This window comes from Cannabis sativa, chromosome 3 (genome assembly GCF_029168945.1).
Source record: "Cannabis sativa cultivar Pink pepper isolate KNU-18-1 chromosome 3, ASM2916894v1, whole genome shotgun sequence".
NCBI classification, from domain to species: domain Eukaryota; kingdom Viridiplantae; phylum Streptophyta; class Magnoliopsida; order Rosales; family Cannabaceae; genus Cannabis; species Cannabis sativa.
In genome coordinates this window covers 64,806,893-64,878,981 of record NC_083603.1, presented here as the reverse complement: position 1 = coordinate 64,878,981, position 72,089 = coordinate 64,806,893, and the positions used below count along the sequence as shown (strand labels likewise).

The 72,089-nt window shown below is 33.2% G+C and overlaps 1 protein-coding gene and 3 non-coding genes across 4 annotated transcripts; all 4 read left to right on the top strand.

The window, feature by feature from the left end:
- The first annotated feature begins 12,750 nt into the window (after positions 1-12,750).
- Positions 12,751-12,857, top strand: LOC133036362 (small nucleolar RNA R71). Its single transcript, XR_009687019.1, has one exon. It is a non-coding gene; the product is annotated as a small nucleolar RNA R71 (small nucleolar RNA).
- Positions 12,858-21,860: 9,003 nt separating this feature from the next.
- LOC133036361 (small nucleolar RNA R71) lies at positions 21,861-21,967 on the top strand. Its single transcript, XR_009687018.1, has one exon. It is a non-coding gene; the product is annotated as a small nucleolar RNA R71 (small nucleolar RNA).
- Positions 21,968-26,792: 4,825 nt separating this feature from the next.
- LOC115709845 (flavonoid 3'-monooxygenase-like) lies at positions 26,793-58,035 on the top strand. The gene is made up of 3 exons (XM_030638083.2): positions 26,793-27,438; positions 55,731-56,183; positions 57,147-58,035. Exons 1-3 carry the CDS (start codon positions 26,989-26,991, stop codon positions 57,795-57,797), a joined length of 1,554 nt encoding a protein of 517 aa, XP_030493943.2. The 5' UTR covers positions 26,793-26,988; the 3' UTR covers positions 57,798-58,035.
- An 8,048-nt stretch (positions 58,036-66,083) lies between these two features.
- On the top strand, positions 66,084-66,190 carry LOC133036418 (small nucleolar RNA R71). Its single transcript, XR_009687075.1, has one exon. It is a non-coding gene; the product is annotated as a small nucleolar RNA R71 (small nucleolar RNA).
- Positions 66,191-72,089: the final 5,899 nt, after the last annotated feature.

Below are 72,089 nucleotides of genomic sequence, written 5' to 3'. Positions count from 1 at the left end.
AACCACTTACACAAAAATAAGAGAACACTGCAGTCTTTTAAATAAGTGAACTCCATAATTTTTTCAAGCGTGCCGTAAAAAATTTGTCCATCTTCACCGGGGACCATAACACCGCTATTTTGTGTTTTGCGGTTATCATCCCTTTCCTTGACCAAAAATTTAATACCGTTCACTATGCACCCTGGATAAAAATAAATTGTTGCATTCGCTGGGTTAGCGATAGCATACAACTCATCTGACACTGCACCCTGGTTGCTCAACCATAGTTCCTTAATCTACATATCAGGAAAAATATTAAATTAAGAAAAGTTGAACAGTTATTGAGAACAAGATTAAGAGTATTGAGAGGCAACAAGGCTTACTCGAGTTTTGAACCATTCAGGGAACTCAGTCTCTTGCACTTTTTCAATATTGCCTACACCCCTTGCTTGAAGCAACTCCTTGTGCTCACTATATAATATAATGCACTTAGTAAGTTAAGAATTTTTTAGATGAAGTCGACTATTGTGTGTTTGTGTTTATGGAATTTATACTTACTTGATGTACGGCTCAACCTCTGTGCAATTGTTCAAAATGTACCACTCCGCCTTACGCTTGCTTTGCATGGGTAAGGTGTCGACTGTCCTCATACCGAGGGGTCGGCCAACATGCTTGAATACAGAAAATTATCGAGTTGGCATGTTTTGGACAATGTCATTGTTCCGGTCAGGACGGTTGAATCGAGTTTCCACTTCTCGAAAGTACATTGAGCAAAAGGTTAATGCCTCATTAACCACAAAAGATTCAGCAATAGAGCCTTCCGGATGGGCACGATTCTTGACATATTGCTTGTACACAGACATTGACCGCTCAATGGGATACATCCACCTGTACTGCACTGGTCCACCTAGTATAGCTTCTTTAGGGAGATGCATAACTACGTGAACCATTATGTCGAAGAAAGCCGGTGGAAAAATTGTTTCTAACTTGCACAAAATAGTTAGAATATTTGTTTGCATTTTTTCTAAATTCGAAACATTAAGTGTTCTTGAGCATAATTGTTTGAAATACACACACAGCTCAATGATTGTGTCCCATATTTATTTTTTCAAGAACTTACGGATACCTACCGGTAGTAAACGTTGTAACAACACATGACAATCATGTGATTTGAGCCCGAAAATCTTGCCCGTATCCAAATTTACATTTTTGTCTAAGTTTGCTGCAAAACCGTCCGGAAATCGTACAAACTTTATGAAGTCTGCAAATTCAATCCGTTCTTGAACACTAAGTGTGTAACTAGCTGGAAGCTTTTTCCACTTCCCATTTCGGTCTTCATACAACCACAACTCTCGTTGTATTTGCAAGTCTTGCAAATCCATTCTCGCCTTGTCGGTATCCTTTGACTTCCCGTCGATACTTAGAAGAGTACCTACTAAGTTGTCACACACATTTTTCTCAATGTGCATTACATCAAGATTATGTCGTAAGGACTTTGACTTCCAGTACTCAAGCTAAAAAAAAAATACTTTTTTTAGACCAATTGAGCTCTTCAGTAGAACGCTTCCGTTTCACACCCCCGAACTGTTTGTGTTTTCCAGGCAAACTCAATGGACTTCGGTCTAATTGAGATAAAATATCATCCCCCGTCAATACAGGAGGTGGTGCTCTCTTCTCAGGCTTACCATTGTACTTTTTGCTTCTCCTTCTCGGATCACTTATTTCGAGAAAAGGTCTGTGGCCAACATATCCAATCTTACTATTTAGGCCAATGGAAGGAGTATGTTCATTTCAAGTGGGACACGCCATATACCCTTTTGTGCTCCAACCAGACATTAGAGCATAAGCAGGAAAATCATTTATTGTCCACAACACTGCCGCACGCATTGAAAACACAGTTCCGTTGTAGGCATCTCGGGTTTCAACACCCGTCTCCCACAATTGTTTCAGTTCATCAATTAACGTTCTCATGAATACATCTATGTCTTTCCCAGGAGATGATGGACCTGGAATTAATAAGGCCAACAACAACGATTCAGAACTCATACACTTCCACGGTGGCAAATTATATGGGACACAAATAACTGGCCACAGGCTGTAAGAGTTGCTCATGTTGCCAAATGGATTAAAACCGTCAGTCGCCAATCCCAGTCTGACATTTCTAGGTTCAACAACAAAAGACGGATGAAGGCGGTCAAACTACTTCCATTCTTCAGCATCCGCAGGATGCCTAAGCACACCGTCTTCTTTTGGTCTCTGCGAGTAATGCCACCGCATATCCTCCGCAGTGTGTCTTGAGCAATATAATCGTTTTAGTCTCGGTGTGAGTGGGAAGTAACGCATAACTTTGTGAGGAACTTTTTTCCCCTTACCCTTTCTTTTCACCCATCGTGATTCGCCACATACAGGGCAAAACTCCTTCTTCTCATTCTCCTTCCAGAAAATAGCACAATTATACTTGCACACATCTATTGAGTCATAACCCAAACCTAGATTGCGCAATCGCATCTTCAACTCATAATGCGACTTCGGTAATTTTGTCCCCTCTGGAAATAGATCAATCAAGATGGACAACAACATATCGAAAGAGTAGTTACTCCATCTATTCAAAACCTTGCAGTGCATAAGCTTTACTAGTGCATTGAGGGCTGATTTTTTGCAACCTGGATATAACTCAGCCTCCATCTCCTTAAACAAGTCATCAAACTTGTTGTTGTCATTGATAGGGGTTCATTGAAAGAATCAGTATTGTTAGCAGATTCGTCAAACCCAGGATCCCCTCTTAACATGTCCGCCAACACATCTGCCATCTCCTCTTCGTCATTTTCAGGAAGTTCAACTGCGGGCTGAGAGAAAGTCTCCCTGTGGAAATACCAGGGGTTGTACGAAGGTTGGATCCCGCTGAGAAATAAATGAACCCTTATAGTTGCAGGTGTGTGGAAATTCACATTCAAACACCGCATGCATGGGCATCGAGCTAATCCGTCAGAATTCACGTGGTTCGTTGCAACCGCAACGAACTCGTCAACGCCACTTCGAAACTCTGCAGAGCGCCGGTGCGCCTTCATCCAACTTCGGTTGGTAGGCATCTTCCACTATGAAGTAATTAACAAAAAAAATTTAAAAACAAACAAGAAAATGTGCAAGTGTCCTAATCCACCTTCTCACTCCATTACTAAAAGGGTAAAGAACCTATCCCATTCAGGTTTGTAATATACATATAGTACAATCTACGCTCTTAAGATTATTTCATTTTTGTAAAAATTTCGAAGATTTTCCCCACAGTTCTTATAAGTTAGCAAACTTGTAGTAATTAAGTTTGCCGACTTACAAGAACGTGTAAGAAGACGTACCAAAATATCTACTAATAAAATAATCAAATAAGCAATAGATCATACTATAAGTATAAAAAAAGCCCAAACTATCCATGCGGACAAACAGTCCTGGATAATTTGGAGAAGCGTATTTAAGAGTCATTACTGACTCAGCCTCTCCAAACGGGTCTAAGGTATTTCGTGCATGTGTAAAATTAAAAAAAAAAAAATTATCACTATGTGATAATACAAATACAAATACAATTGTTCTATCCTATCTTTGGTGTATAACCAAAGAGATCAAGAAAAGATAATAAAAAATTAATTTTATGCTATTTTAATATCTTATGCTCATTTGTACTTGCTTTATAATTACACTTACTTTATGATAATTAGATTAAATTCTTATAATAATTACTTTAAAATTTTATTTTATTTTATTTTTAAATTATAAGTATAAATATTATAAAATATATAAATATCACTTCATTACATTTTAAATTTTATAATAAATATTAATTTATAATTTTTTATTTTATTTATTTAAATTACAAATTACAAACTTTTTAATCTTCAAAATATCATTTGCTTACATTTTCAATTTTGTAATAAATATTCATTTATAATTTTCTATTTTATTTATTTAACTTAAAAATTACAACCTTTTTAAAGTTGATAATCTCACTTACTTACTTTTTAAAATTAAACAATAAATAGTAATTTATAATTTTCACATTTATTCAATTAAATTAAAGATTACAAATTTTTAAAAATAAAAAAAAAATTGATTACCTATTATATGTTATAATATATACTAATTTTTAATTTTTAATTTTATTTATTTAAATTAAAGATTACAAATTTTTTAAAATAAATAAGATATTTTGATTACCTATTATATTTTATAATATATACTAATTTATAATTTTCAATTTTATTTATTTAAATTAAAGATTACTAAAACAAATGTTTTGATTACTTATTATTTTTTTTAATATATACTTCATTATATTTTTCTATTTTATTTATTTAAATTAAATATTATAAAGTTTATAAATTTTTTAAAAAAAATTTGCATACTTTTCACATTTTATGATATACATTATTTAATAAAGTTTTATTTAATTTATTTAAATTAAAAATTACATTATTTAACTATCTACCAAAATTTGGGCAGCATAACGGCTTAAAAAGCGTAAACCCAAAATTTTCAAAACCTATGAATATAGCACAAACAAACTTTCTATAACAACATATGAAAAACAATAAATCACACCACCGATCAGACTGCAGTATTTTATCACAGAACCTACTTCACTAACATGTATGGGCATACTAACTTATAACAAAACTATTAAATTTACAATACTAATATAAAGAAAAAAAAAACAAACCTGAAGCAGTCAAAAAGTGACAACAACAAGCAGGAAGCGGTGCTTCGGGCCGGTAAACGGGACCTAATTTCACGAAAATAAAACCCAATTAAAATATCAACATACATATACACACATAAATATATATACATTGTTGTATACCAAAATGGTACGTTTTACATTTATCAACTCGCAAGCGCACGAATCTTTATTGTAGTATTGAGATTGTGAAGAACGAGGTCGAACCCATGGGAATTGCGTGAAATTGAAGAAAATACTAATTTAATCTAAGCTATTACAACTCTAACCTAGTTCCAAAAATAATGAGTTTTTTTTGTAACAAAATAAAATAAAGTGTTTAAATGATAAAAATGACAGTAACAGATATTTTCAGAAATATTTTAGGATATTATTAAGGGTTCAGAATCCACTTAATGTATACAAAAATATTTATGTTTATATTGATTCTCATAATTTAATCAGTAATCAAACCAATTATTTTCTAATAAAAAATAGATTTTCCTTCGCTTTAAAATTATAACTTCTAAGCATTAAATGTGAAACAATTTAATGTAAATACAAAAAATCAAAGAATATTATTTTTAATAAAATATGGAACCAAGCATAAATAATTTCTAACTATCAAAAATACTTGATATTAAAGATGAAAGAAATTATTTTAAGAAGCGAAAATCATAAGCATATATTGTATTGAGAATCAAAATAAAAATAAATACTTAATTAAATACACTAGGTTTCATCGTCCTCCTTAATAATAAGGGAACTTAGAAACCCATAAGAAAATTAACTAAGAAAGCAGTAAACTAACACTGAGCGCTCTGAGCGTTTTCTCTGGATTTTTCTGTCTGAAACTGAAACTGTAACTGAATTCTAAAAACCTAAGCTTCTATTTATAGAAGGGTAAAAGGACTAATACGCAATTAAACTTATTACAAATTGCATGTGGGTAAAATTGTAAATACAAAAAGTTAATTTCGGAGTGCCACGTGTCAAGCTCGGATTGGTGGCTTTGGTGTGCAACTTGACACGTGGCGAGAGGAGAGAAAGCCACGTGGAAAGTGGCTGGGCTGCTGAAGGGAGGCGGTCATAGAGGAAGGCCAGCCGCGTGGCTGGCGAGTGCAGCAAACGCAAGGCCCAGGAGGGGCCGTTTGCTCCACGCGCGCGTGGGCTTCGGAGGAGACAAGGCGCTGACGCGCCTTCTGCTGGGCTTCTGCGGACGAATGGCAGACCGCCACGTGTCGTGGCTGTTGGCTGGGAGAGAAAGAGGGCCAAATGGGCTTTTGTCCTTTTGTGCTCTCTTTTGGGCTTCAAAAATGCCATTTTTCATTGCTTTGGATCACATTTTTACCATTTTTCTTTTTCTTTTCCTTTCTTTTCACAAATGCTATTTTCTCAATCAAACACAAATAAAATTAAATCCAAACAAAATATTTTCAACATAAAATATATCACAATAATTTTAATGAAAATATTTATTTAAAATTTAATTAATTTGTATTTCTTTAAATAAATACAATGCATTTTCTTAACTTTTTATTTTTCTTTTTCTCAATTATGCCATAAATACTATTATTATTTATAAACAAAGATAAAATTAATCTTAAATAAAATATTTTCAATATAATAATATATTGCATTAATTTCTTGAAAATATTATAAAGAATTAATTTTATTTTGTATTTTTACACTATAAAATATGTAATATTTTGGCATTTAACACAACCCCCAACTAGCTTATTGCTAGTCCCTAGCAATTCAAGCGGATAACAAAATATTACCAAAAATGAACAAATCAAACAAACTCTGACTAATCGAAACAAAATAAAATATTGGTGTAAACTCTAGAAAATACTATATATAAAAAATTACAATAGATATAATTCCAGATTTTTTTGTGTGTGTGTTTCAAATCATATTCTTTGCTTTAATCATAACACAGATAATATTGAAAAATCTTTAAAGTAAAAAGTCTCAACTCCAAATCCTCACAGGTATTGAAATATTTGAAAAGAGGAAGGGTTGTCACTCTTGGAGCTGGAAAGATATATTAATTGACGCTCAAATGGATAAAGATTTTTAGGACGAACAATGTAAACAATTATTGACCCATAGATAGGCTAACCAAAAAATATTTTGAAATTCAAATGACAAGTTAACTTTCGGGATTTCATTACAATATCTAGAGCCAAAATAAAGAAATAAACAACGAATTTTTTTTTTTTTTTTTTTTTATATATATATTTCGTGACTAAAATTTACGAAAAATAAACTATAGCAAAGTCTCTTTTGATTGATGATGATATATTATATTTTTTATTTTTTTTTTCTATATATATATTATGCATATATATTTTTACCGGTATATATATATATATTTTTACTTTGCTAAATGATTAAAACTAAGATATTGCTCTTCATATGATATATATGTATTTTTTTTTAAGGGCAATATCCACAATAATTATTTACCGTAGCAAAATTTTATTTGGTATATTTTGAATTTTGACCAAGCTACGCTGAAAGAGAAATGTTGCTCTTGTTTGAATTTTGTTTTTTTTTTTTATCTATATATATATATAGTATGTAAGATATTGCTCTTTATATGATATATATGTATTTTTTTTAAGGGCAATATCCACAATATATATATCTTTACTTTTTTTTTTTTTTTTTTTTTTTTTTTTTTTTTTTTTTTACAAGAGGCAACATGTGATAAGAAAATATAAAGATAATAAATTTACAATTAGGCTCAATTCTAAAAAAAAAAGTTTCCCTCTAGTAATTGTCATATTTTCAAATTTCAAAAAATTTCGATTTTACCAATTCAGAAGATCAATATATGTTCAAAAAATCGTTTTCTCAATTCTCACTTCTCACAAAAAAAATGAAAGCTTTTAACTTAAGATTTTTCTCAATTAAATGTGTTAAAAACAATCAAATCATATGTTTGGTTTGTGCAATTTTTACTGGAATTACTATCTAAGTAACTAAATATAGTATAAACTAGTCTAACACAATATTTATTTATTCACATAATTAGCAGCAGAATTTGACTCAAAATTTTCAAAAAGGTAAGAAATTTATCGAACTTAACGCAAGAATATACTCAGTACCCCCAACTAAAATGAGACAGTGTCCTCAATGTCTAAATATGTATATGATAAGAACATGAGATGAGAACCGAAAGAAAAAACAGAGAATATGCACAGTGATAGATGTTAATTTTCTAAAAAAACAAATGACAGAAAATAAACTAAAATACTGAAAAATAAAGAAAGCAATTAAAGATAGGACCAGTAGTGAAAGAATTCACTAACCTTGGTAAATTGGATCGTGAAGGAGTGTTTCCTCCACTTCAGGTGGTGTTAATTCTAAAAATGGTTTCAACCGTTGTCCATTGACTTTGAATATGTTACCAGTTTTAGAATTTTCAATTTCAACAGCTCCATGAGGAAAAACAGTACGAACAGTAAATGGACCAGTCCATTTAGAACGTAACTAGGAAACAGATGAAGGCGAGAGTTGTATAAAAGAACTTTCTGACCAGTGGAGAAATCTTTTCGCAAGATGTTCTTATCATGATACAACTTTGTACGTTCTTTGTAACTTTTTGCACAATCGTAAGCATCGTTTCTCAGTTCTTCCAATTCATTTAATTGGAGCTTTCTTTTCTCTCCCGCTTTGTCTAGAGCAAAATTCAGTTGTTTAATTGCCCAAAAGGCTCTATGCTCTAACTCTACAGGTAAATGACAGGCTTTTCCATACACTAGGCGGTAAGGTGACATTCCAATGGGAGTTTTGTATGCAGTACGATATGCCCATAAAGCATCAGTTAGTCTCAGGGACCAATCTTTCCTAGTTGGGTTGACTGTTTTTTCTAGGATGTGCTTTATTTCCCTATTAGAGATTTCAACTTGACCACTAGTTTGAGGATGATATGGTGTAGTGACTTTGTGTGTAATGCCATAATTTTTCATGAGATGTGCAAATGGCTTATTACAAAAATGTGTACCTCCATCACTAATGATAGCACGTGGTGTGCCAAAACGGGAAAAAATATTTTCTTTCAAGAAACGAACCACCACTTTGTGGTCGTTTGTGTGACATGCAACAGCTTCGACCCATTTTGAAACATAATCAACTCCAACAAGAATATACAAATTTCCAAACGAGTTAGGAAAAGGTCCCATAAAATCAATACCCCAAACATCAAATACATCAATAATAAGAATAGGGTTTAAAGGCATCATGTTTCTTCTAGACAGACTTCCTAACTTTTGACAACGTTCACAGGCTTTACAGTATGCATATGTATCACGAAAAATTGTGGGCCAATAAAAACCACATTGTAAAATTTTTGCAGCAGTCTTTTTACTACTGAAATGGCCTCCACAGGCATGATCATGACAAAAAGATATGATTTTAGTTTGATCACAATTCGGGATACATCTACGTACTATCTGATCAGGACAATATTTAAACAAGTATGGATCATCCCAGATAAAATTTTTCACCTCAGAATAAAATTTATTTTTATCTTGTTTAGACCAGTGAGATGGTATTTCACCAGTAACAAGATAATTTACAATGTCAGCATACCAAGGCAGAGAAGAAACATGCATCAATTGTTCATCAGGAAAAGTTTCGGTGATAGGGGTAGGCTCTTTACTAGTTTCAATAACTAGCCTAGATAAGTGATCAGCAACAACATTTTCAGACCCTTTTTTATCACGAATTTCTAGATCAAACTCTTGTAAAAGAAGTATCCAACGGATTAAACGTGATTTTGCATCTTTCTTTGACAAAAGATATCTTAAAGCAGCATGATCAGAATAAACAATTATTTTAGATCCTAACAGATAAGACCTAAACTTTTCTAAGGCAAAGACTACAGCAAGCAATTCTTTCTCAGTTGTGGAATAATTTAATTGAGCATCATTTAGAGTTTTGCTAGAGTAGGAAATAACATGTGGTATTTTATCAATTCTTTGCCCTAAGACAGCTCCTATAGCATAATCAGAAGCATCACACATTATTTCAAAAGGAAGGTTCCAATCAGGAGGTTGAATAATGGGTGCAGTAGTTAGCATAGTTTTCAATTTCTCAAAAGCAATATGACAATCATGATCAAAAACAAATGCATTATCTTTTCCAAGTAAATGGCACAGAGGCCGTGAAATTTTGCTAAAGTCTTTTATGAATCTCCGGTAGAAACCGGCGTGACCTAAGAATGATCTAATTTCTTTCACAGTTTTAGGTGGTGGAAGTTTTGAAATAAGATCAACTTTAGCTTTGTCAACTTCTATTCCCTCAGATGAAATCACATGTCCTAAGACAATTCCACGTTTTACCATAAAATGACATTTTTCCCAATTTAGCACTAAATTCTTTTCTTTACAACGAATCAAGACAAGAGACATGTGGTGTAAACATTCATCAAAAGAAGATCCATAAATAGAAAAATCATCCATAAAGATTTCCAAAAAATGTTCAACCATATCAGAAAAAATTGCAATCATACACCTTTGAAACGTCGCAGGTGCATTGCATAAGCCAAAAGACATGCGTCGATAAGCAAATGTTCCATAAGGACATGTGAAGGTGGTCTTTTCTTGATCCTCGGGTGCTATCGGGATTTGGTTGTATCCCGAGTAACCATCGAGAAAACAGTAGTACTCGTGACCAGCTAATCTTTCAAGCATTTGATCAATGAAGGGTAATGGGAAATGGTCTTTTGTGGTGAGGCTATTCGGTTTTACGTAGTCAATGCACACTCTCCATCCAGTTTGGATTTTAGTGGGGATTAATTCATCGTTTGCATTCTTGACTACAGTAATTCCAGACTTCTTAGGAACAACATGGATCGGACTGACCCATGAACTATCAGAAATTGGGTATATAATACCCACATCTAATGTTTTAAGTATTTCATCTCTCACTACTTCTTTCATATTTGGATTTAACCTTCTTTGACACTCACGGGATGGCTTTGCATTTTCTTCTAAATGGATTCGATGCATGCACACCGAAGGACTAATTCCTTTGATGTCAGCCATGGTCCACCCTATGGCTTCTTTGTGACTCTTAAGAACTTGTACCAATTTCTCTTCTTGTTTCTTGTCTAACGCAGATGCGATGATAACAGGGAAGGTTTCTGACTCTCCTAGGAATGCATATTTTAGATCTTCGTGGTAAAACCTTTAGATCTAACTTTGGTAGTTCAGGGAGTGACTGTGATTCTAATTGGCGAAAGGGTTCAATTGACTCAACTTTGGTGTTCCACTCTTCTGTGTTTATCAATGGTGTAGACTCTAACAAAGAATTTACACTATCAAAAGAACTTTCAAAATTCATACCAAAATGACTTACACAATTTTTGAAAGAATTATCTTTGTTGAGCATGAAATCATGTGTGATAGAATCAATAAAATTTACCTCATATACATCATCGCATTCAACAGATTTATTAGCAGCATTAAAAACATTCAACTTAACAGTTATATTTCCAATTGATAATTTAAGAACACCATTACGATAATTGATGATTGCATTTGATGTGGGTGAAAATCAACCCAAAATGATAGGAATTTGAGCACTTATGTCTTCAATAAAATGAGTATCTAGCATAATGAATTTAACAGGAAAGTAAAATTTATCTACCTTTATGAAAACATCTTCTATGAAACCCCTAGGAATTTTTACTGAACGATTAGCTAACTGAAGTATCATAGATGTTAGTTTTAGTTCCCCTAGACCAAGTTGCTTATAATCAAAATAAGGCAACAAATTCACACTAGCTCCTAAATCAAGTAAAGCTTTGTTAATCACGTGATCACCAATAATACATAGAATTGCGAGACACCCCAGATCTTTGTGTTTAACAAGACTTTTATATTAAATTATGGAGCTAACTTATTCTGTTAAAAATGCCTTTTTCGAAACATTTGTATTTCTTTTTGCAGTACAAAAATCTTTCAAGAATTTAGAGTAGGCAGGTATTTGCTTAATGACATCTAAGAAAGGGATATTTATACTTACTTGCTTGAATACCTCTAAGATGTCACCATACTGACTACCTCTTTTGATCGGGAGCAATCTTTGTGGGAATGGAGCTTTTGGAATGAATGGTAAGGTTTGACTCGATTCTTCAACCGAATCTTTGGAATGTGAACTTTCATGTTGACTATTTTCATTTTCTTTCAATGAGTCTTTGTTCATTTTGGCATCAGGTTGAGGTATGTAATCAAGTTTTTGAATAATTTTTCCAGACCTGAGGATAGAAATTGATTTAGCTTCCTCAGTAGGTCTAGATGTACTTACCTCGTACTAACTCTTTAGATTGGGAATGGGTTGATTGGGAAGTTTTCCCTTTTCCCTTTCAGGTAGGGCAGTAGCAAGCTTAACCATTTGTGTTTCAAGCTTTAACAGGGATTGAGAATTTGTGTGTAAAGCTTGTTGGGTGGTTTGCATGAACAGTTGAGGGTATCCTCTAAAGATGGATTGCTTTATTGTTGAGGATATGGCATATGAGGCTAGGCATGACTCTGATTAGGCGTGTTGTACTGGTGCCCTTGATTCATTGGAATTTCTCCAATTTGGATTGTAGGACTGAGAAAATGGGCTATCAGATAATTTCCCATAAGTTTGAAGAGCATTTACTTCTTCAGAAAAATCCCTCTTGGTATATAAGCAATGATGGACAGGACTGGGCACTATGACTTGTACTATAGCATAAGGAACAAATTTCAGTCCTATGTATAGGAGTATTCATGGATTGACTTAATGACATAGCTTCAACTCTCCTAGTTAGATTTGCTAATGATGTTTTAATATCTACGTCATCTTTGACATCGTAAATTCCACCTCTCTTAGGTGTATTGGACGCTCACGTTCCAGGATCTTGGCAACTCCACTGTTGAGAATTTACAGAAAGATTGTCAAGAGACTCCTAAGCCTCTTCCCCTCTAAATTGCAAAATTTTTCCAGTATGCATTGATTGTACCATTTTTCAGTTTGAGGGAGATAATCCATCATAAAAGTATTTTACCAATCTCCATTTTTCAAAACCATGGTGTGGACATTTTAGCAATAAATCTTTAAATCTTTCCCAACATTCATAAAATTCTTCGTGATCTTTCTGATAAAATTCGGAGATTTCTCTCCTAATATTATCCGTTTTAGACATGGGAAAAAATTTGGACAAAAATTTATTAACTAATTCATCCCAAGTAGAAATGGATCGGGCTGGGAGTGAATTTAACCAGGCTTTAGACTTATCTTTTAATGAGAATGGAAAAAGTCTAAGCCTAACAGATTCATCAGAAAAATTTTGAAATCTAAAAGTAGAGCAAATTTCTAAAAAATCTTTTACATGCATGTATGGATCCTCTTTACCTAACCCATAAAAAGATGGCAAAAGTTGAATTATGGAAGGTTTCAGCTCAAAATGTGTAGCATTTGTTTCAGGAAAAATAATGCATGATGGTGGATTAGCAGAAATTGGAGAAAAATGATCAATAAGAGTTTTTTCTTCCACATTTACTTGATTTGGTTCCATGATGTCAGAATTTTCACTTTTAATTTCAACCCACAATAATTTTCTTTTTACCAAACGATTTTTAGAATTTCGTTCCCAGCGAATCATACACTAAGTATCACAAAAATTAAAATAACATGAAAAAATTAGGAGGCGGTGCCTACCATATAATTGCGTAAATAAAGACTGAATTTAAAATATAGCGGGAAATAAATAATATGTATATTTGACAGAAATATAAATACTAATATTAATATATGTGCAGAAATAAAGACTGAATTTAAAATATAGCGGGAAATAAATAATATAGATATATATTTGACAGAAATATAAATATTAATATTAATTATAATTTATAATATATAATTATATTAATAATATGCTTTTCTTAATAGTTAAATAATGTATATATAATAATAATATAATATAAATTTATATATATAAAAATAATTAACAGTAAGTAACGTAAGTTACTTACTGTAATATATAATAATAATAATAATAATAATATTAATAATAATAATAATATATAATTATATATATAAATCTTACTTCACTATTAAGAAACGTAATATATAATATATATAATATAATAACTAGTAGAAGAATTATACCAACCTGAATTAAAGTAGTTTTTCTTCTTGCAGTTCCCCGGCAACGGCGCCAAAAACTTGTTGTATACCAAAATGGTACGTTTTACATTTATCAACTCGCAAGCGCACGAATCTTTATTGTAGTATTGAGATTGTGAAGAACGAGGTCGAACCCATGGGAATTGCGTGAAATTGAAGAAAATACTAATTTAATCTAAGCTATTACAACTCTAACCTAGTTCCAAAAATAATGAGTTTTTTTTGTAACAAAATAAAATAAAGTGTTTAAATGATAAAAATGACAGTAACAGATATTTTCAGAAATATTTTAGGATATTATTAAGGGTTCAGAATCCACTTAATGTATACAAAAATATTTATGTTTATATTGATTCTCATAATTTAATCAGTAATCAAACCAATTATTTTCTAATAAAAAATAGATTTTCCTTCGCTTTAAAATTATAACTTCTAAGCATTAAATGTGAAACAATTTAATGTAAATACAAAAAATCAAAGAATATTATTTTTAATAAAATATGGAACCAAGCATAAATAATTTCTAACTATCAAAAATACTTGATATTAAAGATGAAAGAAATTATTTTAAGAAGCGAAAATCATAAGCATATATTGTATTGAGAATCAAAATAAAAATAAATACTTAATTAAATACACTAGGTTTCATCGTCCTCCTTAATAATAAGGGAACTTAGAAACCCATAAGAAAATTAACTAAGAAAGCAGTAAACTAACACTGAGCGCTCTGAGCGTTTTATCTGGATTTTTACGTCCGAAACCGAAGCTCAGAATCGAATTCTAAAAACCTAAGCTTCTATTTATAGAAGGGTAAAAGGACTAATACGCAATTAAACTTATTACAAATTGCATGTGGGTAAAATTGTAAATACAAAAAGTTAATTTCGGAGTGCCACGTGTCAAGCTCGGATTGGTGGCTTTGGTGTGCAACTTGACACGTGGCGAGAGGAGAGAAAGCCACGTGGAAAGTGGCTGGGCTGCTGAAGGGAGGCGGTCATAGAGGAAGGCCAGCCGCGTGGCTGGCGAGTGCAGCAAACGCAAGGCCCAGGAGGGGCCGTTTGCTCCACGCGCGCGTGGGCTTCGGAGGAGACAAGGCGCTGACGCGCCTTCTGCTGGGCTTCTGCGGACGAATGGCAGACCGCCACGTGTCGTGGCTGTTGGCTGGGAGAGAAAGAGGGCCAAATGGGCTTTTGTCCTTTTGTGCTCTCTTTTGGGCTTCAAAAATGCCATTTTTCATTGCTTTGGATCACATTTTTACCATTTTTCTTTTTCTTTTCCTTTCTTTTCACAAATGCTATTTTCTCAATCAAACACAAATAAAATTAAATCCAAACAAAATATTTTCAACATAAAATATATCACAATAATTTTAATGAAAATATTTATTTAAAATTTAATTAATTTGTATTTCTTTAAATAAATACAATGCATTTTCTTAACTTTTTATTTTTCTTTTTCTCAATTATGCCATAAATACTATTATTATTTATAAACAAAGATAAAATTAATCTTAAATAAAATATTTTCAATATAATAATATATTGCATTAATTTCTTGAAAATATTATAAAGAATTAATTTTATTTTGTATTTTTACACTATAAAATATGTAATATTTTGGCATTTAACACAACCCCCAACTAGCTTATTGCTAGTCCCTAGCAATTCAAGCGGATAACAAAATATTACCAAAAATGAACAAATCAAACAAACTCTGACTAATCGAAACAAAATAAAATATTGGTGTAAACTCTAGAAAATACTATATATAAAAAATTACAATAGATATAATTCCAGATTTTTTTGTGTGTGTGTTTCAAATCATATTCTTTGCTTTAATCATAACACAGATAATATTGAAAAATCTTTAAAGTAAAAAGTCTCAACTCCAAATCCTCACAGGTATTGAAATATTTGAAAAGAGGAAGGGTTGTCACTCTTGGAGCTGGAAAGATATATTAATTGACGCTCAAATGGATAAAGATTTTTAGGACGAACAATGTAAACAATTATTGACCCATAGATAGGCTAACCAAAAAATATTTTGAAATTCAAATGACAAGTTAACTTTCGGGATTTCATTACAATATCTAGAGCCAAAATAAAGAAATAAACAACGAATTTTTTTTTTTATTTTTTATATATATATTTCGTGACTAAAATTTACGAAAAATAAACTATAGCAAAGTCTCTTTTGATTGATGATGATATATTATATTTTTTATTTTTTTTTTCTATATATATATTATGCATATATATTTTTACCGGTATATATATATATATTTTTACTTTGCTAAATGATTAAAACTAAGATATTGCTCTTCATATAATATATATGTATTTTTTTTAAGGGCAATATCCACAATAATTATTTACCGTAGCAAAATTTTATTTGGTATATTTTGAATTTTGACCAAGCTACGCTGAAAGAGAAATGTTGCTCTTGTTTGAATTTTTTTTTTTTTTTTTTATATATATATATATATAGTATGTAAGATATTGCTCTTTATATGATATATATGTATTTTTTTTTTAAGGGCAATATCCACAATATATATATCTTTACTTTTTTTTTTTTTTTTTTTTTTTTTTTTTTTACAAGAGGCAACATGTGATAAGAAAATATAAAGATAATAAATTTACAATTAGGCTCAATTCTAAAAAAAAAAGTTTCCCTCTAGTAATTGTCATATTTTCAAATTTCAAAAAATTTCGATTTTACCAATTCAGAAGATCAATATATGTTCAAAAAATCGTTTTCTCAATTCTCACTTCTCACAAAAAAAATGAAAGCTTTTAACTTAAGATTTTTCTCAATTAAATGTGTTAAAAACAATCAAATCATATGTTTGGTTTGTGCAATTTTTACTGGAATTACTATCTAAGTAACTAAATATAGTATAAACTAGTCTAACACAATATTTATTTATTCACATAATTAGCAGCAGAATTTGACTCAAAATTTTCAAAAAGGTAAGAAATTTATCGAACTTAACGCAAGAATATACTCAGTACCCCCAACTAAAATGAGACAGTGTCCTCAATGTCTAAATATGTATATGATAAGAACATGAGATGAGAACCGAAAGAAAAAACAGAGAATATGCACAGTGATAGATGTTAATTTTCTAAAAAAACAAATGACAGAAAATAAACTAAAATACTGAAAAATAAAGAAAGCAATTAAAGATAGGACCAGTAGTGAAAGAATTCACTAACCTTGGTAAATTGGATCGTGAAGGAGTGTTTCCTCCACTTCAGGTGGTGTTAATTCTAAAAATGGTTTCAACCGTTGTCCATTGACTTTGAATATGTTACCAGTTTTAGAATTTTCAATTTCAACGACTCCATGAGGAAAAACAAGATACGAACGGTAAATGGACCGATCCATTTAGAACGTAACTTACCGGGAAACAGATGAAGGCGAGAGTTGTATAAAAGAACTTTCTGACCAGTGGAGAAATCTTTTCGCAAGATGTTCTTATCATGATACAACTTTGTACGTTCTTTGTAACTTTTTGCACAATCGTAAGCATCGTTTCTCAGTTCTTCCAATTCATTTAATTGGAGCTTTCTTTTCTCTCCCGCTTTGTCTAGAGCAAAATTCAGTTGTTTAATTGCCCAGAAGGCTCTATGCTCTAACTCTACAGGTAAATGACAGGCTTTTCCATACACTAGGCGGTAAGGTGACATTCCAATGGGAGTTTTGTATGCAGTACGATATGCCCATAAAGCATCAGTTAGTCTCAGGGACCAATCTTTCCTAGTTGGGTTATCGTTTTTTCTAGGATGTGCTTTATTTCCCTATTAGAGATTTCAACTTGACCACTAGTTTGAGGATGATATGGTGTAGTGACTTTGTGTGTAATGCCATAATTTTTCATGAGATGTGCAAATGGCTTATTACAAAAATGTGTACCTCCATCACTAATGATAGCACGTGGTGTGCCAAAACGGGAAAAAATATTTTCTTTCAAGAAACGAACCACCACTTTGTGGTCGTTTGTGTGACATGCAACAGCTTCGACCCATTTTGAAACATAATCAACTCCAACAAGAATATACAAATTTCCAAACGAGTTAGGAAAAGGTCCCATAAAATCAATACCCCAAACATCAAATACATCAATAATAAGAATAGGGTTTAAAGGCATCATGTTTCTTCTAGACAAACTTCCTAACTTTTGACAACGTTCACAGGCTTTACAGTATGCATATGTATCACGAAAAATTGTGGGCCAATAAAAACCACATTGTAAAATTTTTGCAGCAGTCTTTTTACTACTGAAATGGCCTCCACAGGCATGATCATGACAAAAAGATATGATTTTAGTTTGATCACAATTCGGGATACATCTACGTACTATCTGATCAGGACAATATTTAAACAAGTATGGATCATCCCAGATAAAATTTTTCACCTCAGAATAAAATTTATTTTTATCTTGTTTAGACCAGTGAGATGGTATTTCACCAGTAACAAGATAATTTACAATGTCAGCATACCAAGGCAGAGAAGAAACATGCATCAATTGTTCATCGGGGAAAAGTTTCGGTGATAGGGGTAGGCTCTTTACTAGTTTCAATAACTAGCCTAGATAAGTGATCAGCAACAACATTTTCAGACCCTTTTTTATCACGAATTTCTAGATCAAACTCTTGTAAAAGAAGTATCCAACGGATTAAACGTGATTTTGCATCTTTCTTTGACAAAAGATATCTTAAAGCAGCATGATCAGAATAAACAATTATTTTAGATCCTAACAGATAAGACCTAAACTTTTCTAAGGCAAAGACTACAACAAGCAATTCTTTCTCAGTTGTGGAATAATTTAATTGAGCATCATTTAGAGTTTTGCTAGAGTAGGAAATAACATGTGGTATTTTATCAATTCTTTGCCCTAAGACAGCTCCTATAGCATAATCAGAAGCATCACACATTATTTCAAAAGGAAGGTTCCAATCAGGAGGTTGAATAATGGGTGCATTAGTTAGCATAGTTTTCAATTTCTCAAAAGCAATATGACAATCATGATCAAAAACAAATGCATTATCTTTTCCAAGTAAATGGCACAGAGGCCGTGAAATTTTGCTAAAGTCTTTTATGAATCTCCGGTAGAAACCGGCGTGACCTAAGAATGATCTAATTTCTTTCACAGTTTTAGGTGGTGGAAGTTTTGAAATAAGATCAACTTTAGCTTTGTCAACTTCTATTCCCTCAGATGAAATCACATGTCCTAAGACAATTCCACGTTTTACCATAAAATGACATTTTTCCCAATTTAGCACTAAATTCTTTTCTTTACAACGAATCAAGACAAGAGACAGGTGGTGTAAACATTCATCAAAAGAAGATCCATAAATAGAAAAATCATCCATAAAGATTTCCAAAAAATGTTCAACCATATCAGAAAAAATTGCAATCATACACCTTTGAAACGTCGCAGGTGCATTGCATAAGCCAAAAGACATGCGTCGATAAGCAAATGTTCCATAAGGACATGTGAAGGTGGTCTTTTCTTGATCCTCGGGTGCTATCGGGATTTGGTTGTATCCCGAGTAACCATCGAGAAAACGATAGTACTCGTGACCGGCTAATCTTTCAAGCATTTGATCAGTGAAGGGTAATGGGAAATGGTCTTTTATGGTGAGGCTATTCAGTTTTCTGTAGTCAATGCACACTCTCCATCCAGTTTGGATTTTAGTGGGGATTAATTCATCGTTTGCATTCTTGACTACAGTAATTCCAGACTTCTTAGGAACAACATGGATCGGACTGACCCATGAACTATCAGAAATTGGGTATATAATACCCACATCTAATGTTTTAAGTATTTCATCTCTCACTACTTCTTTCATATTTGGATTTAACCTTCTTTGACACTCACGGGATGGCTTTGCATTTTCTTCTAAATGGATTCGATGCATGCACACCGAAGGACTAATTCCTTTGATGTCAGCCATGGTCCACCCTATGGCTTCTTTGTGACTCTTAAGAACTTGTACCAATTTCTCTTCTTGTTTCTTGTCTAATGCGAGATGCGATGATAACGGGGAAGGTTTCTGACTCTCCTAGGAATGCATATTTTAGATCTTCAGGTAAAACCTTTAGATCTAACTTTGGTGGTTCAGGGAGTGACTGTGATTCTAATTGGCGAAAGGGTTCAATTGACTCAACTTTGGTGTTCCACTCTTCTGTGTTTATCAATGGTGTAGACTCTAACAAAGAATTTACACTATCAAAAGAACTTTCAAAATTCATACCAAAATGACTTACACAATTTTCAAAAGAATTATCTTTGTTTAGCATGAAATCTTGTGTGACAGAATCAATAAAATTTACCTCATATACATCATCGCAATCAACAGATTTATTAGCAACATTAAAAACATTCAACTCAACAGTCATATTTCCAAATGATAATTTAAGAACACCATTACGACAGTTGATGATTGCATTTGATGTGGCTAAAAATGGTCTACCCAAAATGATCGGAATTTGAGCACTTATGTCTTCAACAAAATGAGTATCAAGAACAATGAAATCAACAGGAAAATAAAATTTATCTACCTTAATCAAAACATCTTCTATGACACCTCTAGGAATTTTCACAGAACGATCAGCTAACTGAAGTGTCATAGATGTTGGTTTCAGTTCCCCTAGACCAAGTTGCTTATAAACAGAATAAGGCAATAAATTCACACTAGCCCCTAAATCAAGTAAAGCTTTGTTAATCACATGATCACCAATAATACAAGGAATGGTGGGACACCCCGGATCTTTGTGTTTAACAAGACTTTTATATTGAATTATGGAGCTGACTTGTTCCGTTAAAAATGCCTTTTTTGGAACATTTGTGTTTCTTTTTGCAGTACACAAATCTTTCAAGAATTTAGAGTAGGCAGGTATTTGCTTAATGGCATCTAAGAAAGGGATATTTATACTTACTTGTTTGAATACCTCTAAGATGTCACCATACTGACTACCTCTTTTGATCGGGAGCAATCTTTGTGGGAATGGAGCTTTTGGAATGAATGGTAAGGTTTGACTCGATTCTTCAACCGAGTCTTTGGAATGTGAACTTTCAGGCTGACTCTTTTCATTTTCTTTCAATGAGTCTTTGTTTATTTCAGCATCAGTTTGAGGTATGTAATCAGGTTTTTCAATTATTTTTCCAGACCTAAGGATAGAAATTGATTTAGCTTCTTCAGTAGGTCTAGATGTACTTACCTCGTACTGACTCTTTGGATTTGGAATGGGTTGGTAGGGAAGTTTTCCCTTTTCCCTTTCAGCTACAGCAGTAGCAAGCTGACCCATTTGTGTTTCAAGCTTTAACAGGGATTGAGAATTTGTGTGTAAAGCTTGTTGGGTGGTTTGCATAAACTGTTGTAGTGTATCCTCTAAAGATGGTTTTCTTTGTTGTTGAGGATATGGCATATTAGGTTGGGCTTGACTCTGATTGGGCGTGTTGTACTGGTGCCCTTGATTCATTGGAGGCTGGTTCTGTCTCCATGAAAAATTTGGATGATTTCTCCAATTTGGATTGTAGGATTGAGAAAATGGGCTATCAGATGATTTCCCGTAAGTTTGAAGAGCGTTTACTTCTTCAGAAAATGCCTCTTGGTATATAGGCAATGATGGACATGACTGGGCACTATGACTTGTACTATAGCATAAGGAACAAATTTCATTCCTATGTATAGGAGTATTCATGGATTGACTTAATGACATAGCTTCAACTCTCCTAGTTAGATTTGCTAATGATGTTTTAATATCTACGTCATCTTTGACATCGTAAATTCCACCTCTCTTAGGTGTGTTGGAAGCTTTCGATCTAGGATCTTGGCAATTCCACTGTTGAGAATTTACAGAAAGATTCTCAAGAGACTCCCAAGCCTCATCCCCTCTAAATTGCAAAAATTTTCCAGTGTGCATTGATTGTACCATTTGTCGGTTTGAGGGAGATAATCCATCATAAAAGTATTTTACCAATCTCCATTTTTCAAAACCATGGTGTGGACATTTTAGCAATAAATCTTTAAATCTTTCCCAACATTCATAAAATTCTTCGTGATCTTTCTGATAAAATTCGGAGATTTCTCTCCTAATATTATCCGTTTTAGACATGGGAAAAAATTTGGACAAAAATTTATTAACTAATTCATCCCAAGTAGAAATGGATCGGGCTGGGAGTGAATTTAACCAGGCTTTAGACTTATCTTTTAATGAGAATGGAAAAAGTCTAAGCCTAACAGATTCATCAGAAAAATTTTGAAATCTAAAAGTAGAGCAAATTTCTAAAAAATCTTTTACATGCATGTATGGATCCTCTTTACCTAACCCATAAAAAGATGGCAAAAGTTGAATTATGGAAGGTTTCAGCTCAAAATGTGTAGCATTTGTTTCAGGAAAAATAATGCATGATGGTGGATTAGCAGAAATTGGAGAAAAATGATCAATAAGAGTTTTTTCTTCCACATTTACTTGATTTGGTTCCATGATGTCAGAATTTTCACTTTTAATTTCAACCCACAATAATTTTCTTTTTACCAAACGATTTTTAGAATTTCGTTCCCAGCGAATCATACACTAAGTATCACAAAAATTAAAATAACATGAAAAAATTAGGAGGCGGTGCCTACCATATAATTGCGTAAATAAAGACTGAATTTAAAATATAGCGGGAAATAAATAATATGTATATTTGACAGAAATATAAATACTAATATTAATATATGTGCAGAAATAAAGACTGAATTTAAAATATAGCGGGAAATAAATAATATAGATATATATTTGACAGAAATATAAATATTAATATTAATTATAATTTATAATATATAATTATATTAATAATATGCTTTTCTTAATAGTTAAATAATGTATATATAATAATAATATAATATAAATTTATATATATAAAAATAATTAACAGTAAGTAACGTAAGTTACTTACTGTAATATATAATAATAATAATAATAATAATATTAATAATAATAATAATATATAATTATATATATAAATCTTACTTCACTATTAAGAAACGTAATATATAATATATATAATATAATAACTAGTAGAAGAATTATACCAACCTGAATTAAAGTAGTTTTTCTTCTTGCAGTTCCCCGGCAACGGCGCCAAAAACTTGTTGTATACCAAAATGGTACGTTTTACATTTATCAACTCGCAAGCGCACGAATCTTTATTGTAGTATTGAGATTGTGAAGAACGAGGTCGAACCCATGGGAATTGCGTGAAATTGAAGAAAATACTAATTTAATCTAAGCTATTACAACTCTAACCTAGTTCCAAAAATAATGAGTTTTTTTTTGTAACAAAATAAAATAAAGTGTTTAAATGATAAAAATGACAGTAACAGATATTTTCAGAAATATTTTAGGATATTATTAAGGGTTCAGAATCCACTTAATGTATACAAAAATATTTATGTTTATATTGATTCTCATAATTTAATCAGTAATCAAACCAATTATTTTCTAATAAAAAATAGATTTTCCTTCGCTTTAAAATTATAACTTCTAAGCATTAAATGTGAAACAATTTAATGTAAATACAAAAAATCAAAGAATATTATTTTTAATAAAATATGGAACCAAGCATAAATAATTTCTAACTATAAAAAATACTTGATATTAAAGATGAAAGAAATTATTTTAAGAAGCGAAAATCATAAGCATATATTGTATTGAGAATCAAAATAAAAATAAATACTTAATTAAATACACTAGGTTTCATCGTCCTCCTTAATAATAAGGGAACTTAGAAACCCATAAGAAAATTAACTAAGAAAGCAGTAAACTAACACTGAGCGCTCTGAGCGTTTTCTCTGGATTTTTACGTCCGAAACCGAAACTATGCGAATTCTAAAAACCTAAGCTTCTATTTATAGAAGGGTAAAAGGACTAATACGCAATTAAACTTATTACAAATTGCATGTGGGTAAAATTGTAAATACAAAAAGTTAATTTCGGAGTGCCACGTGTCAAGCTCGGATTGGTGGCTTTGGTGTGCAACTTGACACGTGGCGAGAGGAGAGAAAGCCACGTGGAAAGTGGCTGGGCTGCTGAAGGGAGGCGGTCATAGAGGAAGGCCAGCCGCGTGGCTGGCGAGTGCAGCAAACGCAAGGCCCAGGAGGGGCCGTGCGCTCCACGCGCGCGTGGGCTTCGGAGGAGACAAGGCGCTGACGCGCCTTCTGCTGGGCTTCTGCGGACGAATGGCAGACCGCCACGTGTCGTGGCTGTTGGCTGGGAGAGAAAGAGGGCCAAATGGGCTTTTGTCCTTTTGTGCTCTCTTTTGGGCTTCAAAAATGCCATTTTTCATTGCTTTGGATCACATTTTTACCATTTTTCTTTTTCTTTTCCTTTCTTTTCACAAATGCTATTTTCTCAATCAAACACAAATAAAATTAAATCCAAACAAAATATTTTCAACATAAAATATATCACAATAATTTTAATGAAAATATTTATTTAAAATTTAATTAATTTGTATTTCTTTAAATAAATACAATGCATTTTCTTAACTTTTTATTTTTCTTTTTCTCAATTATGCCATAAATACTATTATTATTTATAAACAAAGATAAAATTAATCTTAAATAAAATATTTTCAATATAATAATATATTGCATTAATTTCTTGAAAATATTATAAAGAATTAATTTTATTTTGTATTTTTACACTATAAAATATGTAATATTTTGGCATTTAACATACATACACTTACACTTACACTTAAACTTACATATATACACATACATATACATACACACACACACACACATAAACACATACACATACATACACACACACATAAACACATACGTATATACACACATTTACATATACTCTCACATACACATATATACACATATACATATATATACATACACCTATACACATACACATACACATATACATATATATACATACACCCACATGCACATATACATATATATATATACATACACCAACATACACAAACAAATACATACATACACATATACATACACCCACATCCACATACACATACATACATAAATATATATACATATACATACACATACATACAAAAATACATATATATACACATCTATACACTAATAAACCCATATACATACACATTATTACACTAATCCATACCTATATATAAACATTTCAAAAAAAAATTAAAATTAAAAAATTAAAAAATACCTTCCACAAATAAGAGGATGTGGGGCTTCGGGTGGTGTGCGGTGGTGGCTGCTGGCCGACTGACGGTGGAAGGGTGGCTGTCGGTGGTGATTTTTTTCCTAAAAAAAATAAAAAATTTTGAGAGAAATGAGAGGGATTAAGAGAGTTTGAGTGAGATTGAGTGAGAATGAGTGAGATTGAAAGAGAGGGATGAAGGAGGAATTGAGAGAAAAAAAAATTTCTGAAAAAAAAAGGGAAATGGGGTTTGCTCGTCGAAGGATCATATATGAACACTTTTATCAGTGCATTGAATTGCGCCGGTAAAAGTGGTCATATAACCCTAAACCCAAACGTACCGTTTCCTTTAACACTTTTACCGGCGCATTAATGTGCCGGTAAAAGTAATCCCACCTACCACCACTTTCCACGCGGGATTTTCTCCCCCCAAAATTTCACGTGGCCGGTCAAGATTCCCACCAAAATTTGCTAACTTTTACCGGCGCAATTTTGCGCCGGCAAAAGCCTTACAGAAGTGGACATGTGTTCGCCCCATTTGGCGGTTCATTGTTTATCTTTTACCGGCGCATTTTATTGCGCCGGTAAAAGTTATTGCTGAATCCAATATGAAGTTCAACATTTCATTTATACTGACAACTTTTGCCGGCGCAATTGACCAATTGCGCCGGTAAAACTAGGCTTTCTTGTAGTGGTTCTTGGAAACATAAAAGAACCCTAATTTATTTTGTTTTGTTGTTAGTTATGTGAAAAGAAAATATTTTTCAATAAATATTGAATAACTTAATATTAAAAAAAGTAACCAATCTAAAGTAACAGATCCATTGGATTGGATCCAAAATATAAAATCTACATTTAGTGCGAATCAAATGTACTATGACTAAAATAGTACAGATCGAATGTACTATGAGTAAAATAATACAGATTGTATTAAATGAACACCCTAGAGTTAAATTTTAACAAGATGCTGTAAGAAAATAACAATACACTATATTTATATTTATAGTTCTCTATTCAAAAATATTTTTACACTTTAATTAATTTTTCATCTACTTTTCCACTAAGATTATAAGGGCACGTGCCACACGCACTTACCCTACCACTAGTATATATATAACTAGTAAATGTTTCGCGCTTCGCAGTGGATATATAAAATATTTTAAATTATATATAAAAAATAAATGATGTATTTTAATTAATAATAATTACTTAATAAAATTATATTAAAATTTTAACTTTACTATTAAAAAATTTGTAACATAAATACTTAAAATATTAAATTTGTTGCTAATAAATACCGAAATTTAAAAAATAGTAACATAAATTCTCATTTATGGTTTAATTTTTATTTTGATGTGTGTGTTAAGTTCTAGGTTTGAATTTTATTGTGTGCGTTTTTAATATTTGAGTTTTAGTATAGGGATATTTGCGGCATAAATACCATAAGTTTTTTGTTTTATACACTTAAATACCACATGTTTGTTTTTCGACGGATTAAATACCTAAAGTTACATTTTCGTTACTTCCGTCACTACTTTTCTATTAAATCCTATCAAACATAGAGTATTTGCGGCATAAATACTTGATGTTTTAAATTTCATACAATTATATACCACGTGTTTTTTCTTCAGATACTTAAAGTTACATTTACATATATAAATGTATAAAATCTAGAACATCAGGTATTTATACGCAAATACTCGTGTGTTTGAATAGGATTTAATAGAAAAGTAGTGACGGAAGTAACTATAACTTAAGTTATTTTATCCGTGAAAAAAAAACATGTAGTATTTAAGTGTATAAAACCAAAAACTGATGATATTTATGGAGCAAATATCCCTTTAGTATATAATCCTAGTGAGTCGACTGGTCCAAGTAGCCATATCATTTCCGCCACCAGAACAACTCAACTCACGCACCAAATGCCGACAATCGCCATAACTTTCCTCTCCATACTCTTGGCTGTCGGAGTGTACAGTCTCATCAAGAAGCTGCGAAGCAGAGGATCCTCACTCCCCCTACCTCCAGGCCCTCGACCATGGCCCATCATCGGAAACCTCCCTCACTTGGGCCCCGCACCGCACCATGCCACAGCGGCTCTGGCTCGGAAATACGGCCCATTAATGTACCTCCGATTGGGCTTCGTGGATGTGGTGGTGGCGGCCTCGGCCTCGGTAGCGGCTCAGTTCCTGAAGGTCCACGACGCCAATTTCTCGAGCCGGCCACCAAACTCAGGGGCGAAGTACATCGCTTATAATTACCAGGACCTCGTTTTCCGTCCTTACGGTCCACGTTGGAGGATGCTCCGCAAAATCAGTTCTGTACATATGTTCTCCGGCAAGGCCATGGACGATTATAGCTATGTTCGCCAGGTTCGTTTAATAAAGAACTTTCTTATTAACTAATTTACATAACGCTCCTGATCTTATTAAATAAATATACATTAATTTTTTTTATAACCATAAATTTCAATAATTGGTTAATTATAACTTGCTTTTTCAATTTTATTTAGCAGTTTATTATTATTATTAAATAGCCGAAATTTAAGGGTGTGCATAAATCATCCAATGACAATTCACTAATTCAATTACAACTAACCGCTAAATATTGGATATTCAATTGTTATCTGATCGGATTGAATGTTATTTTTACATTTAACATCCAATCGAACTAAGTAATTAAATTTTATATTGTTAATATTTATATATAAAAATTAATATTAAAATTTTACTATATTTTTCTTAGATTGGATCCAATCCAATACATATTGGGCTTAAAATATTTGATCGATCCATCCTAAAAATACTTAGTCTAAAATATTGAATAAATTTAAATTAAACCAATATATATACATATAAAATAATTCTAGAGGAAATTACACTCTATACCCTTTTTATATTGTCCTCTTTTATTTTTACATTCTTTTTTAAAGTATCATTTTTACCTCTTTTTTTTAAATAATGTACCAATTTTGCCCTTGTTACTTTAAAATACTCTCAATTTGACTCTTATATCAGAGTATTTTGGGTACAATACATATGAAAAGAGGTATATTTCAATTAAATATAAAATTAAAGGTAAATTTACTTAATTGATTAATAAAAGTGTTACTTTTCAACTTAACCCATAATCTAACAAATAGAACCGATTCAATTGGATTAGATCAGATGGTAAAATTTAACTTTTAATATATAATTAGATCGGATTTACATAGTACTAAAAATATTAAATGTGGTCCAATAAACACCACTTCAAAAGAAAACTCTTGATTTTATTTGTTTATATTTATTTAAGATAAATTATTAATTTATGAGTAATATGTTCCTTTTTTTTTGAATGGTAAGTAATATGATTTTTGTTTCCAAATAATATCATTATCAAATCATTTCATTGTTAAAAAATTTCTTTTAACTTCCGGGAATTCCGTTCAAATTTGACTAACATAAATTTGATGTGACATTGTTAGTGATGATACATGAATGCTACAGATATTTAAATCTACACACTTTTTTGTCTTCATAACATAAATATATATATATATATATACTAGATGAGAGTTACGTTGCGAGCCACGTAAATTTTAGTTTTATATAAGTTCTACTGGTTTTTGTTTAAGAATTCAGTAATTAAGCAACGACAACAACAATGGTAGATAGATCTATTTAAGTTTTTCATATTTGTAAAGATTATAAATCTAAACTTTTAATTTTCTTGATTTGAGATTTTGAATTGTTCTGATTTACTTGTTTATGAATTTATTAAAATACTTGAATATTTATTTGTTCTGATTTTGAATTGTTTTGATTTATTCATACTTAAATATTTATATTGATGATTGTTAATGAAATTAGTCTGTAGCTTTATGTTTCTAGAAAAAAAAGAAAATGTATTTTTTAATATAGAGTTTAAATTTTATATTGATGATTGTTAATGAAATTAGTCTGTAGCTTTATGATTCTAGGAATAAAAAAGTATTATTTTATATAGAGTTTAAATATAAATTTATATAAACATATTTATTTTTAAAAAGAGTAATTCATCAAAAAAAATTGAAATTAGTTAAATCCACCCAACAATAAGAAGAAATATAAATTAACAAACACGTAAGCTTCAATAATTTAACAACATATGATATGAAATTAATAATACTTGTTCCGGCTATGACGAGGATCTTGGAAAAAAAGATTTTTGTAGATTCTCTTGATAAATAAAGTGGGAACAACAACATAAAAAATAAAGTAATAATAAAGAGAGAAAAAGATGGAAGGAGAAACCTTGATTTACACTACGATCCTTCAAATGCTCTCCATTCTTTCCCCCAAATAAATTTGTAGGTGTGGAGCCTATTAGTGAAGCAGGTCTGCGGTTACAAAGAACTATCGTTTTAAGATTGTATGCCGAGAAAGCATGAGGTCAATATATTACCTTTATTATTGATGGGAAGTGACAAATTATTGCCATTCACAATTTTACTGCTTTTGAAAGACCCTTGCATAAGATTTGTTAGAGTTGGAAATGCTCTCCTTTCATTTTCTTCTTTTCCCTTTTCTTCAAGTTCTTACTACTTCACTGTCATTCGTTTTTGTTTTTACGTTTCCAGTTTTTTCAATGTTTAGTGATATTCTCCCAAGATAGATTTGTTAGAGAGATATGTGACTAAGATGATTTTTTTTTAATTTAAAAAGAGATTATTAATATTTAAAAGATTGTTTAATTTTTTAGATTTAATTATTGAGTTTATTTGTTCACGAGAGATAAACCTATTAACATCGTTAAATTTAACAGAATATTCTTTTATTTTTAAGTATATTCTGTTAAACCAAGAAATGCCGTTAGATAAGCACTTTTAATATATAAAGATATATTTTTTTTTTTGAAGAACTTGTAAAATTAGGTAACTATACATAGAAATAATAAAATAAAATAAATATTTTTTTTTCTAACTTAAAAAAAATTAATTACACCGCTAATTTAGTCTTAAAAATTATACTATTGCGATTTAATGTTGAATATAATCATTTTGAGATGTGAAAACTATATATTTTCTTATCTTCTTTAGAATTAAAGTAATTATTTAATTGCTTACAATACTAATTATATACTCATTAATTTTTTTTTGCAAGATATATACTCATTAATTAAATTGCAATAATGTATACAAATAATTATAGAAGTAAAAATTTTATAAACAAGTAATTGGTGTATAGGATTAACTTACTAGTTAAAATATCATTAGTCCCCACTAAAAATTCCACCATCACAATATTTTTTAAATCATTTTTGTGCTGTGTGTAGAAAAAATAACATCATAGTTACTTCTAAGTGTCATTTTAGTTATCACAAGCAACTAAATAGTTGATTTATTAGTTGCATATTTTTTATATGTCAAAATGTCTATATTCAAGAGTAGATTATTTCTCTATTTAGTTAACCAAAAAATAACTAAATTTTTAAATTAAACAAAATTTAATATACAAACCAAATTCAAAGGTTGCTAAAATATACTTTTAATTCAAAAGATTTATTAACTTAATAACTAATTTATATATTAAGATGTTTACGAATAATTTTTTAAAGTAATTAAAACGAATTTTGGATAATATGATATAAAAATAAAGAAACCATTTTTTTTTAAAAATAAATACATAAAAAATGGATAACAAAATGTGTAGTTTTAATATGTTGAATGACTACAAAGTAATTTTTTGATAGCATGATAATTTGTTTATTAGTTATGAAAGGTTACTAAAATGTACTTTAAATAATATAAGATACATAATATAATTTAAATGTAACTAATTTTTAAAATAAATTTTAGAAATAACTAAAATGTATGGCAAATAATATAAACATAAAATAAACTTTTATAATTGATCAAAAATTAGTGACGGTGTATATACTATATAATTTTTTTATAACAACCCTTAACAACCTTAACACCTTAACAACCCTTAGCTACAGTTAACAACAACCTTAGTTTACTTGCAGTACGAGTAAGGTAAGTATTAGTCCTCTAAAAGAAGCAATTAAGGGGTAATAAAGGTATCAAGTATTTCAGTGCAGTTCTTAACAAGGTCCCTCGGGACTCATACCCATATATATTGTAATTTATTAGTTTCTAAGTTTGAAAAGAATACAAAAATCAAACAATTTATAAATTTAAGCTTCAATTAATTAATTAAAATAAAATTGCTTGTATAGATGTAATTATATTATTTTATTGATATAATAAGTAATCAATTGGTTTATTTTAATTTTGAAAACAATGATAAAATATATACTTTCTACATTTTAAAATGATGACCTTAAAAAGCAGATTATGAAAGTATCATTTTTTTAGCTCAAATAATAAATAATATGGTCAGAATTAATTTTTGAAGTTTTAAGAAGTGAGAAAGAAAGAAAAAAAAATCTGGATGGCTTGTTTAAGATAACAAACAAACACTAAACTCAGGGATGTAATTAATTTTATTTAAGTATAAAATAGTTGACGTGTTACTGTAATTGTGTAATATTAATTTTGTATGTCATAATCGTTATTGATTTAATTATTACATATTGATATAAAAAATTTCCAGTAATATTAAGCCTATGGCAGATTATATTTGCACCCGCAAATATTATAACTATACTCTATTACTAAATTTACTCCAATTAAATATCATTTTTTATAACCCCACCCTACCCTATTTACCAAAAGGGTATTATTTTATACACATGAAAACTTCTCATTTTAAGTTTTATTTTATTTTATTTATTTATTTATTCATTTTTTTGGAAAAAAACCCTCAAAGAATGGAAGGACTTCGCACCATTAAATTTTCTACATTCACCAAATCGTCCCTCTGCATTCTCCAAATCCACAATTTTTCATTATAGGAATAATGTAAAGGCACATTTGTATATAAATTAGTGTATTAAATAAAGACATGAATATCATTCAACATCACAAAATAAAGTCAAAAACAAAAATAAATCCCATAAAACACTATTTACAAGAATATATATATATATATATATAATAAATTTACTTTTTTATTCATTCCTCTATTGATAAAATCTTAATTTTTTTTTTGACAAAGTGATTAGAATCACTTATGAATTTACGACGCAGATGTCCGCCACCGGCATTAGAATCTCCTCGAACTAGGATAGCTCATCGTCTAACCGCAGAGCATGCTTTGCCAAACCATGGGTCGCTATATTCTCAAAGCGAGCCACATGGGACAAAACTGCCCCTAAAAATTTAGACAATAAAACTATAATATCTTTAAACAACGCTCCTAGCTCATTGAAATACACCTGAAAAATAGCAGAAAACCAGAATAAAACTTTTATTAGAAAATTATCGAATTGATCAAAATCTACCAAATAACAAGAACTAAGCAACCAGAACCCCACTAAAATTACTAGAACTAGCTAATCCTTTTGGCTAGTAGCAAGTGAATTATAGCACTCTACTTCATAACCTTCTTAAAGTCACTACCCTTACTCAGACCATATCGTCTAAAATAAATTTTATTGTGTAATTTAGTAAAAAGCAATGAACCTAAACCTTACTTTACATTTACAATAAAATTACCACTTGATCCATTTCTATTATATCAATCATAGAAGTTGACTCTCTTGTTTGGTAAAGATCTTCCAAAAACAATCTTGGAAAAAACTAAGCTTTCTTGATTGACATTACCAAGGGTAAACACTATTATTTGACTCTATTGGAGTAGATTGTATTATAATATACTACTAGTAGTATTAAGATATATACATGTCAGAGAAAAATAGTAATGTATATCTTAATGCTTTCCTAATACTATATATTAACACGAAACAGAGAGAGAATGGAAAAACTTTTTATTTACTGAATGAAGAAAATACAATCTACTTAAATACAATTGAAGAAGAACACCGATATATATACAGGGAAGTAACCGACATTTAGACAAAAACCAAATCAGCTAAAAGATAGCTAATTTAACAGAATAGACTAACTAAATTAACGGTAAAAACTATAACTAACAAACTATCAGTAGTTGATGGCAGTAGGCTAATTCTATTATAATTCTAATATTCCCCCCTTGAGATGGACTGTATATGTCATATACAGACATCTTACGGATATGAGAAGAAAGAATTGTGGATGGAAGAGGTTTAGTGAAAGTATCTGCAAGTTGGAGAGTAGTGTTGATAGGAATGAGTCGAATTGCAGAGGCCTTTATCTTTTCGCGTATGAAATGGCAGTCTAATTCGATGTGTTTGGTGCGTTCGTGAAAAGTGGGGTTGTTGGCGATGTGAATGGCGGACTGATTATCACAATAGATGAATGCAGGAGCCTTTTGAGGAATTTGTAAGTCGTTAAGCAAGTATTGGACCCATGTAACTTCACTGCTAGCAGCAGCGAGTGCTCTATACTCTGCTTCAGCAGAACTGCGAGAAATTGTTGTTTGTTTCTTGGTTTTCTAGGATATCAAACAGTCTCCTATGAAGAGGCAAAAACCTGATGTTGATCGACGTGTTGTAGGATAGGAAGCCCAGTTCGAGTCTGAGAATCCCCGAAGGTGCAATGATGAAGTAGAGTTGTAAAGTAAGCCTTGTCCAGGGCACCTCTTGAGGTACCAAAGTAAGTGGTGAATAGCCTGCATGTGAGGAGTACGAGGGGTTGACATAAATTGGCTCAGGGCATTTACAGTATAGGTGATATCGGGCCTAGACAAAGTGAGGTACAATAAACGGCCAACAAGTTGAAGATAGGCAGAGGGGTCATCTAGAGGTGTTCCTTCACTGTCATTAAGTTTTGTCCTTGGATCCATGGGAGTTTTAGGAGGTTTGCTACCTGTAAAGCCAGTATCAATGAGAAGCTATAAAGTATATTTTCTCTGAGATAAGAAAATGCCTTCAGATGATCGTGCGATTTCGAAGCCAAAAAAATATTTTACTGGTCCCAGGGCCTTCAATTTAAATTGATTGTGAAGTGAAGCTTGTAGTTGGTGCAATAGAGCATTGTTGGGGCCTGCTATGATGATGTCGTCGACATAAACCAATAGAGCAATTAAGCTATTTCCTGTCCCTTTAGTGAATAAAGTATAATCAGCTTGAGATTGTTGGAAGCCTTCCATGATAAGAGCGTCTGAAAGCTTGGTATACCATTGTCGTGAAGATTGTTTTAAACCGTAAATCGATTTATGCAGCTTGCAAACAAGATTAGAGGCAGTACCATCTGTGTTTGGGGGAGTTAAACCTGGTGGAATGACCATGTAAACTTCTTTGTTTAGGTCGCCGTTTAGGAATGCGTTGTTTATGTCAATTTGTAAGGTGCGCCAGTTTTGGATTGCAGATATGGCAAGGATAAGGTTGAATGTAACCATCTTGGCTACTAGTGAGAAAGTATCAAAGAAGTCGAGACCTTCTTGTTGAGAAAAACCTTGTGCAACTAATCTTGCTTTGCACCTTTCAACACTCCCATCACTGTTATATTTTATCTTGTAAACCCATCGACATCCTATAGCTCTCTTGTTTGGTGGAAGCTTGACATAAGTCCATGTTTTGTTTTTCAATAAAGCATATAACTCAGTTTGCATTGCTTGGTTCCACACCTTGTGCTGGCTGGCTTGTTTGTAATTCTGAGGTTCAGAAAGAGCTGTGACAGCAAGAATAAAGGCTCGATGAGTAGTAGATAATTTTTCATAGTTAATAAACTTACTAAGTGGATGAGGCGTAGAGGATTGGTCTTGTAAAATGGAGTTGCATTCGTAATCCCTCAAGTATGCAGGAGATTTTGTTTGCCTAGTTATTCTTCGAAGAGGAACTTCATTTGTGGCAGGCGTGTTGATGTTGTTGTTTGTGCTGTTGTTGTGATCTGGTATGGTAGAGGCAGGAGCCATTTGTTCTGGTTCACTGGTTTGATCCTGAGAGATGTCATCTATGTTGATATCTTGATGGTTATCTACAGGAAAGTCACTCACGGGTGTATTAGAAATAAGACTAGAAGGAAACACCATATTAGAGAAAGGGTCAATGTGATTTTTCATCAGTATATAGCCTTTGAAAAGGGTAAATGTGTTCATGAAATATCACATTTCTTGAAATAAAAATCTGTTTGCTATTTAAGTCATAGAGTTTATATCCCTTGACACCTTGTGGGTAACCTAAGAAAACACAAGGTTGGGCCCGAGGAGCGAATTTAGTTCTATGAGCCGTGAGGGTAGATGCAAAAACAAGACAACCGAAATTTCTTAGATTAGTGTAATCAGGTGTAGTACCAAATAAAAGTTCATAAGGTGTTTTATTTTTAAGAAGAGGACTAGGGGTGCGGTTTATTAGAAAAGTGGTTGTCATAATACACTCGGACCAGAACTTGATAGGCATATTAGCTTGAAAATAGAGAGCACGAGCAACATTTAATAAGTGCTGATGTTTTCTTTCAGCTATAGTATTTTGTTCAGGCGTCTCTATACTAGTGAAATCATGCAATATACCAAGTTTAGCAAAGAGATCTTTAAAAACTAATTCAGGTGCATTGTCAGATCGAAAACGCTTGATAGTGCAATGAAATTGAGTTTGAACATAAGAAATGAATTGTGGCATAATGCTAGCAACTTCAAATTTTGTTGCATAAGATAAATCCAAGTGAATCTAGTGTGATCATCTTCTAGAGTAAGAAAATACTTGTAGTTTGAATGAGATGGGATATGATAGGGGCCCCATGTATCACAATGAACAAGATCAAATCTGTTATTAGCAAAAGAATTCTTATTAGGAAAAGGTAATTTTCTTTGTTTTGCCAAAGGGAAAATATAACAAGGAGTATGTTTATGTAGAGTATTAACATCACAATTCAATTGATTGCTTAACAGAGCCAATCTTTTCTGGGATAAATGTCCTAATCTAGAATGCCATAGGTCAGCAGTGACAGATAGAACATTCTCAGATCTGGCAGTATCCAAGGTGTAGAGGCCACTGTTGTTGCTACCTCTGCCAATCTCCTTCAGATGGAGTTTGTCCTGTATGTGAAAATTGTTAACAGTAAAATTGACATTAATCGAATTGCAGCTGGTTAGACTACTCACAGAGATAATATTGTATTTGAAACTTGGTGCATAAAGAACATCAGTCAAAGTGAGATCTTTGTTAATAACAATAGAACCACTTTGTTGAACAAAAAGAAACTCATTATTAGGTAGAATTAACCTGACTTTAAGGATAGGACAGACATATTGAAAACTCTTAATGTTGTTGCAAATATGTCTTGTAGCTCCCAAATCTATTATCCATGATTCATTTTTAGGATTGACATAATGATTGGACAAGATAATACTTGTTGCTCCCAAAGATGAGCTAGGATCAGTAGCAGTTATATTACTCGGCTGATTAGCTAAAAGATTCAGCCGTTGCTGATATTGGGACACACTGAGTTGAGGTAACAAGGTGTGACTTTCTTCACTGGAAGGATTAGATTCAGCATTAGCCTGCACTTGGTTAGTTGTTGCATCTTTCGATCTGTTGCTCTTGAATCCTGGTCGATAGCCATGGATTTTGTAGCATTTTTCAATCGTGTGACCATGTATGTTACAATGAGTGCAAAATGGTCGATTCTTTCTTGGAGGATGGTTCTTGTTTCCCTGTGAATCAGACTTAGATGAAGCATTCCTGTCATTCTGAAAGGCAAAAGCCAAGTTAGCATTATTCGAATCATTTCCAATGTTTTGATTTCCCTTTTGATTTTCCTCTTGAGTAACCAAGTGAAAAACTCGATTGGCTTCAGGTAAAGGGTCCATCAGCAGTATGCTACTACGGATTTGAGTGAAATTATCAGATAATCCCATCAAGAAAGACATTATGTATTCCATGTGGTGGTGTTCTTGAAGCTTTTTTACACCACCACAAGTACAACCATTGCAGGTACAACTAGGCCTGTAATTGGACAGTTCTTCCCATATTGTCTTTAGCTTAGTGTAATACATGCTGATGGTTTGATTCTCTTGTCGGAGATTCATCAAGCCTTTTCTCAGATTATAAATGTGAGGACCATTTCTTTGATGGAAACGAATCTTAAGGTCAGTCCACATTGCGGCTGCAGATTCATCATACAACAAACTAGAGGAAATTTCTTTAGACACAGAGTTAAGGATCCAAGATATAACAATGTTATTATTCCTAATCCAAGCATTATAAAGATTGAATTCAGTAGGAGGAGGTTTAGGAATAGAACCGTCTAAGAATCCTAGCTTGTTCTTGACTGAAATGGCTAGTTGCATCGCACGGCTCCATGAAATATAATTGTCTTGTCCCGTAAGTGGCTGAGCAACAAGAATGTTTCCAGGATTATCACCATGATGGAGGTAGTATGGATCCGAGGGGTCTTCAACTGGATTTCTTGATCCTTGCAACTGAATATTCTGGCCACTTTGATCGATGATTTGCTGTAGGTTTCTGGTAATGATAGGAGTAGGAACTCCTGTTTCAGTCCCTGCTTCTTGATCATTGTTAGACATAACAGAGACAGGGAAGAAGAACGAAAGATCTTGGAAGAGGAAGAGAAGACGAAGGGAGAATCGTCAGAGAAAAGAGAACTGGATCACCAGCCTTGGATGAGCGCCACCATTGCCGAAGAAGAAGACACGACTTAGGCAGGAAAGCGGAAGCGATTAAGGTCAGAAGTGGGAAAGCATACTCTCCCGCTCTGATACCATAACACGAAACAGAGAGAAGATGGAAAAACTTTTAATTTACTGAATGAAGAAAATACAATCTGCTTAAATACAATTGAAGAAGAACACCAATATATATACAGGGAAGTAACCGACATTTAGACAAAAACCAAATCAGCTAAAAGATAGCTAATGTAACAGAATAGACTAACGGAATTAACGGTAAAAACTATATCTAACAAACTGTCAGTAGTTGATGGAAGTAGGCTAATTCTGTTATAATTCTAATATATATAGCTATTCATATTAGTATCGTTCAATACAATGAAAAATAATAAAACTCATACTGCTTTAATGTCCATTTATTTTAGCATCTTATAGGATTAAATCAAAATTTTTTAATTCATTATTAATGTCCCCTATCTCCCATTGATGACGAAATCCTCACATTTATAATTTATTTATACAATAAAGCTATATTATATTATTTATCTATTTATGGTGAAAATCATATTTATAGTCAATATAAATTAATTAAAATTAACTAAAATAATCACAATCTTATTCGACTTAATTATTTCTTATTTATTATCTATACATATGGGTTGGAATACCACTGGCATACCACCATCATAACCAATACTAAAATCTTCTAATTAATTATGTCATTCGATTTATTAAAAAATCATTCATATTGGTATTTATCTTTACAACGAAAAAATAATAAATTCAATACTCATTAACCTTTAGTACTTATTTATTTCAGTATTTTCCAATAGTAGAATAAGAATATCCCCAATTCACTATCAAAGTCACCACCTCCCATTGATTATGAACTCTCCACATTTATAATTTTTACACCAAAATAATATTATGTTATATAAAGTAAAACTCATATTAATTGGCAATATAAATTCCCATAAATTGAATTAAAATGAACTAATTAATTTAATCACAATCCAATTTGAGTATTATGACTTAATATTTCCTTATTTACTGTTTATATAGATGGATTGGAATACCCACACCAAACTAATATTAAAGCCCTTCTAAATAGTATTGCCACTCAATTTACTTAATTAATTTATAAATATATCCTTAGAAATTGATAAATACAATTTTTGAAAACTTCCCCCTATTTGCAAATTGGTAGATTCCAATCCATCCTAAATAATACATAAGTCAATTACAGTTATTACCATTTAAACCTTTAATCATCTTAAATAATACAACAAATCATTTTAAATCTTTCCTTAAATTACAACTTAGCCCAAATCAACCCTACATAACAATTAGTAAAATCAGAACAACGTATAATTTATTAACATTAAAGTTTTATTATATTTTTAAAATTCATGATATCGTGATATTTTAACTAAATTACCCTAAATAATTAGGGGCCAACCATATTATAGGTGCAAAAGCCTTAAAAGGTACCAAAACTATTAACAATGGCGCAACTCAACCATCAAATTGGTACTAAATTAAGTAAGAATAATCTGCTAAATATAAATATATAAACTATTAATAGGGTAGAAATACAATAGTTTAAATCAAGAAAATAAATTAAAATAAAATATTTAGTTAATTATTTAATATATTTTAATTATTTAAAAGAAAATTAATAGTTTGACTAACAAAAATAAATATATTTTAAACAATACCATATATATAATAAATATAGTTATAAATACTGAATTAATATGGTTAAAAATTTTAAAATAAATAAGATCACAGAAATTATGATTCTGTCTAAAAAAGAATAATAAGTATATTAAATTATATTATACCAAAAAAAAAACATGTTATATAAAGTATAAGTAAATACAAATTAAATGTACATAATATTATACATATAATATGATACATAAAGTAACTAATATATAATTAAATAAAATAATAAAACTATAAATACCATAAATTCAATGCTAATAAAATCATACATTCTACATGAACTACTTTAAAAAAAAAAACTATAAAAATATTTCAAAAAAAAAAAAATACAATAACTGTAAAATTATTATAGTAAATTATACTATTAAAAGTTATAATAAAATGTAAATATTCATTATATTTTTAAAACTATAAAATAATAGTTGACTAATAATAACATAATTAACTGGCTTAAATAAAATAAAATTAATACGATAAATATTATCACATATTAATTTGTTGAAAGATTTGGCTAATAGAGAAATATTATTGCATATACCAAATATATAATATAATTAAATAAAAGTTATAAATTATAATATTTACGCTATTAAATTGATTAATTTGAAAATTTCTCTAAAAAAGAAATGGTCTGAAGGACCCTGCTTAGTGATATAGTTTCAGAACTGCAATATGATTGATCTTTTCGTATTCATGGTGTGTATGGTTACTGGAGGTTGTGTGGGGGAATCGAGTGAGATTGTGGATGACATTGTGTCAATGACGAGTAAACTGGGAGTTAGTAGTGAGGAGGGTTGGGAGGAGAATGAGGAGGCTGCGTCATCGTTTGGCGAACTGTCTCTGGTAGGAAAAATGATTGCTAAGAGGGAGATCAAGGAATCATTATTCACTACAATATTTGGCTGAATGTGGAAAGGTATTGGAGGATGGGAAGTTAAGATTTTGGAAGAAGATGGAGATGATTCCTTCTTGGGGATATCATTCAAGAGTCGAGAGGAAGCGAATGGAGTATTGAGCAAACAATCGTGGATTTTCAACAGAGGACTTTTACTGCTGGAAAAATGGCCTAGTTCGGGACAATGGAGAGATGCAAAGCTTGCCAAGATATTTTTTTGGGTGAAGATGAAAGGATTATCAATTAAAGCTTTTACTCAAACCAATGTTACTCGTTTAGGGGAGATGGCTGGTGAAATCCAGGAGATTCAGTGGATTAATGAAAATAAGATGTTCTTGAACGGATATGTGCGGATGAAAATCGGGTTTCCATTAAAACAAAGTATCTTTGTGGGAAGGTATATACCTTGTGGTGGAAGGAGATACTGGATCCAATTGAAATTTGAAAGGCTACCAACACTGTGTTTTGCCTATGGGTTATGGGGACATGAAAAGAGAGACTGCCATAAGGAGGTTTTGATGGAAAAATCAGAAGGTGGACAGCAAGTTCCTAAGTATGGCCAATGGTCGAGAGATGAAGACCCCACACCTAATTGTTTTATTGCGTTCAGTCAGAATCGATCACAACCTCATGAACAAAATAGGAGGAATGGTGATAGAGTTAGGGAGCGGTTGACTGATTTGGAAAATTTAGATGGACACGTTGTGGTAGCGCCGCCGGCACTAGTAACTGATAGAGAGGAGGCTCCGATTATACGTAATCATGTAACTGTAAAAGGTAGTGGAGCATTTATGGTTGATAAGTCTCCAATCGTGGGAGATGGTAATAAACCAATTAATAGGGCTACTACAGTTGAGATTCATGTGCAAATAGGGGACTCGACTCTTAGAAAGGATACGGTGGGGACTGAAAGTGAAGCAAAAAAAAGAAAGAATGGAGGGAAAGATGGTGAGGTTGAGGAAGAGAGAGATCGAAGGGCACTTACAAAGGGAAAACAAATATTGAGTGATCAGGAGGTAAGTGTTTCTTCTAGGGTTGTCAATATCAGTAATGGGGAGGGGGAGAAGCTGGGAAAATCAAGTTCTAATGGGCAAAGGAAAAAAGTGTCGATTAAGAATCATGCAAGGAATCATGGTAAAGGAATGTCGATGGTGTCAAACGCTAATTCAGGAGTGTTGGCGAGATCCTTGGCTGGCATGGATTCTACTTCACAGGGGAAAACGTTTGTGTTCGGTTCAGAAGATGTAATTGGAACAGAGGATGTGGAGACTAACAATGAGGTGAGTATTTCTAATTATGCTGATTTATCATCTCACTTTTCAACTGAAGGAGAGGCGAGTCTTGCTAGGCAAGACCGCCGAGAGCAATGAAAATACTAAGTTGGAATGTCCAAGGGATTGGGAATCCTTGGACATTACGTACTCTCTAATCCCATATTCGGGATCATGACCCGAGTATTATTTTTTTTTAGCTGAAAGTAAATTAACAAAGTTACAAGCTCAGAAATTATGTTTGACTTAAATTTTGGGCAGAATTATTGGGTTGGTGATAGAGTTGGTATGAGTGGGGGTTTATTACTGTTGTGGTTGGAGGAGCTGAGTGTGCGAGTTGACTCAAGTTCACCTGGTCACCTGCTTGATAGGTGGCGGGTAAAGACTTCTTTCCATGGACCCGTACATGTTTTTATGGGCATCCTGATGCTACGCAAAGGAAGTTTTCATGGGAATTATTAAGGAATATTGAGGAGGAAGTTCATGGGTCGTGGCTGTGTATAGGGGATTTTGATGAGGTGGTGAGTTTGTCGGAGAAGGTTGGGGGTAGAATAAGAAGGGATGTGGCTATGGAGGACTTTCGGAAAGTGATTGATGACTGTAGCTTGATTGATTTCTGCTCTTCTAAAACGGACCTTACTTGGTGTAATGGACATGAGGTGAATCCGGTTATGGAGAGGTTAGATAGGGGGCTGTGTAATGAGGAATGGTTGCAGAATATTGATGGAGCTGATATTCTTGTTTTGGATTGGTGGGAATCGGACCATAGACCGTTAGTAGTAGAGATGCCGAATGTTGCCGAAAGAGAAAGGTGCTTGAAACGAAAGAGTAGATTCCACTTTGAAGAAGCGTGGTGTGAAGAACCAGAGTGTGGAGAGATAGTGGAGAGGGTGTGGAATAATGAAGAAGTGTGTTGGCTTCTCCAGGGGATTTAAGTTGAAGACAAAGAAGGTGGGGGATGCTCTCCGTGTATGGAATAAAAACAAGAAGAAGACATTACAGGTTAAAACAAAAAAAATTAAAGAAGGCTATTTTGGAATTATCGCCTCGACAAGATTCCAGTATTTGGGGGGAGTTGAAAACATTAGAGAAACAATTAAATGTAGTGCTTGAGAAGGATGAGAAATATTGGAGACAGTGAAGCCGGACATTGTGGCTCAAATGGGGTGACTTGAATACTAAATATTTTTATCGTAAAGCTTCGGCCAGAAGGAAGAAAAATGAGATCAAAGGACTAGTGGATAGTATGGGTATATGGCAGACTGACACTACTATGATCAAAAAGTTGATAGAGGATTATTTTGGGAATCTCTTCTCGGCTTCAAATCTAAACATGGATCAGGTTGATGAGATGTTAAGGAGAGTTAGGCCTAAAGTTACAAATGATATGAATGAGGTACAAATGCATCCGTTTGCAGCAGAAGAGGTGATTAATGCTGTGAAGAATATGAATCCAGTTAAGGCTCCTGGAGTTGATGGATTACCAGCCCTTTTTTATCAAAAGTTCTGGGGTAAATTGCAAAATGAAGTTGTTGAGGTGTGCTTGAAGATTCTGAATCATGAGGCTAATTTGGCTTGCTTGAATGAAACAATTATTGCACTTATCCCCAAAGTTGAGAAACAAGTCAGAGTGGAAGAATTTAGGCCGATAAATTTGTGTAATGTTATTTATAAGATTGTATCAAAATGTCTTGCTTGCCGATTGAGGACAACTATGAGTGCAGTCATTTCCGACACCCAAAGTGCTTTTGTACAAGACAGATTGATACATGAAAATGCTATTATTGCCTATGAAGGACTACATTGCATGAAGAATAGATTTCGAAATGGTACAAAGATGACTTTAAAGTTAGATATAGAAAAAGCTTATGACAGGGTTGAATGGCCTTTTCTTCGGGCAATGATGATACGGTTGGGGTATGACATAGCTTGGGTAGATAAGGTGATGAGATGTGTTACTTCAGTAAGCTTTTCTTTCCTGATTAATGGTGATATTAAAGGGAAAGTTATTCCTGAAAGAGGATTAAGGCAAGGGGATCCTCTCTCACCATTTCTTTTTCTCTTTTGTGCGGAGGCATTCTCAAATCTGATTCAACATGAGGAACTTGAGGGTCGTATGAGAGGACTTCGGTTTGGTCGACGAGGGCTGTCGGTATCGCACTTATTTTTTGTTGATGATAGTTTAATTTTTCAGGATGCTGAGATGGAGAGCTGCCAGCGTTTTAAAGGACTTCTAGATTCATATTCGGCTACCTCTGGACAATTGGTTAACTATCATAAATCTAAAGTTTGTTTTGGGAGAAATGTGGGAAGGGAGGTTCGACAACAGCTTGCTACTTTTATGGGGGTCTGAGAGGTTGAGAACCATGGTAAGTATTTGGGATTGCCATCTTTTGTTGGACGAAACAAAAAGGAATTTTCGGACCGAATCAAGAACAAAGTGTGGGCTAAAATGAAAGGGTGGAAAAGCTCTATCTTCTCAATGGCGGGCAAAGAGGTTCTCATCAAAGCGGTGGTTCAAGCTATTCCGACATATGCCATGTCTTGTTTTTGCCTATCCAAGAAGACTATCTCAAGTATACACCGAATGGCTGCGAGGTTTTGGTGGGGATCTTCTGATAAGGATAAGAAGATACATTGGTGTAAGTGGGCACAGTTATGCAAACCAAAGGATAAGGGTGGCTTGGGTTTCCGTGATTTGGGGTTTTTTTAACCAAGCACTTCTAGCCAAGCAAGTGTGGAGATGCATTCGGTATCCGAATAACCTTTGTAGCAGAGTGCTTAAAGCATCATATTTCCCCAATAAAAGCATCTTGGAGACTAAATGTGGAGTACATGCGTCCTTTGTGTGGCGGAGTTTGATGTGGGAGAAGAAGGTGATTGTCAATGGCTATAGATGGAGAGTTGGAAATGGGGAAAATGTTCGGGTTTTGGAAGACCCTTGGCTTCCAAGACCGGTCACATTTGAGATATATGATAAGCCTCTTCTTCCGGAGAATCTTTTTGTGGCAGATCTGAAATTTGTGGATGGGAGTTGGGATAAAGACTTTATCCGTGCGGTGTTTAATATGGAGGATGCGGAGCTAATACTTTCTATGCCTAGTATGGGGTGGGAACTCGAGGATAAGATAATGTGGCACTATAGCAAGAATGATGAATATACAGTCAAAAGCGGCTATAGGATGGCAAGTTCGTTAGCTACAGAACAATATCAGTCAAATGATCAAGTGTTGGTGGACTAGTGGAAGGCATTATGGCGACTTAAAATTCCACAAAAATCAAGCATTCTGGCCATGTGGAGGAAACATCATTGCATGCGTTATGGGAGTGCAAAACAAGTAAGGAATTCTGGGCAGCAAGTGGTTTGAAGGAGGACATGAAACAAATTCAGGGAGAGGATGTGCTCTCTTTTTTGATGAGGATGGCTCGGCAGTGGGAAAAGAACAGGTTTGAATTTTTTATGGTGATCACTTGAAATATATGGAATGTTAGAAACAATGTAGTGCATGGAGGGGCTGCTCCTATTGCAAGCGATATGGTGGACTGGTGTAGGAACTATTTGGTTGAATTTCAGGGAGGGGGAGATATTAAAGGGAGTCGAAATCAACATGAAACTTCTAAGTGGGGGGCACCTGAGATGGGACGAGTAAAAATAAATGTGGATGCAGGGGTCAAAGGTGGAGGAGGTGTGGGGATTGGTTGTGTTGCTCGTGACAGTCGGGGACGGTCTCAGTTTGCGTCCTCTATTGTGATTAATAGGGAGATCGCTCCACTTCAGTTGGAGTTGAGGGCTATTTTATTGGGATTACAGATGGGAATTCAGCACAAACTCAATAGATTTAGCATAGAATCGGATAGTTTACAAGCCATTCAATTAATCTAAAAGAAGGACGAAGGTTGCCATGATGTCGATTGTTTGCTAGATCAAATTAGAGCTTTATTGTTGTATGATTGTGTTGATGGTATCTCGTTTGTATTTTGTGAGGCCAATAGAGTAGCTCATGCTTTAGCCAATTATGCTTTGACTCACAAAGCTAGTGCCATGTGGATTGGGGTTGAACCCTCTTATGCAAGTCAGGAGATCTCTCTTGACATGCCTAATCCTGTATGATTCTGTTATTAATGAAGATTTCCATTTAAAAAAAAATTGATTATGTTTCCAATTCTTTCTTCAAACGGAAACCATCACGTGCTCCACCACTCTCCCCCCACCACTCAGTCATTGGAAGCACTAACCAACCCTTCATCACTTCCCTGTTACCATTTTACGTTGGTTGCAGTGGTAAATACTCCCACCGACACTTATAACACCAAAGATAAAAGTTTGAAATCTCAATATAAAATCTTTAACATAAAATGGATAAAAGATCTAAACACAAAATCAAAGAACTAAAAGAGAGTATTCATGAACCTGAAAAATTAGATCTAAAGCTAAAACACAAATACAAAACAAACCCGGTTTGTGACATTGTTGATTTGAGGAGCAAACGTCGATGGTCCAAGGAGTAGAAGAACTCAAGTTGTTAGCCTGGTGAGTCCGTGCCAACCTAACCCAAAGATGCCACCTTTGGTCAAAACAAAACAAAAATTTTGATCGCACGGTCCCAACGTCGTTGCTGCCATCACTTGAGGAAAGGAGTCGGAGTTGGCATCTCGAAGGAACCACCAACCTGACGGAGCTCACGTCTTGAAGTGCCAGATGGACCTCTGGCCTTGACGGAGTCGGCGTCTGAAGGGACCTTTGGTTGTGACGGAGGTTTCTGCAGTCGTCGCCTCAGGTCTGAGTGCCTCGCAGTGCTGAAACCGCGTTGCCTGAAGCCGTCGTCAGTGGAAATCGCAGACGGTGGGGGACTCGAGAGAGACCTTATTACTTAATATACATATAAATTATAAAATATTAAATTTTTGAAAGAATAACAAACAGTTTTTTTTAAGAAGTTGTGGGGTGTACTTATTAAGAAATAAAATAATAAGAATAAAAATTAAAGATACCTATTTTGGTCATTTTATAATAGGTTAAATATGTAGTTAAATTTTTGGGGTGTAGTTATAGTTTTGAGGGGTGTAAATATAACTTCCCTAAGCATATAAATAAAATAATATATAAATTAAAAAAATAATATATTAATAACAGATTTGCCTTTGGAGACATAAAATTAGAAAGATAGAAAATTAAAATAAAAAAGCCTAAAGATTTTTTAGAATTTTTTTGAGCTTTTTACATCACATACTAAAATTTTTCACATTTTTTTTACCGTGGGGCAGAATTTTTTCAAAAATACTGTGTTTTTTTTTTTTAAAAAAATATTGTGTACTGTGGTAAGTTTTCTTTGTTGTTCCACTGTTTTTTTAGTTGTTCTATTTTGTATTTTACAGTTGTTTTATAAAAAAATAGTATTTTAAATAAAAATCGTGTATCAGTATTTTTGTAAAAGTTAACCTCAATTCCAATATTTTTGTAAATTTCCATTTTTTTTTATATAGAATTCGATAATAAATTTTCCAACAAAAATTAGGATTTTTATAGAGAAGATTAAAAAATTAAAATAATACATAACTTCTAAAAATAAACCAAATTAATTGAAATTCAACTTTTTAATTATCTAAGATATTTAGAGCAAAACTCTTTTAATATTTACAATTGTTACACATATGACCATAATAGAAAAAATCGCGGTAAAAGTACCTTATCTTACGATTTTGTTACAGTCGTACCCTTTTTTGGTCATTAAGTGTCAACTCAAAAACACATGACGATATATTATTGGACTATATATTAAATAAGCTAAAGAAATATATTATCACATATTTTTGAGCTAGTACTTTACAGACTTAATTGACACTTAACAACAAAAAAAGTACGATTGCAACAAAATCGTAAAATAAGGGGGTTTCGCCGCAAATATCTTTTTATCTAAACCTTAAAAAATCTATTTTAATCATTTATTTAGTTATTTTTGAAAAAAAAAAAAAAGAGATAACCTCACTACAATAGAACAACCAAATTGGCCATTACAACATCGTTGATAGTGGAAGGAACATTACTACCAACAAAAATACAATCTAATTAACAATACGCATCGCGAACAAGACAATGAGTGGCGTTGTCAGCAGATTGTTTTACAAAAAAAATTGAACATTAAATAGTGAATCAAGTAAAATTTTGTAATCTAAAACTAAAGAACCAAACAAAAAAAGCATAACAATTGAGTTCTCAATCACTTGGACATCAACAAGCAAGCCAATTCCAACAATAACATCATGTCATCCTTTCTTTTTGACCCAACTTAGAGCCTCCTTGATGCTAATAATCTTAGCAAGTTTGGGTTGAAGACAACCTACTTTAAACAAGGTATAAAAGCCTCCAACGGTCGACCCTCATCATCGTCATCAAGGCAACCAATTCAATAGGCATGACTAGCTGAAAAAATAGCTCCATCCACGTTCACCTTAATCTTATTCACTTTTAGTTTAATTTAATGCTCAACACTGCTATTAGTATTAGAATGAACTAACAACGGCTTGAAACGATGAGAACGAGCATTCCTCCATTGATCAAGAACGACTCACGCGGAGAAGACCTCACCTTGTTAATCCTAGAAGATCATTTTTGGCATTTCATATAGACCATGACACCATTAAAGCATCCTCTATAATATATGCACGGTCCCTACTTAACAACACCATAAATCAAGCATCAAGTGCAACAACATACAAAAAACTCAATCAACACTCGACCTATTCCAAGATAAATGGGCAAAAGGACAAGACACCAAGACATGACAAAATGATTCCTCATCCCTATGACAGAAGATGCAATTCAACTCCATAGGAACACGCTTAGAACACAACTGAGTACGAGTTGGAAAACAACCAGAAAGTGCCTTCCAAGCAAACTGGAGAACTTTTGGAGGGACATTGACTTTCCACAACTTACGCTTGATATCAGATTTCGTAGCAGCAGACTAGGCCCTTTTTTGTATGTACTCTTAACTGTATAAAAATCAGAATTCTCATGCCTCCAAAACCAATTATCAACAACAATTGAAGAACTAAGGGAAAGACTAAGAATAAGATCATAATCCCTTGGCTCAAACATATCATTGACAATCTCCTCATCCCACTCCAAACAGTCCATGGCCAATAATTGACTTACATTAGCATCAACAAGACTAGGATAAAAAGATATGACATAAAGACTAATTGCATCAGGCAACCAAGGAAAATTGAGAATAATCACACTCAATCTTGAGCCAATCCTAATACAAACCCCTGATTTAATAATATCTTGTGTCTCAAAGATATTTTTCCATATAAAACTTGGATTTTGACCTTACACAGTAGTGAGAAAAAGTTTCAGAGGATAGTATATGGCTTTAAAAACCCAACTAACAAGAGAATTCTCAAAAAGCATAAATCACGAATCTTGTTTACCAACAATAGTCAAGTTATAATCCCAAAGACTTCTAAAACCAAAATCACTCGTGCTTTAATGCTTACACAAACGACTCCAAATAATCCAAATAACACCTCTAGAACAATGGGAATTGCCCCACTAGTATTTAGACATCATTTTCTCAAGGTCACTATAGGTCTATAAAGGAAGAAGAAATACTGACATAGCATAACTTAAAAGAGCATGAGCAACGATTTTCAACAATACCTCATGGTCTGCCTTAGAAAGAAACCTACCCTCCCAACTTTGTATCTTTTTTGCATATCCTCCTTAAGGAAACCCAAGATTATTGACTTATTGTCACCAATGATATAAGATAACCAAAGATAAAAACTATTCTCATCAGTTGCAACCATGCCCAATCTTGTACAAAGCCTCACATGCAAATTAGTAGGCATATTGGGACTAAAATAGATGGAGGATTTAGAGAAATTTACCGTTTGCCTAGAGGAGATCTAAAACAGATGGATAAGTGTAAGTATGTTATAAGCCTCTTTTAGCTCTTTATGAATTGTAATATCAATGCAATTAAATATGGACTTCTAATTATTTTACTTTAATAATAACTATAGAATATCGCCACACATTTATGTGGCACCACCTCATGGTGGTATTAGGCACACCATAGTGCCTAATAGAAATCATCTTAAAAAAATAATCACTCATTTTGAATATAATTTAAAGAAAATATTTATCTTGATCATTTTCTCCAAAACTCATAACAAAAACAGATTATAAACTATTTTATTTAAAAAAATAAACATTCATTAATCTTAGATATATTTTAATAGTTTCACACTTTTTCATAAAGACACTTCTGTAAAAAGAAAAATCGCAAGATTGAAATATCACTCTGCTAATATAAAAAAAACTTTTATTTTGATTAAATGTATCGCCGAAGAATTACAACAATAAATTAAAGAGAATAACTCAAGAATGCAACCCAAAAAACAATAATTCACTATAGCAGAACAACTAACTACTTGATTACATTGTGATGAGCCCTTGTATGCGTATGAACAAAGAGTTTTAACAAAATATTTATCATCATCTTCTTTAAAGCATCCTTAAACTGAAATATTCATCAATAAAATATTAATTTTTTCGAAAACATCTCAAAGAATCAATCAAATTAGATCTGCACTAAAAAAAATGGTCGCCAAGAGTTTAGTTAACGTGCTCCCACCGTCTTCCTAAATCTCAGATTTTGATGTCTTCCATCATCTCTAACTTGCATTCTCAGATTTAGTCATCTTTGAGCTCGCCTCCATCCCCAATGGCAGCCACCCTTGAGGAAAGAGGAGGAAGATGAAGAGGTCCCAAAGATGAGAGAGGGGATGCTTTCATATAATTTTTTTTTAATAAAAAAAGAAAAAAAAGAAATATTAAATAAATTAAGCTTTTGTTATTTGAAACATATTTTTAATTATTAAAAAAATTATTTAAAACATTATATATCTATCAATATAATTCTATTGTTAGCATATATATATATGTAATAGGTTAAAGGAGATGGATCAGTAATATCTATGAAAACAATTAAGAGAGAGTATTAACAGAAAACAGAGTACAAAAATGGAATGAATGAGTAAAAATGTTCATCATCTTTCATTGATTGAAAACAGGGTATTTATACAGCTCAAACTAGTAGAATACACCGGAACTAGAGAGTTAGCTACATAACTAACTCATAACCAAAAAATAACAGCTCAATACAGCTCACTTAACTAACTAACTGCCAAGCCTAAGTACACAACACTTTAACATCTTTAATACTCCCCCTTAAGGTGGAGTGTATATGTTACAAAGCCCCATTTTTTATTTTAAAACATGAAATTGAGCAGGAAGTAAGGCCTTAGTACACATATCTACAATTTGATCTTTGCTGATGTGTGAGTTGTTTTTATGAAACCCTCTTGAACCTTTTGTCTAATAAGGTGACAATATATCTCAATATGCTTTGTTTTCTCGTGAAACACAGGATTGGCTTCAATTTGTTAAGTTGCCTTGTTGGCACAGTGTAGTATAGGTTGTCCATGGTGCTCAATATTCAGTTCTTTTAGTAGAGAAATTAGCCAAAGAACTTCACATGTTGTATTCGACATGGCTCTGTACTCTGCTTCAGTAGAGGATCTAGACACCGTGTGTTATTTCTTGCTCTTCCAGGACACAAGAGACTTGCTAAGAAATGCACAAAAACCAGTTGTCGACCTCCTAGTGGCTACACATGCTGCCCAGTCAGCATCAGTGTAGGCCTCGAACTTGATTTCTAATTCTGGAGGATAGAACAATCCTTGTTCTAGGCTGCTTTTCACATACTGCAGACTTCTTTGTGCAACATAAAGGTAGTTGACTCTTGGAGAGGACAAAAACTGACTAAGTTTATTCACAGGATAGGCTAAGTCAGGCCTTGTTATTGTTAAATATTGGAGTTTCCCAATCATTCTCCTATACAACTTAGGGTCTGCCAGTTTTTCTTCACCTTCTTAACTTAGTTTTAGATTGGTTTCCTTGAATGTGTTGACAGGTTTGCTTCCTAGAAAACTAAAATCTTCTAGCAACTGTAATGCATAAGGTCTTTGTGACAAAAATATTCCTTGTTTAGGTCTTGCAATTTTATCCCAAGAAAATACTTCAAGTCACCAAGATCCTTGAGTTTAAATCTGTTGTTAAGTCTGGTTTTCAATTCATTCATTGCTGTAAGATCATTCCCAGCAAGAATGACATCATCCACATAGACAAGTAGGATGATAATGCTTGCTCCATGCTGTCTTATGAAGAGAGAATGATCTGAAATAGAATGCTGAAAACCTTCTTCATTAAGAGCTGTAGAAAACTTCTCAAACCATTGTCTTGAGGCTTGTTTAAGCCCATACAATTATTTTAAAGTTTACAAACAGCATTAGGTGGAAGCTCCCCCTTAGGACTATACCCTTGAGGTATAGTCATATAGAGTTCCTCATGCAAGTCACCATGCAGGAATTCATTGTTGACATCAAGTTGGTAAAGAAACCATCCTTTGATGGCAGCCAAAGCAAGGATAAGTTTGACTGATACCAATTTGGTAGCTACAGCAGAAGTTTCATAGTAGTCAACCCCTTCTTGTTGATTGTAACCCTTGGCAACTAGTCTATCTTTGTGTCTCTCAATGCTTCCATCAGCATTATACTTGATTTTGTATACCCATTTACAACCAATAGCATGGTGATGAGGGGATAATGAAACAATAATCCAGGTCTGATTGTCTTCTAAAGCTTTGATCTCAATTGACATTGCACCATCCCAAGCAGGTATCCCACGGGCTTGATGAAAAAATTCAGGCTCATAATGGCTGGATACAGCTAATACAAGAGCACAAAATTGTGGGGAAAACCTGGTATAGTTGATAATTTCAGAGATAACTTGATCAGTGACAGGTGAAGAGTTCTGATGTTGGACATTGTTGGCAAACAAGAGATAATGGTAGTCCTGTAGGTATGAGTGCCGATTGAGTGAAACAGGCTCAGTAGTATGCTGAGTGAGCAGGGATAAAACATCCTCATGCTGAGTAACAGCAGGATGCACAATGTTAGTAAGCACAAGTTCAGTGATAGAATCTGTATGAACAGCTTCAGAAGATGGATGAAACTGAGGTGTTTCATGTGTGGAATCAGTATTGAGAGATTCAATGGTAGTAGGGAAAAAATCTGATATGTGAAGTGGTAAAAATTCACTAGACAGAAATAGAAAAATGTTCTCATGAAAAAAAATATCACTAGAACAAAATATGCAATTTGTGTTGAGATCAATGAGCTTATAAGCTTTCATGCCTACATTATATCCTAGAAAGACACAAGCAGTAGCTCTAGGACAGAACTTGGATCTAGCAGCCCCTAGGGTAGACACATAGGCAAGACACCCAAAGGTTTTAAGATGACTATAGTTGGGAACTTTAGAGTTTAAAATCTCAAATGGTGACTTATGCTTTAAATTGGGAGAGGTATTCTGTTAATCAAATAAGTGGCAGTACTAACACACTCCCTCAATAGATTAAGGGTATATGGGATTGAAATAATAATGCTCTAGCAACATTCAATAGATGAATGAATGCAATTCTGTTGGGGTGTTTGAATGATAATGTATGATCCCCAAAGATGAAAACAACTCAGGGAATTGGAGCTCTTTAGCATTGTCAGATCTAACTCCTTTAACTTGAGCTCCATTTGCTTTTAATGAGGTGAATCCAAGTGTACCTAGAGCAATCATCAACTATGGTGGTAAAATATTTGAAGCCTTCTGTGGTTTGTGTGTGATAAAGTCCCCAAATATCTATGTGTATTAAATCAAAACAGTGTTTAGAGATGTTGTGATTAGAAACAAAAGGTAGCTTTCTTTGTTTAGCAAAATGGCCAATGGAGCTGAAAATTTTGACAAGGAGAGTATTGGAACTGTAAACTTTTATTAATAGAATAATTTTTTACACATGAGGCATGACCAAGCCTATAGTGCCACAAAGTTTCATTGTTGATTTCTGAATTAAAAACAGATCAAGCTGAAGAAACAGGTTGGTCATGAAGGTAGTAAAGATTGTCAATCCTTTCACCCATCCTAATCACTCGATTCTTGGTAATGTCCTGAACAACACATTTGTTTGACAAGAAAAGAAATGAGTAATTAGATGAGTCAGATAGAGCACAAATTGAGAGGAGATTGAACTGAAAATTAGGAACATAGAGCACATTATGCAGCAGGATATTATGCAATTTAACAGTTCCAACAAACAAGACTTTGACACTAACACCATTTGGCATTCCAACAAAATTAATTTTAGAATTTTTCTAAATAGAAATAAGAATGAGGGATTATAACAAACGTGTTGTGTAGCACCTATGTCTATAATCCAGCTATTTTTAGGTATAGAATTAACATTACTAGTAATGCTTGACACTGTTGGTTGCTGATGGTTATGCTCAGTTTGGCACTGATCAATTTGTGTGGGAGGATTACTTGGTTGGGATGATGAAGCCTGAGCTTGAGATTGGGATTAGAACCTCTGTGTTAACATGGCTATTAGCCTTTGACATTGAGAAGCCAGATCATGATCATCAGAACCACTTTCTACCCAATCACTTCCTGCAGAATAGTTTGCTGAAGATCAATTTGGCTGATTTCCAAGCTTGTTAGGAATTTCTTTTGAAAACCTTCCATGTAATCTATGACATGGTGGATAGCCATGAATTCTATAACACTTAGCAACAGTGTGAACAGGTACACCACAGTATGTACAAACAGGTCTGTTGTTGTTCCTATTTCCAGATCCATTTCCAGAAAGCTGTCCAGCGAATTGTCTTGCAATCTCATTCGAGTTGCCATGATTTTCAGTCTGAGGTATAATTATTCCTCTTTCCTTCTCTTCTTGGATCATAGTTGCATAAGCTTTATTGACATTTGGAAGAGGATCTTGAAGTAAGATCTGTGATCGAACATTTATATAGGACTCATTCAAACTAATTAAAAATTCAAACACCTTATCTTCATCGAGATACTCTTGTATAGTTTTCATAGCACCACAGTTGCAGATCAGTTGTCGTCTATATTCCTGCAACAAATCCCAAAGACTTTTAAGTATGGTGTAGTATGAAGTAACATCATTCATACCTTGAGTCATAGCCTGCATCGATCGTTTAACTTCAAAAATTCTTGGTGCATTTTTCTGATGGAAACGTTCTTGCAATTCAGACCAGATACAAGATGCATCTTCCATATACATGATGCTATATGCTATCGCGGGAGATAGTAATTGCAGAATCTAGGATATAACCAATCCATTGCAACGACTCCACGCATCATAATCTTCATTGTCTTCCTCAGGAGCTAGAAGTTTAACATGGATGAACTTCACTTTATTTCATGCTAAAAGAGCCACCATCATCGAGCATTGCCATGAACTGTAATTCTCAGCTCTTGTAAGGATCTTTGGAAATAGAGTAGCTGACGGATTATCAGCATTGGATAAAAAATATGGACTGCGTGGATCTGTGTTGGGGGATAATCTGTGATCTTGATCGAGTGTAGAAAATTGATTTGAATCGTCAGAATTTCCTGGAGCACTGCTTCGAGTTTGAGTGCTTCCTCCTCTTGCCATAGAAGAACAGAGAAGCAAAACGAAGAAGAAGGAGAAGAACGATGAACAAGGAGCTCACAAATCATGTGGCTTTGATACCATAACAGAAAATAGAGTATGAAAATGGAATGAATGAGTAAAAATGTTCATCATCTTTCATTGATTGAAAACAGGGTATTTATACAGCTCAAACCAGTAGAATACACTAGATAGAGAGTTAGTTACATAACTAACTCATAACCGAAAAATGACAACTCAATACAGCTCACCTAACTAACTAACCACTAAGCTTAAGTACACAACACCTTAACATCTTTAATAAGTATTAAGGAAATTAAAAAAAATTTAAAAAATCTAAATATTTTTACTGTTAGAATTTGAGTTTTTTCTTATTTCTTCTTTTATTTATTATAATAACTATTACGAAATATGTTAAATATTTATAACATGTTAGTTTTTGTTGATGTTAAACACCACTCATACTAATAACAATGCTATTGGTATATGAAAAAAATAATCAACTATAAGAGTAAGTTCTGGTTATTTTAGGATTAGAGATCGATAAGGCTAATAATTTTCGTATCTTATTCCGTTGAGCAATGGTAATTTAATGTGCAGGAGGAGGCAAAAATGTTAGTAAGAGCACTAGTAAATTCTAAAACGAGGGAAGTAAATTTAGAACAATTGCTAAATTTGTGCATAGTGAACGCTCTAGGGCGGGTTATGCTAGGGTATCGAGTGTTTGGAGATGGAACTGGGGCGAGTGATGCAACGGCAGATGAATTTAAGGCCATGGTGGTAGAAGTGATGGACCTTGCAGGAATATTTAACATAGGAGAATTTGTGCCAGGATTGGAGTGGCTTGACTTGCAAGGTGTGGCTGCTAAGATGAAGAAGCTCCATAAGAGATTTGACACTTTCTTGGTGGCCATTATTGAAGAACATAAGATCAAAATTGCTCAAAACAAACAACACAATCATGACTTGTTAACTACTTTGATTTCCTTAAATGAAAATGGTGAAGATGAAAGCGAAAAGTTTACGGATACCGAAATCAAAGCACTTCTTTTGGTACCTATTCTATCTCTTCCAGTCTACACATTTATATGAATAACTAATAATATAATAGTTCATTCAAAAACATAAACAAATAATATATTATAATAGATTATAGGGTATACGGTTGTGATAATTAGTTTTGAAAATGAATAATATAAAGAAATAGTATCCATTTTGAAACATATATATATATATATATATATATATATATATATATATATATAATGTTATTTTACTTTTCAGTCTTTACAAAAAACGGTGATTTAGAGATTTTTGGTCTCACAATTAGTTTTATATGAAAGAATATGAGGTAGGATTTAGAGGTTTTTTTTTTTTCTGAAAAAATATAATTTGCCATTGACAAAAGACAAACTAATTTTTTTTGACAAAACAAAATAAATTTTAATAGATTATGTAGTTGAATAATTTTCACAAGACTGAATATATTGTCTTTTCTTTTTTTTTTCTTTAAAAAAAAATTGTCAATTTTAATAGATTATGTAGTTGAATAATTTTCACAAGGTTGAATATATTGTCAATTATTTTTTTTTTTTGTTTTTAAAAAAAATTTGTCAATTTTAATAGATTATGTAGTTGAATAATTTTCACAAGGCTGAATATATTGTCAATTCTTTTTTTTTTTTAATAAAAAAATTGTAAATATATTCAATTACTTTTGAAAATAATTTATGGAATCAGTTTGTAATTTTTCAAATGGTTTAAACTTTAAACATATCGTTAATACCACTTTATGATAATATCAAATTAATAAATTCCTTATTTCCTAATGTATTTGTTTTCCTTTACACTTCTTTTTTTGGTTACACCTACACTACAGCAAATCTATATTGATTAGTCTCTTTTATTTTTTATTTTTGAAAAGTAAATTGATTAGTCTTAATATAATATTATACAAGCTTAATGCTATTAGTAGTTACAACATACTGATATTACATTTTAACATAAAATTTACAGAACATGTTCATGGAGGGTACTGACACATCATCAAGCACAGTAGAATGGGCCATAGCAGAACTCATCAAACACCCCAACCTCATGGCCCAAGTCCAAGAAGAGCTCGATCACGTTGTGGGTCGAGATAAGCTTGTAAGTGATGCGGACCTAACCCAACTGACATATCTTCAAGCTGTTATCAAAGAGACCTTTCGTCTACACCCGTCCACCCCATTATCACTTCCACGAATGGCAAGCCAGGATTGCCAAATAAACGGCTATCACATCCCCAAGGGATCAACCCTTCTAGTCAATGTGTGGGCCATAGCTCGTGACCCAGACCAATGGACTGACCCATTGGAGTTTAGGCCTGAAAGATTCTTACCTGGTGGTGAAAAGGCCCATGTAGATATTAAAGGAACTGACTTTGAAGTCATACCATTTGGTGCTGGACGTAGAATCTGTGTTGGGATGACCATGGGCTTGCGCATGGTCCAGTTATTGACTGCGACCCTAGTACACGCCTTTAACATGAAGTTACCAAATGAGATACTCCCTGACAAATTGAACATGGATGAAGCTTATGGACTCGCTTTACATAGGGCCACACCATTGATAATTGAACCTCATCCCAGGCTAGCTGGGCTAGCTCAGCACGTCTATCACACCTAATCTTAAATTAGGTGTTAAAAATAAACCCCCCTTTTTTTGTTATTCTTATTATTTATTTATGGAGCAAAATATATGCGTTTAAAAAACTTTGTTATTTCACAATGTAAATAGCTAAGGTTTTTATATCCTTTGACCTGGACAACAAAAAATTAGGTCAAAGTCATTAAGAGATACTAGTCGTAGTTGTGTCTAACACGCTTCAACATATTATTTCGCTATTGTTATAATTAAGAATAATTACATAAGGTACTATTTTTTTTTTGTAAAAAAATTACATTTTTATGTTAAGTTTTTTTTATATATATTTTTTTACAATTTTTCATAGAATCAATACGAAAACAGCAATAAAATTACTAACACGAAAATAATATCAAAACAATAACAAAAAAAATATAAATTTAATTGTGATACAAATAAAAAAATGTGAGATAAAAAATATATAAACTACATGGGGACAAAATAAAAAATAGGTAAGAATATAAATACAAATATAGTATTTTTATGTGCTAAAACTATAAAATATTCTAATATATATAAATTGGGTAAATTGCGGCATACATACATAATATTTTAAGTTTTTATACACTTAAATACCTTATTTTTATTTTTTGGAGGCAAAAATACTCAATGTTACAATTCTCTTACACCCGTTACTACCACTTCCATTAACTCATAAATATGGACACGTGGAGGGTCCAAATGCATTACATTTATTTTTTTTATTTTAAAACTTAATATTCTTAATATCAGAAACTAAATCCTACTTGTTGTAAGAAAACCAATTCTTATAATAATTTTTACATATATTGCACTGGTTCACTTAGTTATGGTAATTTAGTTTTGCATCTCTCTCTCTTTTTTTTTTTTTCTGAAACAAGTAACATTTAGTTTTTGATATTAAGAATATTAAATTTTAAAATAAAATAAATAAATATAATGCATTTAGGCCCTCCACGTATCTAAATTTATGAGTTGACGGAAGTGGTAGTAACGAATGTAAGAGAATTGTGTCATTAGGTATTTTTGCCACAAAAAATAAAGATAATGTATTTAAGTTTATAAAATCTGAAACATTAAGTATTTATGCTACAATATACCCTAATATATCTTCTAAAAAATTAAAGGAGGTGGAGGTGGGGGTGGAGGTGGGGGTGGGGGTGCGGGGGAAAATGATCTAATATTAAATTATTAGCGTTGTTAAAAATGTCCCATCAATTTTAACAGTTAGTACTATTGGGACTTCCGCTACATTTTTTTTCAATTTTACATTAAATACGCTAATATGACATGACACGATGGACACATTTTATTGTTCATGCTTATGTATTCATCCATCATCAATTGTGTGTCAATAAAAAGAAAAATTAGTATTTTTTTTTTTGAACTTATGAAACTATCAGATTGTGCTCATTAAAATATAAAAGTTGTCAATATTTCTTCATGAAATTTTATTTTTATATAAATTTATTCATTCTATTAGGCCCCATCCTATTTTTCTGTTTGAAATAACGTGTCATTATAAATTAACATTTTTCCCTAAATTTTGTGTTTACCAAGATTTTTGGAAATAGAATGTAAATGATAAGAACTAAAGAACAAATAATTAAAAGAGAAAGAGTAAAAAGAGACAAATAGTTTTGTAATATCCCGATAAGCCTAATGATAAATAGTTAGGGTTTAAATTTATATTATGGGTTAATCAGATAATAAGTGGGATTATGATCCCACTAATCTATTTCAGCATAACATTTAAATTTGCTATAAATGAGTAAATAAGAGTAATTTACAAATTATGGAGATTTATATAGCATGTGTGAATGTAATATGAGCTATATGTGGAATAAAAACATTTTCAGGTTCGGCGACCTTGAAGACCCCATAGTGGATAAATAAGCGTAATTTATTAATTACGAAGATTTATTTATAATTGTTACGAAAATTCTGTTTATTACGCAAGTGTACGTATCAAGTAGTATCTCACGCAAGTGAGGTCGAACCACAGGGAATTGGATTGAGTACTACTAAATTATAATTATGATTCTATTTGGTAAAATAATAAGTTGCAATTTTAAAAGTAAATAACTCAGAAATTAAAGAGAAAATAAACGAAGATTAATCAAGATGAGAGATTAGGGAGGTGAATCCTGTTGATAAGTTACCTATGTTATTGCCTAATTGCTATCCTTATCTCAATGTGAAAGACAGATTATAAATTAACCTAACTCTTTTCAGATCTTTTAGGTTCTAAATAATATGTTCTCTAATTAACTTCTTAATTAGATCAACACAAAATCAGCATTAAGCAATAATCTATTGGTCACTAGGCTATGTAAATACTGTCGTTTTACATCAAAACCTAGACTATCCAAATTTTAGCATTCCTAATTCTCACTTTTCAGATTTTGAATTAGGATCATAGAGCATGTAAAAGGTGATCAAGCTTACACATGAAATTAAACACAAATAAAGATAGTATTCACACATAAGATGAAGGAATGGCAATTATTTATTAACTAGGCATAAACTTAAACAACAATCATCATCCTCCCTTATTGGGAAATTTAGTTCATAATAACTCTAAAAACATCCATGATTAATTCAGAATTAAAAACAAACATAAAGATGAATAAAAAGGGTAAAAGAAAGAAACTAGAAGGTGGTATCGCTCCGGGTCTTCAAGATAGCTTCCTCTCCACTTTGCCTCCACTATTAGGTCTGTTTTTGCTTGCCTTTGACCTTCAATGTCGTATTCCTTATATAGGGATAAGTGGTGAGCATCCAATTGAGTGAAAAATCAAAATTAGGTCAAATCTGCGATTTCCGTACATAGTCGCGACTAGCATTTAAGCTGGTCGCGACTACAGGCAAAACTCGAAAAACCGAGTTTCTGCCAATCTTACGAAGTCGCGACCTGGGTCGCGACCAGAAAAAGGGTCGCGACTGTGCTCATCGAGGTCGCGACTACTGATGCTTCAGGAACCAAATTTTCCAATTTTTCCAAGTTTGTCCCAATTTTTCGCCATTTGACTGAATTCGAACTTTAACACCCCGGGAACCTGAAATAATGAAAATCAAGCGTAAAACTGCTCCAAAAGACACCAATAGACGAAATAATGCTAACTTTAAAGACCCGAAATATAGGTTAATTATAACCTAACAAAGTCCCCCAAACTAGATTCTTACTCGCCCCCGAGTAAGATAAAAAAAAATTAACTACTCTTCAGATAATCACTACACTGCTGACTCATGCTCTGTTTCCTTCCTTGCATAAACTAGAATTTTGTTCTTACTAACTCTAACAATTAACTCGGATGCTCAATTAATAACACTATGTACAACTGCAACAATCTACTCAAGTATGAAACATTGTTATAAAAGTTTTACTCTTACCATTAGTTCCACAACCCGATAACTCATAAGCTTGCATGCTTACCTTTCTCCACTAATGTTGACAGTATTCTTTGGAATCATTAGGTCTTTTCAAGGTCTAGGTAGTATGGCTTAGATATTCAGGGATAGGCAAAAGATAATTTTGGCTCAAGATATCATAAGCACACAAACAGAACCCACAAGCTTCTTACTTTTTTTCAATCCCCCATAGCGTTCCCACATCTACCAAGATTGAGAGAAGATATCTTTATTATTTTTCCCAACATCACTGAATTTTTTTTCAAACACATTCTTACTTTTTATTGTGTTTTTTTCTTTTTTTTTTTTTTCATCATTCATATTTCCTCATCATCTCAACTTTTTTCAGTGACATTGAATTACACATTTTTTCTTTTCTCAATCTTACAAGTTCTTCTCCCTCTAACTATTTTCTCACACTAAATATTTCTCTCCCCCAAACTAATTATTTAGCTTATGATATCATGCATATAATGGTGAAGAAAAATCAATAGTATGGTTAAAATTTTTCGGATCAATGGGTGAAAAACATAACAGGTTTAGGCTCAATAGGGTTAACTAGGGATAAACATTATTATGGTAGGCTTGAAAGGCTCAAACTATCCAACAAATGCCTAAATCATATTCCAATTGAACACTACCAAGGATTTCGCCTCAAAAGAATAAACATGCAAGTTCTAAGCTATCCTGTCAATCTTACCACAAACCATAGTAAAACAGTTATAACAGTTTTCCCAACTTGAGTATTTGCAGAAAGACACAGGTTCCTAAGCATCCAAACTAATCCAAAGAGTTAACAAAATCAAGCACACAGTTATTTTGCAGTTTCAGATCACATCACACTAATCAGCAGCATACAACTATCATCAAGCTTATTGCCATTCCTTAACTAAAACAAAAAAACTAAAAAAAACTAAAACAGAAAATTAAAATGCAGAATTTAAAGTGCAGAAATTTTAAAATTTTTTCCTTAAGCCTCTCCCCCCAAACTAAATATTACATTGTCCCCAATGTATACAGTAAAATGCAGAGAGAAGAAACTTACCTGAGACCCTTTCAGAAAGGGTTGGGTGGTGGCGGCTGGTCATAGGGATAGAACCGAGGAGGTTGTGCCAAGTAGTTCGGGTCATCAATCCCAATGTTCATTCTGTTGATGAGAGAGTTGAGTTGCTGAACTTGTCCCTCATCATAGATACTCCTTTGCACCATGTATTGTTGCATGTGGTTGTTCTGCTGAATTATGTAACTCAGCTGTGCATGAGTGTATTGTGTTGTAGGATCGATGGGCCCAGGCAATTGAAGTGTTTGCTCCTCTTCTTCTTCTTCAACACTAGGCTCACGTTGCCGCCTACGCCCTTGAGGTGCATCAGGTGGTGGCTGCCCATAGGGGTGTGGCTCTTTCAGCCTGTTGACAAAGGCGATGTCCATCTTACGAAGTGGCAACTCCGTGTTGTCAAACTCTAACTGGGGAACTTCATATGCCCCGCAGAGTTCTGTGATAACCCCTGCCAAACCGAAACCACCTCCCGTGGCTCCTTGCACGATTTGGTCAATGCTCTGCCGTATGACTTGTCCAATGTTAATGTTGTACCCTTTCATTATGGCGTACACATATTTAAGGCGATCCATTTGGACATCGGAAAAATGCTTGTTGGGCACTAACCGAGCACTCACAAAGTACAGCCATGTTTTTGCCACTAGGGTTAATCTCACACCGTACGGAATATTGGGCGACCCCTCGGTACCATCATTGTCATGGAACCTCAACCCGGGAAATCCCATGTCTCCGCGACATCCACCATGTCAAATTGCTCTTCTTCCTCAATAATTCGGAGGCGTTGTTCCTCCCTAGTGTAATGCGGGACGAGAGAACATCACATTGAATGCGTCGGCGATGGCGGGAACCTTCTTTCCACGAACCTTCACTTCCCCATTTCGACGGTCGGGCCAATTTGCAAGGAATTCACAGGCCATAGTAACATTAGCCCGACCCCGAGTATCCACAAAACTTCCCCACTTCATTCTTTCAATTTGCGCCCGATTGTCTCAAACCGAGGTTGGCGCCTCAATGGATTTTCGTGGAATTCAATACCCCTATCTTCAATATAGGCTCTATTCTTCAACCTTACGAAGCGATTGTGAGCCTCGATACTACCAAAGCGGGTTCTATCAAAACCCGTTGGTGGTGGGTTCGAAGACGAACCTTCTTCAACATTCCTTGTCCTCTTTGGTGCCATTTTTTTTCTCTTTTTTTTTTTCTTTTTTTTTTTTTTTTCTGAAACTTTTTTTTTTTTTTCTAAGAAAAATTGGGCAGCACCTCCCCTTAAATTTCCTCTATCCCAAAAATACAAAATTCACTCAATCAATGTTCCTAACCACTTAATACCACAATACAATAATAATAAACCCAATATTATCAATTTTTACCCCACACACAATTATATCACTCAAAACTTAAAATAATTAATCAAATTCTTAAAAGCATGAAGAAAGTGATACTTACAGCCCGAAAACGCTTAACTCCACCTCCATTGTTGAATGTCTTGAAAGCTTGAGTTTGAGGGTGACAACAATGGTGATTTTTTTGGTTTTGGGTATTCTTTGGTGTGGGTTTTGATGATATGTGTAGATTATTGAGTGAAATTGGGTTTTTGATTGGATTGGGTTTAAGAAATTTGAGAAAAGATGAAAAGATTGAAGTTTGAAGATGAAAAATTGAATTTTTGAGAGGAAAAGAGGGTAGGGTAAATTTGAGAGGATTTGAAATTTGAATTTGGTTTGTGTAGGGTTGAATGAGGGGGAAAGTGTGAATTTATAGAATTTTTCGTCAGCAAGTCGCGACCTGGCCACAGGCTAGTCGCGACTTGCTAATCGAGGAAAATTTGGCGTTTCTGGAAAATCAGCAAGTCGCGACTGAGGTCGCGACTTGAGAAATAGGTCGCGACTAGGCTTAATGCTAGTCGCGACCTCTGGGCTTCAGGTCGAAAAAAATAATTAATTTTTTTTTTTTCACGCTTTTCACGATTCAATTAAAAAGAGATAATGTCTGGTACTAAACTAAAAATTGAAAATACTAACAAAACAATCAAAACAAAATAAAACTTGGGCTGCCTCCCAGAAGCGCTGTGTTTATCGTCATGCAGCTAGACGCTGAGCCTTGGATTTCAAAGTGGCGCCAGGATCATGGCGGACTTGGCTTGGTCAAACTGACCTCCCAAGTTGATAATTTCAGAGTTTTGCACCAGAATAAGTTCCTTTTCAGAATTCCCACACACCAATCTTTTCCAACGTCGCCGAATCGTTCGAAATCGCTCTTTCGGCTTTGCTTTCTTCTTATCAGCTTTGGCAGAAGAACTCTTCACTATCTCAATCTTACAACAGGTAGGAATGTCGGTTGGGGCAAAAACATTAAAAATGACCTCTTCATCTTGCACTCGCAACTTTAACTCCCCCTTTTGAACATCTATTAATGCTCGGCCCGTGGCTAAGAATGGTCTTCCCAAAATAATGGGAATAGTTGAATCTTCTTCCATATCAAGAATTAGGAAATCAGCAGGGAAGATAAACTTACCAACCTTCACCAGTACATCTTCAATTATTCCACGAGGATGAGTCAACGAACGATCTGCCAGTTGTAAAGTCACTGTTGTAGGCTTTGCTTTTCCCAATCCTAGCCTTTTGAAGACAGACAATGGCATTAGATTAATGCTTGCTCCCAAGTCACAGAGAGCTTTGGTTTCCACCGAACCCCCTATAGAGCATGGAATATTGAAACTACCCGGATCTTTAAGCTTGGGTGGTAGTTTCTTTTGCAAAATGGCGCTACACTCCTCAGTTAATGCCACTGTTTCATAGTCCTCCAATTTCCTCTTCTTAGACAATACCTCCTTCATGAACTTCACATAACGGGGCATTTGTTCCAAGGCTTCAGCAAAAGGAATGTTGATGTGTAGTCTTTTGAAGACCTCTAGAAATTTTGTGAACTGCTTGTCTAGATTGGTCTTACGGAGTCTCTAAGGATAAGGTATCTTTTCATGATGCTCAATACTGATTGGTGGGGACTGTTGTGGTTGTGTTGAGCTATCAGTAGCCTTCTCTACTGTTGGTGTTGGGGTTGGCACTTGTTGATCTTTAATCTCCTTATTCACATCAATTGGTTGTGTCAATTCAGGCCCATCATACTTCTTACCGCTCCTCAGGGTAATTGAATTGCAGTTTTCCTTTGGATTAATTTCAGTTGTACTAGGCAAATTTCCTTGAGGACGGGTTGCTACCTGAGTTGCTAATTGGCCCATCTGAGTACGTGTGTCTTTAATGGAAGATCTAGTTTCAGTCATGAATTGTAGCAATAAATCCGTCTGCAAACCAGAATTTCCACCAGAGGGTTGTTGCTGATTAAACTGTTGATTCTGATTCTGGTTCTGATTTCGTTGCTGATAGAACCCACTGTTTCTTCGGTTGTTACCCTGGTTGAACCCATAATTGTTGTTGTTGTTCTGTGAATAGTTTCCAATGGCTTTAGCTTCATCCATTGGCAAATCATCCACATCAGCTTGGCATTCTGAAAAATGATGGCTTCCCCCACATAACTCACACACAACTTGGGCTTGTTTAGCTTGCCCTGCAATTATCTTTGTCAATGCCTCAACCTGTGCTGTCAACTTGGTGATGGCATCGACCTCTAACACACCAGCTACTTTCTTTGATTGACTCCTCTCAGTTGGCCACTGTTGATTGTTTAGAGCCATCTCCTCTAATAGATCATAAGCCTCATTAGCACTCTTCCTCATAAAGGCTCCTCCAGCTGCAGCATCTATTAAAGTTCTTGTATTTCCTACCAACCCATTGTAGAAGTTGTGGACCAGCATCCACTTCTCTATACCATGGTGAGGGCACTTTCTGATCAAATCTTTAAACCTCTCCCAAGCCTCATGGAGAGATTCATTATCTTGTTGGCAGAAGTTATTAATTTCTCCTCTCAGCTTTGCAGACTTGGCTGGAGGAAAGAACTTTGACAAGAATTTCGTTGCCAGATCATTCCAGGTGGCAATAGAGTTGGGTGGCAAGGAGTTTAGCCAACTCTTGGCTCGCTCTCTAAGAGAGAATGGGAACAGTCTCAGTCGAATAGCATCATCACTAACTCCATTAACTTTAAAGGTTTCACAAAGTTCCATGAAATTAGAGAGATGCGATTAGGATCTTCGAAGGGAGGCCACCAAACCGAACCGAAGGCGCACCATGCGGTATGGCGGGTTTGATCTCAAAGTTATTTGCATCCATCGCGGTGGCTCGATACATGACTGCACTCCCGTCAGAGTAGGGAGAATGTAATCTCTCAAGCTGCGGCCATTAGCTTGATCTTCTACTGCGCCACCATTGTTACCGTTATTGCCTCCATTGTTTGCAGCATTGGCAGCCATGATGTCTGAAGTTTCAGCAATTGCTGAAACTCCCTCTTGCCTCTTGTTCTTTCGGTTTCTCCTACAAGTTTTCTCGATTTCGGGATCAACTGGCAATATCACTGCTTGTCCTTGACGGCGCATACACTTATGATTCCTGAAATAAATCAAGAAAATATTGCAAGAAAAAGGTTAGAAAAATCAGCAAGAGAAAATATACCAAAGTAGAAGTTAGTATAATTTTGTGTAATATCAATCTTTAAACAATTCCCCGGCAACGGCGCCAAAAACTTGTTACGAAAATTCTGTTTATTACGCAAGTGTACGTATCAAGTAGTATCTCACGCAAGTGAGGTCGAACTACAGGGAATTGGATTGAGTACTACTAAATTATAATTATGATTCTATTTGGTAAAATAATAAGTTGCAATTTTAAAAGTAAATAACTCAGAAATTAAAGAGAAAATAAACGAAGATTAATCAAGATGAGAGATTAGGGAGGTGAATCCTGTTGATAAGTTACCTATGTTATTGCCTAATTGCTATCCTTATCTCAATGTGAAAGACAGATTATAAATTAACCTAACTCTTTTCAGATCTTTTAGGTTCTAAATAATATGTTCTCTAATTAACTTCTTAATTAGATCAACACAAAATCAGCATTAAGCAATAATCTATTGGTCACTAGGCTATGTAAATACTGTCGTTTTACATCAAAACCTAGACTATCCAAATTTTAGCATTCCTAATTCTCACTTTTCAGATTTCGAATTAGGATCATAGAGCATGTAAAAGGTGATCAAGCTTACACATGAAATTAAACACAAATAAAGATAGTATTCACACATAAGATGAAGGAATGGCAATTATTTATTAACTAGGCATAAACTTAAACAACAATCATCATCCTCCCTTATTGGGAAATTTAGTTCATAATAACTCTAAAAACATCCATGATTAATTCAGAATTAAAAACAAACATAAAGATGAATAAAAAGGGTAAAAGAAAGAAACTAGAAGGTGGTATCGCTCCGGGTCTTCAAGATAGCTTCCTCTCCACTTTGCCTCCACTATTAGGTCTGTTTTTGCTTGCCTTTGACCTTCAATGTCGTATTCCTTATATAGGGATAAGTGGTGAGCCTCCAATTGAGTGAAAAATCAAAATTAGGTCAAATCTGCGATTTCCGTACATAGTCGCGACTAGCATTTAAGCTGGTCGCGACTACAGGCAAAACTCGAAAAACCGAGTTTCTGCCAATCTTACGAAGTCGCGACCTGGGTCGCGACCAGGAAAAAGGGTCGCGACCAGGCTCATCAGAGGTCGCGACTACTGATGCTTCAGGAACCAAATTTTCCAATTTTTCCAAGTTTGTCCCAGTTTTTCGCCATTTGACTGAATTCGAACTTTAACACCCCGGGAACCTGAAATAATGAAAATCAAGCGTAAAACTGCTCCAAAAGACACCAATAGACGAAATAATCCTAACTTTAAAGACCCGAAATATAGGTTAATTATAACCTAACAATAATACGTGGATATAATATGAGTTATTTGTGTAATAAAAATATTTTCATGTTCTGCGACCTTGGAGACCCGATTGGAGGCTAAAAATGTCACAAAGGTTTTAGTTAGAAATATTGATGGGATTATTGAGATAAGTTGATTTTAGAAATACCAGGGTATTTTGGAGTACTTAGAGTTGACCGAATACCCTGGAAATATAGATTTCTTAGTGGCTAAGAAATAAAAAGATAACTATCAATAATAATTTTTTTTTATTATTATATATATAAACGTATACTTATCAGTATATATTTATGTAATATGTTTTAAAACTGAAACATAAACGTATGAACCTTCCTTTTACCGTTCCAATAAAACACTTATCCCCTCTATCAATTTTCTTTGATTTTCAACCCAAAACCTAACGATCTAAGCTCTGGTAGTAACGGGATAACAAATTTTTGAGGATAGAAAGCTTGAGGTATGGTTTGATTTTGTTTTAAGTTAAAAACGATTGGTTTTATATACTGACTTTGTGATTTAGAGTGGTTATGGAGATTCTGACTTCGTAGAATTGTTCTTTGGTAGCTATGGGACTAGTTTCAATGTTTACTTGTTGAATTTGAGATGATTTTGAGTTAGAAATCGAGTTTGAAACTTTTTAAAGCTTAGTTTGAACGTTAATGGAATTTTTCATTTAAGGGTTCGATTTTAATTTCTGCTCATAAGTATGATAATACTTATATAATATATGTGTCTTGTGAAGTTTGGAGTGACTTGGATAAGTTTTAGTAGTGTTTCAGTGAGTTTGGGAAATTTGGGATTTTCGAGTATCACCGTTTTTAGAAATTCTTAGGAGATCAGAAATTGTATTTTTGTCATAACTTTTTACTCAGTGTCTGTTTTGGATGTTCTATATATTGTTTCGAATTTTGTGACGAGCTCTACAATATGGTATATATTTTACAGCCAAAATATAAGTTTATTTCAGTGTATTTATAAGGCAGGGTTTGGTAGAAAATCCTATATTATCTTATGTAAATATTAAGCAGTGTTTTAGGATAAACACTTATTGGTTTACTGTTATTGTGACATAGGGCTGAGATCATCGGGGATAGTTCTCCACTTATGTTGGCCGACATGCATGAACCTGAATTAAAGGTAAGAAAAGTATATTGTATTGCATAGTACATTGTATTGTAATACAATTAGTATTGTTATGAATTGATTAATATTGAGTTATGGTTATTATTTTTATATAATGAAACGATTTATTGATTAAGTAATGATAATGTGATGATACCATGTAATGACCGCTTTAGTAATTTGGATTAGTAAAGGCAATTAGCACTAATGTCTGTTATTTTTATAATTATTTATGAATTTAATTATCTGTGGACCTCTTGTTAGAAATGGGCATTAGAGTTATAATTTCCCAATTTCAGAGATTTTATTAAACTTTAGGGGTATTATTTGACTTATATGTGAATTATGTTATTTTTGTAATTTTTGCTCGGCGACAACGGAAAATGCGATGGATGGCTAGTTTGATCACATGGGTAAGTTTAGAACCTTATTTCTTAGTGGGAAATATTTTAGAGAAAATAAAATACCAGGATTAAGCGGGGTTATGGAATTTGACCATTTTACCCCTAGTTTTGAGAAATACTTATGTTATAACCTAAAGTGTAATTTAGTAATTTTTTTAATAGTGGAGAGTGGTGGCAGCCCTAGGTGTTGACACCTAGCAAGTGAATATTCAGCCAAGGTTTAATTTAGTTAAACCATTATTTCATTTAGAAAGAAGTAAAGAAAATAAGAAAAACAAGCCAAAATCAAGAGAACCTCTCTTCCTCCTTCTCTCTTTCGAACCAGCCATAAACCAAGGAATTGGTTGCTGATTCTTGGTGTTTTCAGCAAATAATTTCAAGGGAAATCAAACCAAGGTAGGCCTTAGCATCTCTATCTCTTAGTTCTTGAATTTTAAGTTTCGGTTGAGTAGTGATTTTGCAAATTAGTGGCCGTTAGGGTTAGGTTGTTTGATAGTTCGAATTCTAGGGTTCATTTGAGTTGAATATAGCTTCTTGTAGCTGGTTTTGGTGTATGAGATTGGATTTATGCAAGTTTGAATTTAAAAACATTAGTTTAGGTTTTTAATGGCATATTGTGCTTCAGTGAGATTTTTTGTGAATTACTGGTTGGAAAATGTTGTTTATGCATTGTTTAGGTGCTCTGGAAAGTATAGATGCATTTGGATGAGTTTTGAGCAAGTTGGATCTTGTTTGAGGAAACCTGGTGCAAACCGGCTAGCCGATTTTGGCAGGATCCCCGAACAAGCTATTGGAAATTATTTTACCAGGATCTTAGATCTACTCACAAGTATGTTGATTAACACCCTAAATATGAACTTCTAAAACGATTATAAAATAAACACATATAAAGTATGAGAAATCTTACATTGGGTGAAATGGAATAAAATGTCTCCTTCCGTTCAGATCTCTAACCCTTGTATCCTTTCTGTCGCAGAGTATTATCAAGATCTGAACCTGGATCTCTTTCTCTCCTTTCTTTAGTGCTAAAACTCCTTCTTGTTGAATGTCTTTCTTCACGATCTTCCTCACTATGATTGAGGTGTCACTTGCTGTGTGTGGGCACTACTCTATCACTAAGAGGTTCGAAATTATTCAAGGAAGAAGAAGAGTATGAAGGTGGCGGCTAGGGTTTAGAAAGAGAAGGCTCAGGTTTTTCTCTGAAGAAAACAAGTTGTGAAGTGTAAAAACAAGTATGAAGGTGGCGGCTAGGGTTTAGAAAGAGAAGGCTCAGGTTTTTCTCTGAAGAAAACAAGAAGAGCATGTTTGGTATTGTTTTCTATTTTTTGTTTTCAAAAAATTGTTTTTAGAAATGAGAAAAAAAATAGTTTTTGAAGTTTTTAAAAACAAGTCATGTTTGGTTAGTATTTTTTAAAAACAATATTTACTAAAAGTGAATTGGTTTTTAAAACAGAAAACAACATTTTGTTGTTTTCAAAATTCTTATTTTTTGTAACTTTGTTTTTTGAAAACTCTTTTAAAAAAACAAGGCCAAACAAGCCAAATTGTTTTCAAAAAACAATTTTCTGTTTTTAAAAACAAAAAACAGTTTTTTAGTTATGTTGCCAAACATGCACTAAATTTCCTGAAGCCTTCACTATCTATTTGTAGCATTCCACATAGGGTTAGGTTTGAATTATTTGGCATTAAAATAATGACAATATTAGATGATAAAGCCTAAAAAAGTGGCCGGCCATGGCTATATGTATTTGGGCCTCACTTTTTGCAATTTTGCAGTTTTATCATTTCTGCATCTCATTTTCTCAAAAACGCCGATTTTCAAATTCAACCATTTAAATGCCAATTCTAACTATTTAATAACTATAAATAATTATTAAATAATATTGTCATTTATCATATTTATTAATTGAACCATACAAAGTATCTTAATTAACAAATATGCCCTAAAAACTCTTTCTTTACAATTTCGCCTTTACTTAGTGAAAAATTCACAATGAGACATAGTCTAATTTGAGAATTATAATTGATTAATCAAAACCAATTATTTAAGTCTTACAAGTAATATTATCTCAACTAGTGGGGGGACCATGGTCTATATAACCGAGCTTCCAATAAGCAGATCAAGAATTTACAGCCTAAATTCACTGACTTATTAATTCTTCGTTGATCCACTCATAGAACTTAGAATTGCACTCTCAATATATAGAACGATCTATATGTTCCACCATATAGACACGTCATTAGTTATCCATTGTTATAATCTTAATTTGATCAATGATCCTCTACATGAATGATCTACACTGTAAAGGGATTAGATTACCGTGAGACCCTACAATGTATTTTATCCTTAAAACACTTAACCTCGTATAAATGATATTTCAGCTATGTGAAATGAGTACTCCACCATTTATTTTCGTTTGGTCAAGCTCGA

Coding starts and splice junctions, on each gene's coding strand:
- LOC115709845 (XM_030638083.2), top strand. CDS start 26,989: ATGCCGACAATCGCCATAACTTTCCTCTCCATACTCTTGGCTGTCGGA. Junction 27,439..55,730: donor ATTATAGCTATGTTCGCCAG/GTTCGTTTAATA, acceptor TTTAATGTGCAG/GAGGAGGCAAAAATGTTAGT. Junction 56,184..57,146: donor AAATCAAAGCACTTCTTTTG/GTACCTATTCTA, acceptor TAAAATTTACAG/AACATGTTCATGGAGGGTAC.